Source organism: Carya illinoinensis, chromosome 6, assembly GCF_018687715.1.
Source record: "Carya illinoinensis cultivar Pawnee chromosome 6, C.illinoinensisPawnee_v1, whole genome shotgun sequence".
Lineage (NCBI taxonomy): Eukaryota > Viridiplantae > Streptophyta > Magnoliopsida > Fagales > Juglandaceae > Carya > Carya illinoinensis.
The window spans coordinates 28,393,480-28,465,568 of NC_056757.1; the positions used below are offsets into that span (position 1 = coordinate 28,393,480).

Consider the following 72,089-nt stretch of genomic DNA (forward strand, 5'->3'; position numbering starts at 1 on the left):
ATGTATGTAAACACGAGAGCTTATAATAATTATTTCTAAATTATGCGAAAAAACCATGCAAGCTATATATATAGGTTTATCGATCAGGGCGTGGTCAATGAATGCAAGATTGTCACTTTTTTTTTTAGGGCATAGCTTTCCGACCCAGTTGACGCCGGCCAGTTATCTGTTTCAGCGGCGCCTCTACCACGGTCTACCCCTATAATGAGAAGTTTATATATTATGTATATATAATGAACAGTGATACGGTCACAAAAAAAATTATACAAAAGTAATTCTATAAATAGGTATAGTTTCATGTGATCCATATATATGTTTTACAATAAAAGTAATTTTATAATCTGACAAACCATATCAAGTCACATCAGTTTGTAAAATTATTTTTGTAAAATTTGTATAGTTTCATATGATCCGTCAGATATATTTTACAATAAAAGTAACTTTATAATCTGACAAACCACATCAAGCCACATCAGTTTATGGAATTACTTTTGTACAACCACTTTATATATATATATATATATATATATATATATATGTTTATCTATATGCATGATCCATCATTCCTCTTGACTCATCAAATAAAATCATGTTGAGATTCTCATGTGCGTGCTGTTTGATTTGGAGATTTGGAAAGCAACCCAACAATTCATACTAGTTGCATTCTAACATGGGTTTTGCTATATACAATCATTTTTACATATTTTTTACACATTTTACTAATGTGATTGATCGAAACAGTTATTTTATATTAAAAAAGTAGCGCAGTTAATCACATTAGTGTAGTACACAAAATGTACGTCAAAGTGACTGTACATAAAATTTTTATTCTAACATTGACCAGTTCAATAAGGTATAATTATATATATTAGGTAGTCCTAAAAAAGAAATATTATATCCTAGCTAGCGACGTACTCATGACATTAATCTATTAATGCACTACCAAGTTTGATGGTTACAAGTATCATCATCTCTTTGAAACTATAAATCCCATAAAAGATAATTTAAACAAATGAGAAAGATAAAATGGTAAAGCAATCATTATCTATGGTTTTCATATCATTTTTATATGCTCGATCTCGCATATCATGTATATAATATACGAGATCTGGCCGAGATCATCTAAAATTTAATGGAAGAAAGGTAGATACATGAAATGAATCATGTAATCACGCCTAGATTATATAAGAGTACTAGTTAGCCAGCTAGTTAGGAGCTGTTTCTAGTACTGTTCGATCTACACTCACAGCACTAGTACTTATTCATTAATTTGATCATATATATTCTCTCAATCATATAATATATATTAATATTGGAGTAAGTGAGTCAAGCCACATCTAAAGAAACTGCTTGCCGGCTGTGATCAAAGCCCGAATGATATTCCACGTTTTGGAATATTGAACGTTCGTAGCAATGGAGAAATTAGTATAGGAAAAATTTAGTTACAAGTACAACTGCGTACTAATGTGTACATCAATCTAATGTGATTAATCAAAAAGTAGATTTTATTGAAAATAATACTAATTTAAATTTTAAATATAAAAGAATCAATATTGATATGCAGATTAATACGCGATATTGCTTGTACATAGTAAAACTCATTAATATATATATATATATAACATATTCTTTCTGGACATGACCACCCCCGACGTGCGTCGACCCTCATCCAAGATAGAATTGATCAATAAACTCCAATAATTTTGTGCATGCATGCAGCCTGCTGTCTTGATGATCTGCCATGTGTATATATATATATATATATATATATGCATCATGCATGTATGGTGGCTGATGAGTGATGTAGCCCCATTCCGTGGCGCTCACACATATAATATAATGTGAAAATATCATTTATCATACGAGTACTGCCAGTATGAGGCCGATATTTTTTCATTAATTTAGAAACAAAATGATCTTACCTACTCATTTATTTGGATTCAGATTAATTTCCTAGCGTTTGAATAAAAATATTTTATATAGTAAAATGAAAATGAGATAATATTAATGTAGTGTATAAAATTTTCTTTCAAAATTACTAAAACGGCTTTCTTTTTATTGCCAAGTGATTGGCACTTAAAAAGGTTCTCATGAGCGGCGATTTCCAAGTGTTGGGTATTAACACTGCCGCTATAAGTTTAGTGGTTGTTCTATTTTTTATTTTTTTTTTTCCCCTTTTTCTTGTAGGGATCATCTGTTTTCCAGATATATTAATTTGGTGAAAACAAGTTAAATGGAACATGTATTTGTTTTGAACAAGCTGTAAAGTATAGAACATGGATACGTACCCGGCCGCCCACCTACTTATAAGGCTGAAAATAAAATTAAAAAAAAGAAAGGCTAATTCTATTCTCTCTCTCTCTCTCTCTCTCTCTCTCTCTCTCTCTCTCTCTCTCTCTCTCTCTCTCTCTCTCTCTCTCTCTCTCACCTACATCTACCTTTCTTCTTGCAGATCCTAGGTTGTGGGTCACTCGATCTAGTTGTAGCGAAGAAACCCACGGCCATGGTTGTTGATTTCTCAACATAGTTGTAGTCGAGAGACCCACAACTATGGCAGTCGGTCTGTTGAGCTGGTTGCAATTCATAAAAAAGATGTGGCCGACAGCCATTGGTAAGTTTCTTTTATTATTTTTTTTAATGTCTAGTTGGAACCAAAGTTTTGAAAATTGTTTCAGTGGCTGTACGTTTCGGTTAAGGCACCGAAATATTTTATATATAATTATATAAAAAAATTAAAATATAAAAAATTATATATATATATAAACATTTCCGATCTGGTGTTAAAAAATGAAAACCAAAACCCAACTAATTTTGACCCTTTTTGAGAAAAATGAAACCGGTACCGGACCAAACCCACCAATTTGGTCTAATCTGGTTTACTGATTCAATTATTTTTTTTCCACCCCTACATATTAGTGAAGATGAAGTTCGATTTGCTGCTTCAAGACCGCCTCTAGGCTATGCATGCGCCACTAGCTAAACTAGAAGTTGCAGAACTTCAAGCCAAAACAAGTGGTGTCATAAACAGATGGGCATGTGAGCTCACACTCTATTAAGGTTGTCCATGGATCTCTTGCATTGCCACATAAAGGGGACGAGGCCTAGGCTAGGCCCTGGCTTGCCTAACCCAGCATATATATACACACCTATATACATATATATTTTAAAAAATAATTATATTTTTAAAAGAAAACGATGTGGTTTTGGGTGCATGAATCTTACCTTGCATCAATCATCATGCACAGTTTGAGTTCCTAGGCCATGCTACGATATGTTACTACGAGTTTCATACAAAAAGTAAGGGTCCTCATGATGATTAGGTAGAATCCTTTCGTATTGACCTCACTTGATAGACTGATTGAGAGATTTCCCTGGCATATCATGTGTGGTGTCTTTGAGTCAGTTGACAAGGTAGAAGGGGCTCCAAGGTAATCTTGTATATTTTAGTATGTGTTGGATGATTTGAAACAAGCGAATAAGCTTGTGCGTTGGCTAGGTGGGAGTGATTCCCGATTGAACGATGAAGTGATTTCCCTGCCTGGTGTTTTTATGTGATGAGATTTTACGTAATGAGATTCAATGTGATGAGATATGATGAGTTTTATGTGCTTGAGAAAAGGGTGATTCCTCGCCTCGACGATAAGTACATGTAATTGAGATTTGCATAGGGGTTAACTCCTTAGAGGGTGATTCTATATCATGCTTATATACTTGTTTTTTTCTCATATATTAGTTCCTCACCATGACTGGAATGCATGTGTTTCACTTAGAGGGTGATTCCTCGCCATGCACAAATATATGAATTCATAAATATTTTACACGAAATTGTGCATTAAATCTTTACACACATTGTTTCTCATCAGCAATCTTGACATAGCTATTTAACTTACCTATGGTTTCGTTTATCGGAATTGTAGACTTTGATATCGATGTAGTGCTAGAAAAGGTTCCTGAGGAAGAAGGACTAACCCCACTTAAGCAATAGTAATAGAGTTATGTCGCTATTAATAGTTGTTTGTATTATTTGGGAGAGGTACTATTTGGTCGGATGACAAATCATGCTTGGTCTGTTATACTCGGATGTAGGAAATGAACAAACGGTAATGTGTAATATTATTTGGAAAGTGATAGTGACATATACATATTTGTCTTGATGAATGAACCTATTTCCAATTTAGACCTCTAGTATAAATAGTATTTAGTTTTTGACTAAACCTTTTCTTATTCCGCAGCAATATAGATGTTTATCTACTTACACGTGCACTTCCTTGTGAAAATTGCACGCCTATCCCGATCAAATTCTGAGGTGTTGTCGACCGGCTAGCATCCTTAACACTACGGACCGCGCTAGGTCCTTTATCGAGGAACAGAGCACCACACCAAGTCTCTCTCTCTCTCTCTCTCTCTCTCTCTCTCTCTCTCTCTCTCTCTCTCTCTCTCTCTCTCTCTCTCTCTCTCTCTCTCTCTCCTTGATTTCCTCTAAGACCAAAGTCACCATACAACTTTCTCTCCAAACTTTCATCCATTACCAAAGTCATCGTACTCCTATATTCGAGAGAGTTGAAAACCATAACATTCGGTTCCATAATAACGATCACTAATCTATGCCAACAGTAGCAGCACAACTCTACAATGGACATTGCTACCCCATAACTTAGGAAAGCAACCCCATCATGAGATTGTACAAAAAACCACCAATCAAGGTGGCTCTTCTCTTAGGCCTCGTTTGGCAACCCATCTCAACCCATATGATCTTATCTTCTTTTCAAACATAAACATTTTTCAATTTTAAAAATTTTTAACTTTTTCGTCTAATTATTACCTAATTATTATAACTTTTTTAAATTATAAAACAAAAATAATAGTAATAAATTATATTCTAACAATATTTTAACTTTGTAATATTTTTATTCAACTTTTTTTCTCTTATTTCTCAAAATCCAATAAACATCTTAACTCCAACTATTTCACTATTATTTACATATTTATCATGAGAAAACCTGAAAACCAATCTAGTTGGTTTTCCTCAATAACCAGCCCTCCAATAGCAGTCCGGCACGTAAGCCTTTTATTTTAATTTCCCTGCATTTGCCTACACCAGAACAGAACATAACATAGCTATTTCTTACATGTTCCAACCCAAACCCATCCCCAGCCCACTCCATCCCATCCCAAGTCGCCTTCCCAACCCAAACTCATATCCACCCCCACTCATCCCCGACGACAAAGAACACGACGAGCCAGTGGATAGCAACTTGATGGATAGCAGTCGACCCTCAAAGCCCTCCCGGAAAAAATTTCGACCCCCAAAAACGTTGTTGTGTCCTTCACAAAGACAAGAAATCTCATTTTCAAAATGTCATGTCCTTGTGTATACTTATTTTTCTATTTTCATGCTTAGTATTGTATTGGAATTAGATCCCATTTTGAAGTGATTGTAATTTGGTCTACGGGAATTATCTCGGCATATAGATTGATAACTCATCCGAGAAATGAAGTGTAACTGTTTGTAAAAAAACTCAAAGGCGGGGCCACTGCTCATTTGCAACCTCACCCATTTTATTACGTACTATCACTAGTACACTAACTAAAAAATTACTAGTGGCAAACAAATTAAATGAAAAATTACCATAGCCGTGTGAATCTCCCAATTCATCTTTGTGAAACTGGGTTTGCAAAGTTCAAGGCAATGAACTATCAGTGGTCAAGTATGTTTGAGCACACTGTTTTTGTATCCTTTCAATGAGGAAGCTTTTCAAATGAGTTTATTACTAGACTATTCAAATAGAGTTGGTGTTTTAATCAACAATGACCATGTAAAGTATTGGCAAACTTTTGCATGTTTATGAAATCATATTTTCATGTTTTCATCAGGGGCTAATTATCTTGTGGACTCAATTGTATTAGTGATAACTTGCATATCAAAAAAGGAGAAAGAGATGTATTAGTGATAGCCTTCTGAAGGAATAAGAGTTTATGTTCAAATTAGACCCTTGTAATAGCATTTGCATGTTGGATTTGAAAATCTCATTTTTTGCACTCGACTCTAAATGCTAATGACAATCGTGTACTTCCCTTTTCTTTGACATATGGTTCTCTAACATATGGTTCTATGACATAGATTCATATTTGAGTTTTTTTTCCCATATGTGCATACTTTCTTCCATATTTTCCAACAAATGACAAGTTCGGGCTCTCATTCCGATTCAAGTTCATGGACTTCAAGAGGAAAAGACAAATCAAGTTTGGATAGGCCACTTTACTATTGTGGCATTCCATCGAAACTCCAAATCTCTGCAAATGTAATAGTTTTGGCAGAAGATTTTACAACTGCCCAAACTATAAGATTAATAAATATTGTGAGTTTTTTTAATAGATTGATCTTGAAAGTGAATAAAACTCATGCTGCAAGATGATGTTGAGTTATTTCAACGAATGAATGAGAGGTTATTTCGTGAACATCACTTGCTCGAACAAGCAAAATATAAAGCTATGGAGATGAAGTATAAAGGAACCTTGAAGGCTTTGTTGATATCATGGTTGTTTTTTATCGAGATTTTTGTTGTAATTTTTATGTATTCCAAAAATATTAGTGTATGTTGAGCAGTGCTTTGACTCATGTAAGTTGTTTTAGCTCTAGCTTTGGACAACTCGTTTATAATGAACATGTAAACTGTAATTTTATTGCATCACTTGCCCTTCCCTTATTTTGAAAAAGTACTTGCATGACATGCATGCCTAATCAAATTCATCATTCCCAACTATGAAAACACATGAAGTTATCATATCAAATATTTTGAAGTACATAAGCTTGGGACTGTTTTGCCTACTCAAATTCATCATTCTGAACTGTGGAAACACATTAAATTATCAAATCAAATATTTCCAAGTACATAAGTTTGGGACTATTTTGCTTACTCAAATATTTCCAACTGTGGAATCCAAGTTAGTGCGCTCGACCTTAGCTGTATGTCCAATATCCCTATATAAACAACAAATACAATAAAAAAAAAAATTAAACTTTGAGTAAAAATCAATAAATAAAAAATATTCAAAATCTATAATACCTGACTGAATGACAGTTGTTCCTAGTATGTCCCTTATTTTTTCAAATGTTACAATGCATTTTCTTGGTTGGTTGACTCTCTTTTGGGTTCTTTGCTCTCAAAAACTTTGGACACTCTTTTGTGGGCACCCATGAAGGATCCTGCACCGTCTGTGAAAAATTCGAGACAACCTGACTTTTTCTGCTAAACCCATCATTGATTGACTCCCCTCCACCTAGGCAATTTTTTTTTTATAGGTAATAAGAAATTTTATTTGAAGTAAATAGGCATAGCCAAGTTCACAAAAAGTACACAAGTATACCTAGGCAATTGACGATGATCTTCCATCAAAAATAGCTCTTTATGGGCCTTGTTTAAGGTAAAGGAGAGGTGGTCCAGTTCTTTTTTAGTCATCTCAAGTTCCGTAATGACGTAAAATTGTATCATGACCTTGCTTTTTCTTATTGCTAAATCATCTTGTAGCGTTACATTCCCAAAGAGTTATTTTTGATAGTCCATCTTTCTAGAATATAGTGCCGTGACTAATTATCTAATTTTGATTTCTTGCAGAGTATACACAGGATATGCCTACAGAGAATTCTCATAAACTCAAACATATGGCATGTATAAGTCACCTTGTCTCCTCCCGGTCCAAGGTCACAATATAGAGAGGGGTGTCTTTGCCATGAGATACCACTATATAAGTCTTACTTATGCCCCATTGCACAATTTGGTTGATTTGTAGCGTTGGTTACTAAAAAGTTCATTTTGAAAAATCATGAAATACTTTCTTGTGTACACTATGCTAGCCTCTTCTTCAATTTTGTAACATGTTTTCAATATGGCCTAGGTAATTTTTGTTCTCACATCCGTTTCTTTCTCTTTAAAATAATGTACATCTAATGCTTTCTCATATTGATGCACAAAATCACTAACCATAGTGCTGGAACGAACATAATCTTTGAATAACTTATTCATGCTTTCATTTCTTTGAGTTGTTGACATACCGGCATAAAATGTTGAACATAAGTAAGCTGAAACCCACTTCTCCCGTCGATTACAAAGATTTTGCAGTCATGTATTATTTCCTAACTCATACTTTACTAATATAACACTTCATTCATGCTCCAACTCAGCAATTGTAATTGTCTTATGAATAAAATGATGAAAATATTTTTGAAAGTCCAGAAATTTGTTATATACATGACCCAAATGTTTAGAAATTTTTTGAAGAATATGCCACAAGCACAACCTATGAGTTGTATTTGAGAATACCTCTATAATGGCTTTCGCTATAGCCTTGTCATCATCGGCAATTATGGTTGCAAGGGCACGTCCAAGCATTGCCTCTTACCATGTTCTCAATAACCATGTATATGACTTGGCTGTTTTGTTAACTAACAAGGTACAACCAAACATTATGGTTTGATGATGATGGTTAACTCCAGAAAATGGAACAAATGACATCTTATTAATATTTGTCAAATATGTATCATTGAATGTTACAACATCTCCAAAATATTTTGTATGCAACTCTTAATCAAGCATCAACTCAAAAACAACTTCTCATAAACCCATTCTCATTAACTCGCATGGAGTACACAAATTCAGAATCTTTGCATTGTCGACCAACAAAATACTCATATAACCTTTGTGCATCTCCCTCTCCAAATAATTTTCTCCTTTTGTTCCCCAAGTAATTTTTCACATCCTTGACAATATACCCAATGTTAAAGTCACCCCTTACTTCTTTACTCAACATCAACATTATTTTCTTTGTCAATATACCAGACTCATTTAAAGTCATAATAAGGTTTTTTTTTTTAACACGAAACATACCAGTACTTCTTGGTGTTAGTAGCACGTGATTATGTTGAGCACAAACTTACATACTATCAACTTTTCACTCTCTTGTTTTTTTTATCCCTATCAATGCTTTACAACTCATATTTGTCTCAATGGGTTCTAGATTTTTTTTTTTTTTTTTTTTTGCTCATTTCCCATCGAAATCCTTCCCTTGAGCAAACATAGTCTGCAACAATTAATTTTTTCTCCTCTTTTGATAATCAAGTATGCTAGGTCCAAATGGAAAAACCTTTACTTCTTCAATACGCCTTGTAAAAGGTTTAGGTGTCTTCTTCATCATCAAATACTATACCGATGAATGACTCATTTAAACCACTACTCGAATAAGGAATCAAATTCACTCTATCATCCACACTAACTCATCTTCCATATTCACTATATTTTTCTACATTCACATCATTTTCTACATCATCTTTCAAATTTACAACATCTTCTACATTCACATCTTCTATATCTTCACCTTCTACACATGTGTAACTCGTCATTATCTCAACTTCATCGCTATCAGAACTCCAAATTTGATCATTTGTTATAAAATTAGAAACAAAAAATCGACGCACACACATCAAATAACAATCAAAAATGTAAAAGACTTCAAAAATGGGGCCCTGGGTCAAATTATTATGCAGCTAAAAAGTGAGGTGATGAGTGTTTGGGTCCTTTTCGTGATGTAATTTTTATTCCATTTTCATTTCCCTAACAACACAAACTCACACCAAATCTATGTAATTTTTTTACTCCCAATCCAAACATCTTTGTATTAGAATGGTCTTTGAAATCCTTTGTTACCAAAAAAATTAACTTTTCTTTACCAAATAAATTCTTAAGAGCCACACAATTTGTTCAAACTCCAATCACAAATAAACAAAACTCTAACTATTCGAAAGATATTCAAATACAAAGTGCAAAAATCAAACCATTGAGTGGGCAGCTACTATGGTGGGTGACGGCGAGTGTAGTGGGCAATGGCAATCGTGGTGGGTGACTGGAAGCGTGGTCAGCAACTATGGGGTCTCCATTCGGTGGCGGTGATGGCAAGTTGCTATGGTCAATAGTGGCAGCGACGGGTTACTGTGCAATGTGGAAGGGTTTCGGTGGAGGAAGGATAAAACCTAGAGGGACTTTTTCAAAGTAATTCAGTTTTGATCACCTGTATTGTTGTTTATTGTCCTAATTCACCACTTTCGTACGTGTCTTATACTTAATGGAGTGTTGTTTTTCTCCTATAAACAGTAGGGATGTCTAGAAGCTAGCATTTTTTATTTATCATCTCATCTCATATTCCAAATAAAGCATTAAGACTTTAGGCCTAGAGGGCAATAGAACAGTCCCTATAGGTCTATTTCCAATATTCTCTTTTGTAACTTGGTGGAATTTAATTTGGAGTCGTTGGGAATCGCCACCCTCTCAAATGTTTAATAATTTTCTGTCTTTATTTCAATCTTTTGTTTGTAATCTTCTAACGCAAAAAAAAGGGCATTCCAAATAGCTAAAGCTTGTTTTTTTGGGGGGGGGGGGGGGGGGGGGGGGGAGGCGATGAGTGGCAAAGAAAAAGAAAATGAGTGTAATTCCAATGGCTCTCCCACCGCAGACAATAAAGTATAACCCCACGTACATGTCGAAGTAACATGTCGGTTTACTTCAAGCAAAGCCGTATTATGCCTTGGAGTTGATTGGATATAAAGTTAAAAAGTCTTTAAAAAAACTGTTTAGTCCTAGCAGCAGCAGCAGCAGCACTTTCGTCGAAATGGCAATGGACTTGGACATTGCTGCATAATGGCAGACCCATTACAAGTCCCTTTATTAAATTGCTTGTCTTCTTTTCCCACATAGTTTCTGAATTTTTGAGAGGAGCAACGAGGACAACCCATATTCAAAACCCACTTTAATCAGCACCTCGCTTGCGTGAGAGTTTCTACTTCCCAGCTGTTCCTGATTCAAATAATTATGCAAGCAAGCAAGCTGACTCCAATCCATTTCACAGATTATGAGAGCTGATTCTCTTGCAGTGCTTCTTGATTCTGCCCGATGCAAGCTGACCTGAGCCCCATGAGATAATAAACTAGAAAAAGTTGTCCCTTTCCAGACCCAGAAAAAAAGAATAATTAGAATCGGAAAGATGCAGAAGATAAATGGGATGATATTGCAGATCGATCAGTACAACAGCCACCTCCTCCTCCTTCCACTCACTCTTTCACCCTGGAATAATGACAAGTGCTTCGACTTTAATTCCTTTCATAGATATTATCCCAATCAAGCCTTTGAGCTCGAGAAATTTACTCAACCACTCAAAAATATTCCCCTTTTTTTGCCGACCCATTTAAGTATGTGAAATGCAGAATCTTCGACAGACGTCCTGTTTCACAAAGTTAACTGAATTGTAGCCCTTGTCTGCACTAAATACAAGGAATTTGGTTGAATAAAGGAACAAGAAGAAGTAGGGCCATTACCATTAGAGACATCACTAATCCAGCCAAATTTCTGTGGGAAATTCTGCCCGTCAGAGTGGGATAATATCAGATGCGCACGTTGCAGGCAGCAATTGCAGGGAAAAATGAGTTGGGACTTCACCAATATTGACAGTGTATTATGAACGTGAAAACACAGTACTGGTAGACATCGAACTTCAAGAGGAACCTTCCCTTACAACCTTAAGAACGAAACTTTATAACCCCCCATCAAAAGCAGGTGGTCCTCGACTCTCTATTACACTTGACAAAAGTATTTCAGCAGTGAAATTTGTTCAAGTGATCGTGTGTGTGTGTGTGTGTATTATATAGGGGATTGACGTCAGATCCTTTTCATGGGAAGCTTTTGAAACCAGGGCCTAGCTCAACCCCATCCCCATCCAATATCACGTACGCTATCCAAGATTCAAAGCTGAGAAATGTTCAGAGATTTTTGCAGCGTATGGAAGTATATTTCATTAGACGAGGCTAATTACAGCGAAAGAACTTCAAGAAATGAAGAATTTAATTCAGTACACGTATGTTGGGTTTGCGCTGCTGTAGACGAATGAACTCAACATTCTGGAGTTAATAACATCAACCATAATGCCACTCTTACTCCTAAATCTTGTCATCTTCGATCATACTTATGTAGCACAACTTAAATGATTTCAATTTACCCACCAAGCACTTAAAATGTGCCATGTTACGTACGTGTGTGATTGAGATGGCATAATTTAGGACGAATCGCATTGCTCTAATAACATTAAACAACTAAAGAAATGATATTCAAGTGCAGGAAAGAGTGCTGCTTACAGTGAAGAAGCAGTAATGGAACATTTAGCTCTACCTAACACCCTTGAATCTGAAGCAAAAATTCAAAATGAAAAACCAAAAAATCTGGCCAACTTGTCTGTACACCCTCACATCATCATGGAAGTATGACCGAGAATTTAAAAGCTAACCACCAGCAAAGTCATGCTTGTGGCTGTTTGCAACCTACCATGGCATGAACTCAGCCTGTCCATCTGCCTCTTCCTCAGTGGGTGCAGGAAGATTAAGATCAATTAGGCCAGGAAACTCAGGGAGTTCTTGCTCGATGATAATAGTTTTTTCTTCAGAACCTCCGAAAAAATGAGACCTCTTGTGACCACCTAAAGCTTGTCCCGACCTGAAAACTCTGAAGCAGATTGGGCACTCATGCCCCTTGCTTTTCTTTGGCTTGTCAGAATGGCCAGAGATGCTTTGATTTTTTGAGATTTTGACACCGCAAGACTCGAGGGTTTTACTGCAATGCTTTGGGAGAGGAAGAGAATGATCAGTGTCTGTGTTGTTTTCGCCACTATCATATATAGACTCCCAGCACCCATTTATCTGTGTATGGGTGGTTCTGTGCGTTCCCAGAGCCCGACGAGAATGGAAGAACATGTTACAATTCTCGCACTCATATTTCTTTCGCTTCTGAGCATGAGAACCCTTTTTGGTTCTCATTCTCGAATTACCCACCACGAAAGCTCTCCCCACTTGATCATATCCTTCATTTCTAATCAATCCCCCGAATTCAGACGTCACACAATTGAATCTGTTCGAAATTTTAGCCAATTCAGCATTAAAGCCTCCAGCTCCAGATCTATATTCCTCTCTGGGCTTCTTCAATTCACCACTCGTAGGAGATCCATCCACAGAAACATCTGATTCAGCCTTTTTGGGTCCATTATTAAAATACCCAGAATCAGAATTATCGGAAAAACTAATCTCATAAGTTCTCAAATCATCACTTTGCTTCTTCGGCTTAACAGATTGATTCATGTCAGATGCATAATTCCCACCATTCTTCATTGTAATTTTCACCTCGATAGTCGATGATTTGGCCTCTAAAACCACTGAATTGTTATTGGAATATTCCACCACCGAACTCAAACCAGCTCTACAACCAGAGTCCCTTGAAAACATCATCAAACTCAAAGCCGCCTCTTCTTGTTCTTGTTCAATCTCCGAGACAGATGAAGAACCGTTTGCCAAAGGGTAATCCTCAAGAGTCTTGTACCTCGTTCTTTTCGATCTCCTAAGCTTCCCCGAAGCCGATGTCCTGGTAACTGATTGACTATCAATTTCTAGTTTCTGGTTCTCATTCATCTTCTCTTTCTCGGAGTGACAAGCCATGTGACCACAGAGAGCTTTCAACGACTGAAAGCCTTTGCCACATTCTTTACAAATCCTTTCATGCAATGAACTAGAACTCGAATCCACAAACCTCCATGTTCTCTTGGGCTTCTCTCTAAGACCGTAACTGGAATTCCAACCGCCAGTTTCGGACCCTGAATCTCTCTTGTTCTTGCTTCCGCCATCCATAGATGGAAATTTCATTCCCTTTCCATTAACTTCTGCTTCTTCTTTCTCAGCTGAATTCCCATTCATGTGGGTTCTGATGTGCCCACCCAAGGCCTTCCCGGATGGGTACCTTTTGTTGCAAAACTTGCAAACAAACTTCTTCCTTTGCTTTTCTTCCATTGATTAATCAGACCAGTTTAACCAGAGATACCCAGCAAGCAAAACAAAATGAGAAAACAAAGTCTTACCTCAAATCTGCAAGAACGGTACATTCCATAATCTCCTTCCACCGAGAGCAGAAGAAGTGAGAAAGCAGGCCCAGATCGAGGAGTTCAGCGACAGATCACGAAGTTTCTTGCTTTATACCAGTGGCGATAAAGAAGAATCACAAAGGACTATGATGTGACAGTTTGGTGAAGTACGACACCCGACCCACAAAAAGGGTCCCTTTAAATTCCATCTCCGTCTACTCTATCCCCTCTAGAACGTTCAAAATGTAATGGATTTTGAAATGAAAATTCGGAATTGTGAAGAAATGGGTCGCCAATGATGGGGACGAGCAGGCCTAGGAAGAACAATCAAAGCAAAGGCTAGACTCTGTCTTTCTCTCCCCCTCTCTCTCTCTCTCTTGTGTTGTAGTTGGAGGAGAATTCCATGCATGGAAGCAAAAGACTAAAAAAGGGAATAAAAGATAGGCAGCACGTGTACTCCGTTGAGAACCTTTCGCTGATAGATCGAACGGTCTGGATTCGTGGGTGTTCAGAAGATCTGACGGGGTAAGGAGTACCAGATATGGCAAACTGAAACTGAAACATCCAAACTATTCCTTAGTTTTGTCTTTGCTTGGGAGAGCTCCAACAAGTGAAAAGTCATATGTATCTCCAACCGTTGTTGTTTTGAGCTCCCACATTTGGTCCCATTGAAAGGGATATTTATTTATTTATTTAGGATAATATTTTCGTCACCTTCTCTTTGTTATGCATCAGCTAGATGCCCATCTCCATCTTTCTTTTGACCTTTGGAAATAATAAAAATTATAAAATAAAAAAATAACACAAAAAGTTTCATCAACAACATCCTGTTAAAAAATTAGCATTTTCCCATTTTTCCTGCTTGAATGTTATTAACTTGTAGTTGTCTATGAGTGATAGACAAGTACTCTTGTACAAGTCTTTTATAAAAAAAAATGAATCACATTAATAAATAATAATTTCTTTTATACTTTTTTTTAAATAAGATTTACTTTTTTATAAAAACTTATATGAGACTTGTCTATTTAGAACTCCTACAAACCATTTCTTTACTGTGGATTGATCATTGATGCTTCAGATGCGCTGTAAACTCATTGAATTCTGTTTGCATTGTCAAAGCTTGATTAAAGTATATTTAGCCACAAAGAAAATGAATAAAGTGAAAAGGAAATGGAGGGCTATGCCTATGTAAAGAGACTTGTCCACATAAAGCCTATGAGCTATAGATTCATCTAAATTCCCACTGGTTCTGGTTAGAATGCTCGAGAGTAGAAAGAACAAAAGAGAATTGGATTGTTGAATAGCTTGAGTTGTTTGCAGTACTGGCAATTAAAGCCCACCACTGCAATGATTAGGCCAAACTTTTAATTGCACCGTTTTAGTTTGCATATGAATTCAATAGTAGCAGCACATGCCATCTAAATTAAAGAAAGCAAATAAGTATTAAAGATAAGAAATGTCTTCATAAAGTGAAACCCTTTTAAAAAATTCTTTAAAGTTAAAACACTCAAGGGAGACATACCAAGAAGAAAATAAAATTTAGACTTTGCAACCATTCCCTTCTACAAAACTTTTGCAAAGCAAAAATCCCTACTTGGCACGACCAAACAACTCGGTATAGGCATTTACTTTTGAGTGCTATTGTCAAGAAGCTCTAATCAGTTCATGGCTCATTATTTTTTAGAACATATCATCTTTATTCAACTCAAATGATCCGAAGGATGAATACAAGAGGGAATGTCCCTCAAAACAATGCTCTCCTAAGAGAGTTTAATTGCATCCTTGGCTAAAACATGAGCCAAACTATTACAATCTCATGACACATGAACTACTGACCACTTATCGAAGTGAAGCAATAAGGCTTTGACATATAAAATTATCCCTGCTGAAGTCCCTTTCTAGTTTGGGTTGTTAAGATCCATTACAACCTGTATTGCATCACCCTCAAGAATAACATATTTAATACCCAAATGTTTGCACAGAATGACTGCTTTCAAGACTCCATAAGATTCTGCTAAATGAGCATCAAGAAAAAAATATTTACGTGAACTCAATGAAGCCACCACTCTTCCCTCCCAGTCTCTAATCACTACACCAGCACCAATCTTACTCCTTCCTCTATCGACAGCCGCATCCCAATTAGCTTTGAAGACATTCAAAGGTGGAGGGTTCCAACTAAGAACACTGTGACTAGTTCCTACCTAAACAGCATTAGGAATTTCATTAGCTACCCCGTACTCTGATACAACAATTTTGGCTGCTTCTACTATCTTCCCTAGGTCCCAAAACTTATTTTCAAAGACTAAATTGTTTCTTCTCTTCCAAATCTAGTAAACTGTTGCTACAAACTCATCAAGTTCTTTATTTTCCAGTACAAAACTTAAATGAATCCACAACTCCTTAAATGCACTTTCCATAACTACTCCTTTCTACAGCTTCCTTAGACTCATACCCCACACATCTTGTACTAAGCTGCACAACCACAAAGCATGCATGATAGATTTTGGCTCCTGCTGGCAAACTGGACATAGTGGAGAACCCACTATCCTTTTCTTAAACAAATTAAGCTTTGTAACCATAGACTCGTGACAAGCCCTCCATAGTAGCATTATTTTGACATTAGTGACCCCCAGTTTCCAAATATGAGACCAGACTTTATTCTTTTGGACAGCATAGGAGGATTGACCCTAATCCTTTGCCTCCATCGTACCTAATAAATGATAGACACTCTTTACAAAAAACTTTCCAGCACCAGTGCATCGCCAAGTCATTAAGTCACTAGCATTAGTTATACTCAAAGGGATTCAACTTATAACTTCAGCCTCATCTGGATCAAATACTTCCTACAATAAATGTATCTTCCATTCACCTTCTTGCTGGTCAATTAAACAACAAACCTTCGAATTCTCATCCAATACCTTCCTTGATGATTGAACTTTATAAGAAGTTGGTCTAGGAACCCATTTATCGTGCCATACTCTGACTGAGTCACCATTACCAATGTACCAGAACATTCCTTCACTTAAAACCTCCCTACCTGCAGCAAAACTCCTCCATAAGTAAAAAGGGTTGCTTCCCACCTTTGCCTTCATAAAGTCAGTTTTGTGGAAGTATTTTGCCTTCAACACTCTAGCAGCTAGTGAGTCTAAATGTTTTATGAGTCTCCACCCTTGCTTAGCTAGGAGAGCAATATTGAACTTCTCAGAATTTCTGTAGCCAAGTCCTTCCTCTTCTTTAGATATGCCCAGAGTTTTCCAAGGAATCCATTTAACTTTAGATTTGTCCCCTTTCATCCCCCACCAAAACTCTTGCATTAATGAGTTAATAGTAGTCAAAATTGCTTTGGGAGTTTGAAGATGCTCATACAGTAGGTGGGAATAGCTTGCATAACAGATTTCAGCAATACCTCCTTTCCTGCTTGAGATAAGAACCTCACAGTCCAGTTTTGCATTCTTGCTCTTATACTATTCAAAACAGGTTTAAAAGCATTCAATTTATGTTTTCCCACATAGCCTGGAAGATTTAAGTATTTTTCATAAGACTTGGCTTCCACCAGACCTGCAGCTGCCAAAATAGCATCCTTTGCTTCAATCCTCATGTTACAACTAAAATAAATAGTTGTTTTGTCCATATTTAGCCTCTGTCCAAAAGCATTTTCATATGCTTTGAGAATACCACATAGTCTGCTCCACTCTAAAGCATTGGCTTTACAAAACAGCAAGCTGTCATTTGCAAAAAAGAGATGATTAACCAGTAAACTTCCTCTAGCAAAAGGAAAACCTGTAATGAACCCCTTTTGCTCAGCTTGATTTAGCATCTTTCCAAGAACCTCAGAGCAAATGATGAAAAGGTAGGGGATAAGGGATCCCCTTGTCTCAAACCCCTCATAGGATAAAAATTTTGCTGAGGTCTTCCATTAAGCAATATGGAGTAATTAACAGTGCTCACACACTGTAAAACCAAGGCAGTGCACTCCTCGTTAAAACCCATTTTAAGTAAAACAGCTTCCAAAAATGCCCACTCAATCCTATCGTAGGCCTTACTCATATCTAGCTTAAGTGCCATATATCCTTCCTTCTTATCTCTCATCCTATTTTTCATAAAATGCATCGCTTCATAAGCCACAATGATGTTGTCAGAGATTAATCTCCTAGAGACAAGCACTCTGAGGAGGGGAAATAATAAAATGGAGAAACTGTTTCAGTCTATTTTCAAGAATGTTAGAAACCACCTTGTAGATCACATTGTATAAACTTATGTACCTGTACTCAGTGACTAAAGTAGGATTTTTCTTCTTAGGAATCAAAACAATATAAGTATAATTAATCTCAACCAAACCACTCCTAGTGTCTAGTATTTCCTACACTACAGCTGCCACCTCCACACCAACTTCTTGCCAGTTATCTTGATAGAAACCTGCAGAGAATCCATCGGGCCTAGGAGAGCCATAAGGATTCATGTCAAAGACTGTTAATCTCACTTCCTCCAAAGAGCATCTCCTCATCAACTACTTGTTCATCTCTATAGTAATTACTCTATCCACGACTTGTACTACTTCCTCGTAGACAAAATGAGAAGACGAAGTAAACAAATTCTGGTAATAGGATTGAAAGGCCTTGCTTACTGCCACAAAATTAGTTGCCCAACTCCCCCTCTCATCTATGATTCTTCTAATCATATTGACCTTCCTTATGTGAGAAGCACACTTATGAAAAAACTTAAAATTCATATCTCCACCTAATAGCCATTGTTGCTTAGCCCTTTGTCGCCATTTCAGCTCCTCATCTTCTAAAAGGACATCCACTTCCTCTTGAAGATCTTTGATTGGCCCATTAAGATCACCAACATTTAACTCTTGCAAATGCTAAAGCATATCTCTCTTTTGATTGACCAGTTGTTGATGGTTACCTCTTGAGCTTTTGGCCCATGATTGTAGCTTGTACATACAATTTTTTAGTGCCTGCTGAACATTCTGCAATCTATTATATGTCCACCCTTTATAGCTGCTCAAGCCCTGTGAACAATATCTTTGCTCCCTTGTTTTTTAGACCAGAAAGCCTCATATCTAAAAAGTTTTTTATGAACAAAATGTTCCTCCTGATTATTAAAGCAATTTACCAGCAATGGGGTATGATATGAATTTTCCACTGGCAACACATTAATAAGAGTTGTTTCAGACAAGCTAGGCCAAACAATGTTCCCCAAGATCATATCTAGTCTTTCCTTAATGAAACCCCTCCCCTCTCTTTTATTGCACCACTGAAATGTGATCCAATGTAACCCAAATCTCCAAGTTCACACTTATCCAAAACCTCTCTAAACCTTTCCATTTGGAAAAAAGGTCTATCTGTCGCTCCCATCTTCTCCTCATTAGACACCAGCTCATTAAAGTTGCCCATGCACAACCATGGACAACTTCTGTCAGACCTTAGGAGACACAACAAATCCCAACTATCCTTTCTTTTCTCCATAACAAGATCCCCATAGAAACCTGTTAGATGCCACTCTCTACCTTCCTCCTCACTTTTGATCATTAAGGAAATATGATGCCTCGAGTAAGAATACAAAGAAGCATTTGTTTTCTCATCCCATATCATAGCAAGACCCCCACTCCTCCCCAAATTGTTCACCACAAAACTGTTAACAAAACCCAATCTATTTCTTACCATCTCAACTCTTTCTCGATTGCACTTAGTCAAAGAAATAAATACAATCTGTGGGCCTTTTCCTTCACCAAAAGATGAAGTTTTCTAACTGTTTGACGGTTTCCAAGCCCTCGGCAGTTCTAACGTAGGAGTTTCATGGTGAATGGCAGGGTTGCAAAGTAGCCTCTGCCAAAACATTGTCTTCCTCTATTAGGTTCTCACATGTCTACTTACTTCTCTTTAAACCCACATCATCCTGATCATAAAGTGACTTTCTTTTCTGTGCCTTACTTGAACTCCTACAAACACCTTCCACTAGAGGGTGGAGCCCTAAACTTGATGGGCCTGCACGAGCCATTTTTTTCTACATTTTATGCTGGGTCACCCCTTTACTACCTGATCTTACTGACCTCTTATTCCTGACTGGGCCACTCTAATGCTGCATTTTATTGGGAAAGATGTCAACTGACGAGATTCCATCAAAAGCAAAAATCTCGGGAGATATTCCCTACATAGGAATTTCAGTTGCCCCATCAAATTCTTCAATATTTATGACCTTATCCCATCAAATTCTTCAATATTTATGACCCCTTTAGCCGTAGTCATCTGGGAGTCAACCTTCCTTTTCAAGTCACCCACATCTTTCGTTCCTAAACTGTTGTCCAAAAATGTCTTCCCATCCCCCTTGGTTATCTTCCAATTACAACCTTTCGTAATTCAAGCCTCTTGAAAAGCCAGTTCATGGCTCATTATTGAAGTGTGACCAACCAAGAGTTTGTGTATATAGCACTTCTTAGAGAATTAACCTCCTTAAAATATAATGCAGTGTAGTAATGAAGTGTAAAAGTGACTTTTATACTATTTAATAAAGAAATGAAATATCAGGGTTAAATTATGGTTAAAATATATGCACACACTATTAGAATACAAGTTTTAAAAAAATATTAAAAATAAAAAATTTAAGAACACATTTAATTAGGAAAATACTTTAGCCAGAAAAGAATTACACAAAAATAAACTTACAAATTGATGTGACTTGATGTAGTACGTCAAATTATAAAGTTACTTTATTATAAAGTAGATCTAATAAATCCCATAAAGCCACATTAATTTATAAGTTTATTTTATATAATCTCTTTATATAGATAATAGTTCTCTATTAAACAAAAAATTTACCCAGCCGTCAGCCAGAATCTAGCATTATAATGGTAAGGGATTTTAGGGTTTATACTTTACATTTTATGGCAAGCACATAAAAGATGCCTTAAAAAAGTATGCATCCATTATATGGCATATCGCCATTGAGATTGTAAAAGCCAATTCCATACCACATTTTGTCCAAAATGCACTCAACATGATATTCCCTCCCTCCATTTTGTTTGTTGCATCAGTACATGGAACAATACGTCCTTCGCAAAGCTCTGTCCATTGATCCTAAAGTACAAAGTTCTATGCTCAACTTTTGTGTATTTAACCAACGAGTAATGTGGTTCCCGTTACAATATGTATTTACATGTGAAGATAGAAATAAAACAAAACCTGGATTCTGGCCTCAATAAAGAAGCAGGAACTTAATGAATGTTACAAGAAAATAGCAGTTCACCAAAAAGAGGTATTTTTGTCGAGAGCATAAAACATGCTATCAAATAGTAGATTCAAAGACGGATGTATACACAGTATTTCAAAACCCCCGCCCCCCCCCCCCCCCCCCCCCCCCCCCCCCTCACTTGTGACTCTTATTTACTCTTAGGGGGAAAAAGGATTTACAAAAAGGAAAATGGGAAGATCAGATCACCAATGCTTTAGAAGAATTGTGTTCTTGCAAGACGATTACACCTGCAGAGTCTCAAAATCTTGGCGGTCGCAAAAGGCCACACCAGATATGATATGTACTAAGAAACTGACACAACCATCTCAAAGGGTTGCTACTCGATGCCTTTTAGTCACCCATCATCTTTTTATCCGAACTGTCTTGTCCAAAAATCTCTTCCATCATGTTCCATGTGGATAGAAGATCAAAACCTTTTAATGATGCTGATGGGCAATTGGCATCCCAAACTTCAGCATCATAGGCCTCCAGTAAATTAAACTGACCCTCTGCGTCAGTACACCAATCAGCTTTGCCCTGCAAGCATTTGCCATTCTCACTTTTAACTCCACACACTTGAGAAACAGTTTCGCTGTTAACAGGACCACAAGAGCTAGCCATATTGGCTTGACAATCGAATGACAAGCATGAGTCGTCCTGTGCATTGAGATCCTCCTGATCACTCCCTGGAGTCTTATCCACATGCTGACCTAAGGAGTCAAACTTCCTCTCGTCAAGAGACTTGGAAACATCTGCATTTGACATAAGATCCATCCCACCATCTTCTTCGGAAAAATCTCTACCGGGTCCATCACCACCATCAACATGGCAGTCATCATAATCACTACCATCATCTTCTTCAGAGGAATCCACCTGATTATCCCGGTCAACAAGAGACTCAATAGCAGAGTCTTCATCTTCTTCTGAATCTCCGACCACATACGAATCTCTATTGCTTCCATGCCATTCGTCATCATCACTGTCTATGTCCAGCGAATTAGATCTGTTCTGGGCAGCACGCCTCCGCAGCATGAATACATTGAAATAATAGCTTACCAGTTCTGTTCTACTTCGAGAAGGAAATGCAAATGACAGGTGTTTCCAAAAGTTCCTACCCTGGGATGCAGGATTAGAGTAAACAACCTCATGAAAGATCTGCTCTTCTTCTTCAGTCCACCTGTCTGCCACCTCTTCACCCATGTCAGACAACCCTAAATCCAAGAATTTTTCATTCCCAATGGTTTTTTTAATTTTTTCCCGGGCTTCCATGACATGCTGGTGTATGCATCTAACAGAACCAGAATCCAAACAGTGACAGTCTGTCCTACCATTTCCAGCATAGTCACCCATGCCTGTAAAGAAACCTGAATCAGGCATTTGAATAACACAGTCCCCCATCATCTTCTCCTCACTGCCGGCATCATCTATGTTTTGGTTATATTTCTCTGTCAGATCTAACTTGTTCTCATTTATATGTTTGCCCCACAATGGAACGCTGGCTTGATAATGTGTGCCAATTGGAACCTGTTTTCTAGGAGAATGATCCCAGAAAGAAGAATAGGCATCCTCATATGCAACAAATCTTCTGGATGGGAAATCTAGTTCAAAATATTCTGTCGAGAGGGATGAGTATGCTGATGTCCCCGACCCAGTATCTTCTTCACTTGAACTGCTGGAAAACCATGACAGGGGATCATTGGTCTCAAGACCCTTGTTAACTAAATTTGAAACATCTATAGCAATGTGTTTTTCAAGTGCCTCGTGCCTCTGAAACTTATGGAAGCCATCATTGTCCTCCCCTAATTCATAAAAAAATTCAAACCTCAAGATACATTTCACAGAATGGATAGTTCAGTCACGTTAACGGCACTAGATACCAAACACACTACACAACATATAATAAAATATTGAATCCACCTATTTCTACCTGAAAAAATAAGTTCCTGTGGGGCATTCTCACAGGGAACAAGTTCAACAAATGGATTCAGTGTATTGCTATGCTCAAGTTTCCTTAGGTGCTTACAGGGAAGCACTGGGAACTCTTCATCAAAACACCTTTTAGATCCCATCCTAATCTGCAAGAAGCACAATTAAGGATTAATGACTATTATGAAGATCATTCACATAAATTAGAAACAAAAACCGTAACATAAAGAAAAATATAGGAATAACAACTAGAAATGTCAATTTATCTGAATTAGGTGTGTATTTGTACGTGCACTCAAAGATACAAAATCTGAATGTACGAGGCATGCAGCCATGCATTACATGCTTTCCAGTTTCTATACATATGGAGCAACCACAGATAATCAACAAACTAATCTACCTATTTTAGTTTTTTTTCTTTTCACTTTTCAAAGAGTATTCTACTAATTAATTAAGACATTGTATGGTAAATGAACCAACTGAAACTTACGATTGAGAAACATTTAAAACCCAAAAATAGATTTTTATTTTTATTTTTAATAGGTAAAACCCAAAAATAATTATACTAATGACGAAAGAAATTGATAACTAAATCTAATCATATGAATATAACAACAGCAATAATAATAATACAATCATGGTAATAGAAATAACAAATATTTTACCTCCAAATTCTTCGAATTCAAACTTCGTAGCACCACGAAAGGAAAATTACAGAAAGATGAAGGTAATACCCCAGAAGCCTTAATTCGGATAGAAAATCACTGAACCAAACACAAAAGGTAATTTCCCTATACCTTTGTACGTATCCCCAACTTAATTCCACCAACTAGAGATGTCCCAAGTCTTTCCGAAACCCTAACCCTAGACGAAACAATTAGACACAAGAATTGCTGGTCAAACCCCAAAATAACAGCTAAAGAAGGGTGGAAAACAATCACTAATTGGAAAATGAACGAATACCCTCTAGTAATTTAAGGAACGAAGAAACCCTAGCGAATCGAACGCTTCGAAACCCTAAAAGTTCGAAAGGGTCAAAGACAATCGACAAAATCAGGGCCAGATTAGACAACGGGAATTGATGAAAACACGAAATAGAAGATAATAGGGATAAAGGATTAGAGGATTATAATTGATCTAAAGGTCCGATTCGGAACCCTAACCCTAGAATCGGGTACGATCAACGGCTGGAGTTAAATTTGGGATCAATTAGCAGAGAATACAAAAAATTAAAAATACTCGTTGCGATTTGAAGATTATAAAATTTATCAGAGGAAAATCTGAGGTTCTGAGATAGATCAAAGGAAAATCGAAGGGGCAGAGGATGAAGGTCGAAGGGTACGGCCCGTGGTTTTTGTAGACACGACGGCCTGAAATTATTAGAAAAAAAGAAAAAAGAAAAACCGGGTTAATCAGATACACGACATCGTTGTCTGGTCTAGGCCCTAAATAGCCAAAACCGGCCCGCCTTTGGAATTACGATAAAGTCCTCATAGGGAGTGGTACTAGCCTCCTTGGAAAGTGAACAAACAACTTTATTTTTCAGAAAAAAATATATATATATATATTATGGTTTATTTTATAATCAATTGATATTTAATTTCATTCCATAAAAAAGTATTTAAATAAATTTTAAAATGTTAAATCACCTTCCATCTAAAATAATTTAATTAATATGATAGTACTATTTCATAAAACAATATTTAAATTTTGAGCTTTTCATTTTTCAAATTTTGAATTTTATAATTGGCACTACGTTTTATACGAAAATATCAAAAAAGTGTATATTTTCAACCCGCCCGCCCGAGGCAATATATTTTTAAAATGAAAGTTCAAGGTTAAATTATACTTGCAAGTGACTACGTAATCTTGACACCCAATTTCCAGATACTTACTTCTTGGTTTAACCAAATGATGTGTTTGAGAATTGTCAAGTTGATATGGAAATCCAAATTGCATGATCATTTTAACCTTCTCATGCAGTGGAGTCCCTTTGCAATGTGAAACTCTAAACCAAGGCACTCCTATGAGTCCTATCTCATAAAAGGAAAAAAAAAAATAATAATAAGAGAATTGATATTTGCATTTACGAAATATTTAAGCGTTGTGTAATCTTTTTTAAAAAAATGAGTAAATAATAAATCCATATGAAAAAAGAAACTAATTTTTAAATAATAAAACTTATTTTTTTTCAAAACAATTATACTGCATTTATACACTCTACGATTGTATGTAACGTTACTCAAAAAATAATGTATATATTACACTATTATCTTAATTTATAAACTTGATATCTTTCATTATTGTTTGATCATTTCGTAGTTTAAAAAAAAAATAAATGTAAAAATTGATGGAGGCTTTGGAATTTGTCCTGCAAACATGATAACGAGGGAAGATAATTAGAATCGCACTAATGTTTCGATTTATTACGTTTTGATAGCATATAAGAAGTACATATCCGATTTCCTTCTCACTAAAGACAGATTCAGAGTTCCGAAAGTAGTGTCTTAAAACCATCTAATTGGAGAAAATAAATAAGACAAAAACCCGAAACAAGAAAGAACATTTTAAAAATATTATAGGATCTTCTCTCAAACATTCCACCTCTTTAAGCCCACAAGACAATATGGATTATGCTTCTCCATTATTATACTTATGCCACAGCGGGCATGTCCTTGAGCCATGAATCTAGCGGCTTTCCAATGGAGTAAACAATAAACCCAATTTCTCTCAACTTCTCAACATCCACAACATTGCGTCCATCAAACACAAATGCAGGCTTCTGCATGTTATCATAAATCCTCTGGTAATCAAGTTTCCTGAACTCATCCCACTCAGTCAGAATGCAGATTCCATGAGAACCCTTCGTTGCCTCATAAGCATCCCCAACCACACTAACTTGTGTGATGGACGTAGGATCTGCTGATTGAAGATGAACTGGATGATCCCAATCAAACTTCTTCATCGACAGATCCCTCTTGATCTGATCCTCAGACACCTGTGGATCGTAAATGCTCAACTGGGCTTTGTCCCCCAACAGTCCTTTACACACATCAATGGCTGGGGTCTCCCTAGTATCACCTGTGTCCTTCTTGAAGGCAAACCCAAGAATTGCAATCTTCTTCCCTGATACTGTGTTGAACATTGACGCGACTACCCGATTCACGAACCGTGTCTTCTGGTAGTCGTTCACCTTAATAACCTGCTTCCAGTAGTTTGCAACCTCGGGAAGACCATTGCACTCACAGATGTAGACCAAGTTCAATATGTCCTTCTGGAAGCAGGACCCTCCAAAACCAACACTGGCATTCAAGAACTTGGGCCCAATTCTTGAGTCCTTGCCTACAGCATGTGAAACTTGGGTGACATCTGCACCGGTGGCTTCACAGAGTGCTGACATGGCGTTCACAGAAGAGATTCTCTGTGCCAAGAAGGCATTGGCAGCAAGCTTAGAAAGCTCAGCAGACCAAAGGTTAGTACAAATTATACGTTCCACAGGGACCCAATGTGCATAAACATCTTTCAATGCCTGTATTGCCTTTGCACCTTCTGGGGTCTCCCTACCTCCGATGAGAACCCTATCTGGATTGAAAAGGTCTTGAATTGCAGTTCCCTCAGCAAGAAACTCTGGGTTGGAGAGAATTTGGAAGTTGATCTTCTTGCTATTGTGGGTCAGAATCTTTTCTATTGCCTCAGCTGTTTTCACTGGCACTGTTGATTTCTCAACCACAATTTTGTCAGATTTTGATACATCAGCAATCATTCGAGCAGCACTCTCCCAATATGTCAGATCAGCTGCTTTGCCAGCTCCAAGGCCCTGAGTTTTGGTAGGGGTGTTAACCGAAACAAAGACTATATCAGCCTCAGAAACATGTTTCTCCACATCGGTAGAGAAGAAGAGGTTCTTTCCTCTGCACTGCTTTACTACATCTTCAAGGCCAGGCTCGTAAATGGGAAGTTGCTCACTGTTCCAGGCATTTATTCGCGATACAGATATATCGACCACAGCTACTTCAATTGCAGGGCACTTCAGCGCAATCACAGCCATGGTAGGTCCACCGACATAGCCGGCTCCAATGCAACAGATCTTGACCATTTTTATTTGTTCTCAGCTGCCTACAAAAACAACAGATCAAAATAAAACAACTGAATGGAATTTTACTTCGAACTGCTTCAAAAAGGGAACCTTTTCTTAAGCTCTTGATGTTCAAAGGGACCATCACTTGTCTGCTTGATCCAACAATCAGGGTCCAAATAGAAATCAACTAATCAGGTAACTATTAGATATTAACGAATATAAATCAGATATTTAATCATCTAAACAACAGTAATCGTTACATATATGTAGTCTTATCAGTAATTTGCCGCAATAACCATGTGCTCTAGAAGTAATACAGAGGAAGATCGTTTCTATGGATCCCAATGTAGAAGACAGTATAAAAGTTGCAGATCCAGGAGATCTAGTGTAGAAGCAAATGTAATTGAGTTGCAAACGCTTATCTCAGCCGACAACTAAAAAATGTGAGATAAAACAAATTCAAAAATCATATTTGCACAGAGAGCATGACAAAGAGCAACAGATCTGTCCATAAACAAACAGATACACCCACAACAACAAAAACCCAACATATCACCAAAAATCAACACGCGAAAAGACAATAATACAAACATCTCTCAAAGAAGAAACCCAAGTCAAGCACAACCCACGATCGAAAAACAGAGAACCAAACCGCCAACAATCCAATTGACTATAAAACAAATAAATTACCTCTTCAGAGAGAGAGATAAAGAGAGAGGGAGAGACTTGACGCAGAAGAATAAGGGAAGGAATGAAAGAGCTTCTGCCGAAGAATGAGGGGGCACTAAAGACCCTCCCTTGCATATATATTTATGCACGCCCACTACTAAAGGCACTACGGAGGCTTTCTATATCTCAGATTTCCGTGACCATTGAGCCATTCCATTCAACAATTCCTCCTACCACCAATCAATCGTGATCCTACATCTGACTACCAACCATTTTAATTTCGTTTAGATTCTCAAAACTTGTATTAAAAGTTTGGTCAAAAAATTCAGGAATAATCCAAGCTATAAAGAAGCAACATTTATATAGATTTAGAGAATATTTTCTCATATCATCTTATCATTATAAATTTTTTAAATTTTAATTTAATTTTTTAAATTTTAAAATAATAATAATATAAAAAAATTATTTTATTCAACTTATAATTTTTATCTAAAATTATCTTATTTTATATCTGAATTCAAACAAGTCATGAAAATGCCAAAAATATTTTTTACTAAATTGTTTTATATTGTATTTTGCTACTTTAAACATATCATTTATTATAAAAATTATAATAAATATAAAATATTTTTTTTTTATATGTCACATACTTCAACATCAATATTTTTAATTTTTCAATAAATAAATTTATAAATAGAACTTTTCTTCTATAATAGCATCTATTTCTATTCTATCCCGATTCCCATCTTTCATCAATCTGAATTAAATTTTAAAATTAAAAAATTAAAAAAAAATAATGAAGAATTTCATATCAATATAATAAAATAAAAATAAATGAAGTAATTTGTATAATATATTTTATATAAATATATGTATTTTTTTTTAAGTCATAAACACTACCGACAAAATGCATGGACCGACTCCCATAAATATTGAAATTGATATTTGTACGGAGAAAGCTTTAAATCCAAGAAAGAAAAAGCTGGTGGGTCCAAATGGACAGAGGATTGAGTCAGATAAAAGCAAATTAAAAAACGTAAATTGTGTAAGCCACGTGTTGTAATTTTAAGATAGAGTAGAATTTATTATTTAAAAAATAATATTTTATATAAATTTTAGATTTAATTTTTTTTAAATAATTATACGATATTTATATACCGTAACTATTATTTTTTATTTAAAAATAAGAGAAACTTAAATAGAATAAAGAACTTGACTGAATAATTTTAGAATGGTTTGGTGGACCAACATTAATAAAAATTATTTTATTATTAATTTTTTTCATATTCAGAAGATTATTGCTTTAATTATTTGGCAGACGTGTGGCAGTAACACCACATGAAGTCCATCGATTTGAAGGTTGCTTGTAATTATTAATTTTATTTATTTATTTATATATAGAGTATAATGAATAACTTCAATTTTCAATCCAAAAAAAATCTTTTTAATATATTAGATCCAATAATATATTACAACCATGGCCGCCCCCTGATCTAACGGATGAAATTTAACCCTCCATACATTGATCGAAAAGTCTCTCTCCATATGCAGAAAACTGCTGCGCTATCTGCGGCGTTACTTGGGATGATTAAAGATACAGAAATCTTTAGGTCACGAGTCGCACTACTTTCCTCTAAAGCCAATGATATATTGCTTGGATTCAAGATCCCTTCAACGATTAGATGTTTACCCACTTGGCTAATTGCAAGTTTCTATCCAGTGTGAGGTCTCTCTCTCACTGAACCAAAACTCTCTATCCTCTACAATTTCAATCTGCAGTCAACCAACCCATTGTATAGTTTTCTTCCCTCCTTGCCGGATGCATCAATTTGCCTCGAAGAGATCTTAGCCTCCTTATAGCCCCACAACTGTTGATGCACAGCAGCACTGCCCCTTTGCAACCCTCCAATCGTTCCGATGAATCCAGCTCCATCCCATCTGGTGGCCACGGGAGCCACAACCGCCACACATGGGTCTTACACAACCCACTTACCTCCCAAAAAGAAAAAACTCCAAAGCTCACCATTTCACTCTGTTATCATAGCAATTTTTCTATAATCATTTGATATACGAGTTATAGCTGCTGCCAAAACTCACCATCTGGGAGTTGTAATCAGATGACTGATGTTGGGATACAAATTACAATCCCAGGTATCATATTTGACCAACGTCAGAAAATTTGAAGGCAAACACTCCGGCCAAGAAGAAAAATTACCGCACGAAATCTCAAAAGAAGATAAAAACTGAATTCAAACACATTGGTGACAATTTTTCTGGATATAAGCAAGTATCTTTCTGCTCGATGAAAGGGTACCAAAAATCAAGTTGAAAACATAAAGAAAGTAGGAGTCTGGGTACAGAAACAACTATGAACCGCCTTTATTCAGGGAAAAAAAAAAAAAAATTGGCCGCCTTCCTTCCACGAAGCATTAGGCAAAATCTCAAACTTTGATCTCCACCTAAGTATGAAGCTGCTATTGCTTCTTAAGTGCGTTCATTTTGTCTCTGAGATAGTAAAGCTTGGCCCTTTTCACCTTCTTCTTGTCCAGCACTTTTATCTCCTTTATGTTAGGTGAATACCTGTCATGAACCCAAACCTTTGGCCGTTACGTAGATGTAGACATTATCAACATAAGAATAAATAAAAAAAATTAAAATTTATAAAAAAAAATAAAAAACAATAAAACTATGACGTAGTAACCAGAAAATGTGAACTTCACTGAAAAGGGAATCATTGATATAGCCCCCATACAACCATATGTTCAGCAAGTACAGTATTAATATCCCAGCATCCAACAAAGCCAAGCAATAATTATAATTTAGAAACTTATAGATTTGTATTTTACCGCAAAAGAACTGCATATACTAATACCCACATAAGAATTGTTCTGAGCACCACCGATCCTTCCCCACATGATCCTTTGCTTTGGTAGTTACAGTGACTTGCTTTGCTTTGGGGAGGCATGTTTTGTCCCAATAGGGCTTGGTGTATATTGGATAGGTTTCTAATTTCTTCCTCTTGGGCGATGTTCATTAGGGGCTCTCTATTATGGGCTAGGTGTTTTCTCTGGGTGTGTACTGTTTACACCTATTGATATTAATACATTTTTACTTGTAAAAAAAAAGAAGATTAAATATAATTTTTTATAGTTAAAATAAAAATTAGAAGATTCAATACAAATCACCATGTTTATCATTGCACACAGATCTCCTTTTTTTCCTGCTCATAGATCAGTGCATGACTTCTTTTTTCTTGAAAGGTAAAGGTGAACATAACATAAAACAGAATAAATGCTTGAATGTACCCAGATGCACAAGTTCAATTGGAAACAACTGTGTACAGGATTTCAAGATTTAGTCAACAACATATTATGAATCTAGAAATAACTGTTTGCACTATCTAAAGTTGACTAAATGAACAAGATGCCGCAGTGGAATGCTATGTAACCATAAATCTAATCTTATATGACGAGATATTAGTGTCCTATTTTAGCTGCTGGGCCATCCAACAGAAAAACAGGAAGTTTCATTTCCAGTTCAAAGCATAGTGAAGCCCTTTTTTGATAAGTAAAGCACAGTGAAGCCCTTTAGTTAGAGAGGGAATGAAATTTAACTACTCACAGAGGGAAGAGAGATTCAACGCCAACTCCAGCTACTAGCCTCCTTATTCTAAATGTAGTATTTAAACCAGCATTACGTCTTGCTATAACAATGCCTTTCAGAATTGAAACACGTCGCTTGTTCTCAGGCACTTCCTGTTAATACAAGGGATCATATCAAACAAATTTAGAATATCGTTCACAAGCCTCTCATCTGTAACCAATATAACTACATAAATGCATCCCCTTCCAAAAAACTTGTCATACCACTTTGAGCTGGACGATGTAGCCAGGTTTTATATCAGGCATTTCTTTCTTTGACCTCAATTCTTCTACAGCTTCCTTATCTAGAATCTGTGAAGTAAAATAATGACCATATTCAAAATGACAAAAGTAGCTATTACTGGAACATATAATACCAATGCGAAGATGCATGCCTGCATTATGTGCTTGGCAGTCTTGTCGAGCCTTTTAAATTTGATGCGGGGAGCTACGTCGGAGACAGACGCAGAATCTTGTGAAGCCGATTCCACATTATTTTCAACTGTTGAAATGCACCGGCTACCGAAAGAAGGTATCCAACCTCCTGATTGATACAAATCCAGCTGAGAACTTATGCATGATGTTGATACCAACGGCATACCATTACTAGATGGTGTTGATGTCTCAGCTTGGGAGCCAATTCTTGTCTGCTAGAATAATTTTGTCAACATATTATAAATATAGTCATTTGAGTGAAAATAATACCTAATAATTAAACTAGGGGAAAAAATTTCCCTTTAAATGAATATAAGAAAAACATAAACATCAAATGTTTTATGGCCCTGAACCTTCATAACTCAGAATATGAAACACATAAGGCTCACTGGCTCGAAGTTAATACTCTCTCATTTTAGTAATCATATGCAAGACTAACATGTACGAAGCTATGCTGACATCATTTCTCTAGATGTTAAAGTGGGAGAGGTGGAGTAGAAGGTAGATAACCAGTAAATACAACTCTGCAAATCTACAGAAATGACAACAACAAAACCATCCTTTATCATAGTCACTTTTGTGGGCAACTGTCAATGGTAAATATCTCTATTGTGTCAAAGAGCCAAAATATTTGGCTCTTCAACACAAGATAGAGATGCTAAATATCTTAAAATAACCAATCATTTTATCCCGGCTATGGTACATCTACATATTGGATAGACTTCAGAGGATTGGTGACATCTACCTTTATGATTCCACCCATCAAGCTCTATTCATTAAATTAGCCAATAAAATGTCATTTGAGATGTCCAGCACAAGCCTTTATAATAAACCATTATCTGGAGGGCACGAATGGCTCACACCATAAGGAACAAAGAAACATTTTCCGTGCATATCTCAAATATTAAGAAAATTCAAGAACTAACGGAGAAGCACAGCATAATGCTGTTTCAAAACTCTATGTGCCAGCCTATATTATACAACATTTACCCATAATCAACCTTGATTTAAGATTATAAGGTCCAGTCAATCACAATAGTCAAACGAAATTGGCTAATTCATACATAAAAAAAACACAAGAGGGTTATTAGCTACTCAACAGCGTGTGGCATTCAAATGAGCTGTTGGGATAAATTCACAAATATTTACACCTCGGCAATTAAAACTGCATCAAAGACGTAATCAGTCTGCACAAAATGCCCAAAGCAGATAAGGAATTATAATAAATGACACAGACTTAAACATCCAACAAATTGAAATTTGCTACGAAGACAACCTATTAAACATTTTCTCAATTAATCAAGCATAAAACTTTGATTCTTGTCAATTAGAGCATAAGGAATCGGAAACAAACATATGCGAGAGCTGGCCGACAAGCGAACTTGAAGGAAGACCCGACTAAGCTCCCATGAAATTTGGCAGCAGCAAAGCGAGAACCATTTGATTTGAAATCAACGTCGTTTAAGCTGCCAAGTCCTTGCCTCCGGACCAATCGGATACACCCACGTAAAGATTGCATTTTTCAGCAAAATAAAGGAGAAAATCTGCATATTGAATTCGAAGGAACGATTAAAAATTCAATAAAATCCCATTTCAGATATGCCGAGAAAAAGATGATTTCATTTCTTGAAGTTCCATAGGAAACCAAAACGATGTTGAATTAGAGAAATTTTTGCATCGTATTACGGGCGGGAGTTGAGCGATTACTGGCAGCAACTCTCGCTCTGGTATTCGTGGATCGGTATTGAAAGCTAAAACCCTTCTAGCCCTACCTGCTTCTCCCAGCTACGCGTACCAGTACCTGGAGAGGGTTTATGGATTGGATTATGGATCCGGGAAAGCCCGAATTGACGAGAAAGCCCATTATATATGAGAGGAAGTCATTAATGCCCAGGCCATTAAAATCAAAAGCTATAACCCATAAAAAAAAAAGTTCTAACAAAAAGAGATGTAAGTTCATTTGAAAAGCTTTCTTTATCTTTAAAATTTACGGTCATTACGCTCCTTTCATAGATACCACAAGATGTAAATAGGCACCATTTTCTACACAGCTATGATTTGGGAGGCTTCTCTTAGATTTGTCCAGCTGGACAAGAACTCAACCACTATAGCAGGCATGACCCAGGCTAACTCTAACCTATAAGAACACATCATCCATAGCTTTCTAGCGACCTCACAATGAAGTAGAAGATGATCTACGGTCTCACCACTTTTTTTATATATACAGCACCAATCTACTATGATCACCACACTCTCCCCCGGCCGGTTTTCTTAAGTTATCCATCATCACAATCTTATCCAAGAAAGCTGACCAAGCAAAAGATGCTGCTTTAGGACATACTCACTAGCGACCTCACAATATCCTGCGATTGCGTGAGAGACTAATAAAAAGAACGAACTGAGAAATTGCCTTTAGCTATTAGTTTCCACCACAACCTATCAACTACCGATGTCGATCTCATGAAGTAGAGAATATGAGAAAAAATCCTCAAAACTACCAATTTCTCAATCTTGGGCAACCCTATTAAAGTTAACGTTCCATTGGACATGATCCCCAAATAGTACCAAAACATCCGCCATTGAAGCTTTTTTTTCACAAACAATTCTGAAAACTGATGGGAATGAATCTTTAAGAATATTATCCCCACACCATAGGTCACTTCAGAATTTAATTCTAGAGCATCTCCCAACATACGTCTAGTGTGATTAGTAAAAATCTCCCACCCTCACTAATATGCTTCTGAACTCCCACTCCATAAGCCTCACTCACCTCTCTAGTGCTCCAACACCCTCGCCCCCCAAGCCATATTTAAGGTCTATCACCAACTTTCAAAGAGTTTCCAATTCCATAGTGTATCTCCACAACTATTTCCCAAGTAAAGCCCTATAAGAGATTCTCAAGTTTCTAATGCCCAACCCACCAGAAGAAATTGAAGAGCATACCTTATCCCACTTAATCAAGTGGAATTTGAATTCATCCATCATACCACTCCAAAGGAAATCACAATGCAATTTTTCGATCTGAGTCACCACACTTACTGGAATGGGGAATAAAGATAGAAAATATGTTGGTAATTTGGACAAAGTGCTTTTGATTAAGGTGATACGACCACCTTTCGATAAGTACAATCTCTTCCAATCTGCTATTCTACATTCAATCTTCTCAATCATTGTATCCTAGATTGATTTAGCCTGTGATGCTGCCCGCAAGTAATTCATGGGAAGAGAGGAAACCTTACAATTCAGAGTGTTGGCCAACTATCAAATATTGCTAACATTGCCAACTGGCGCCAACTCTGACTTGTCGAAGTTCACTTTCAAACTAGATAACGCTTCAAAACAAAGCAAGAGAGCCCTCAATGCCCATATCTAGTTCTGTTCTGCCTTACAAAAAATCAATGTATCATCTACAAACAAAAGATGAGAAATATTGAGAATACCCCTAATGGGGTCCCCAACCAAGAAACCAGTCACAAAACCGTTGTTAACCAAGGCCAACGTCATTCTGCTAAGCGCCTCCATAATTATGACAAATAGAAGTGGAGAAAAATGATCACTTTGTCTTAGGCCTCTAGAGCTGTTGAAGAAGCCAACTGGGTTGCCATTTACTAACACTAAAAATTTCACCATTGAGATACACTATCTGATTTATTAACATTATCTCTCTCCAAAACCACATCTCCCAAACAAGTAATTAAGAAGTCCTAATTCGCATGATCATAAGCTTTTTCCATATCCAATTTACATAGGATTCTCGTATTGCCAGATTTTATACGACTATCAAGGCATTTATCAGCAATAAGACTGAATCCAAGATTTGCCTACCCCTTACAAAAGCGTTTTTGGGTTTCGAAATAATCTTTACACCTTCCCTAGACGATTTGCAAGCACCTTGGATATGATTTTATAGACCCCATTTACAAGACTAATGGATCGATAATCTTTCACTTTCGTTGCCCCAAACTTCTTAGGAATAGGTGCAATAAAAGTGGCATTTAGGCTTTTTTCAAATTTCCCAACTAAAAAAAAAAAAAATCTTGAAACACCTTCATTAAATCTTTATTCACCACATCCTAACATATTTGGAAGAATCCCATAGAGAACCCATTTGGACTAGGTGCTTTATCTTTAACCATCCCGTGAACCTCCACCTCCTCAAAGGGTCTCTCCAACCACAGAATGCTCTATGTCTCAGTGGACTCAAAGGTTAGTCCATCAAGCTTTGGTCACCATCCCACCTGTTCAGTAAGCAAATGTTCAAAAAAATCAGCAACATGTTCTCAGATCACAGGAATCTTTATACAAGCCACACCATCTTATATTCAGCATTTCAATGTTATTGTTTATTCTATGAGAGTTGGCTACTCTATGGAAGAACTTTATCATTCGATCACCTTCTTTCAACCACAATGCTCTGGATTCTTGGTGCCAAGAGATCTCCTCCAATAATATAATCCTCTCTAATTATGACACCAAATCTGCCTTCTGGGCTAACTCTTCCAAAGAAAGGACTCGGCCCTTATGTTTCCTTTCTAATTCTTGTATCTCTCTCAACATCGACTTGTTCCAGTCACATATATCACCAAAGGACTGAAAATGCCAAAGCTTTAAGTCTTGTTTCAACGCTTTCAGTTTACTTGCCAAAATAAAGCTAGGAGTGCCATGTATCTAATATGAGGACCATCATTGCCTAACCCTATCCACAAAGCATTCAGTTTTTAGCCACATGTTTTTTAATTTAAAATACCGATACCCTCCCTTTTGATGCTAATTATTAACTAAAGTGATTCAAAGAATATTCAAAGAATACTCTTATTCCTTTGATTCTGGTGTAGATGGCTCAAATCGTTAGCATCAACTGGCCATTGGTTTATAATTAATGAGCCATTCCCAACACAAAAACAACAGAAAAAAAAAAGGGAAAAAGGATTGGTATATGTTCCGCAACAATTAAATAGCTATCAACTGACTATTATGGCTCATTAAAATGAAAAATATGTGAAAAAAACAAAGTCACAAACCCAATATGACCCATAAATGTTTGACGACCAGTGATTCGAAGTCTTAGGTAGGTGCACTGCCAGTTAGGGTTCTAGGCATTGTGAGTCTGTGATTTTGTCTGAACAGATCCACCTTAACTTCATCAAACTCTCTTCAGAACCACTTTAACTTGTGTATATCCACCACCAAAAACTTTTCAAGGAATAAAACCAGAAAATCTAGTTTGATTCTTATACGGGCATACACAATGTCCATTTGGCTTGGTAATTCCATCAAACAGCTGATGGGCACAAGAAAATTTCAAAAATTCATGCAAGAATCTATAGAAAACAACCTCAATAGAAAAAATTACACACAATCACAAACTCCAATCACGCCTCACCAACAGAAAATTAGTGTATACCATAGAAACTAGTTTATCCTATCACTATATTGGGGAACCAAAAACCAAGTTTCGATCAAAAACTTACAATGCTGTGGCCAAAGATCTAGATGCAAGGACGGTCTTCTCTTTGACGTCGATTGGATTTTGCAAGAGACGACTTTGCCCTAAAATTACATAAAGGAGAACGAAAGAGAGGAGTACAGATGGAGAAAGAGGAACACGAGAGAAAGGAACACAAGACTCCAAGAGAGAGTGAGAGAGAGAAGCACGAGAGAAAGGGGCATGAGGAAAGGAAGGTTTTTAGTGGATGAAATTGGGCATGAGGAGAGGAAGGTTGTTTCAATAAAGGAAATCAAATTACAGATTGAGGGTTTCATCCAGAGTTGAGAACTGTGATGTGACGGCAAACCGGGTTCGCCACATCACGTGTGCGGTGTAGTAAACTTAAACCAGCTACATAATAGAGAGCTTTTGTTATATTTCCTTTTTTCATTCATTAATAATAATTTGATCATCAGGTAACAAGTATTTCTTTTAGACAAATGCTTGGGTCCCAATTTTGGTCCCGAACATTTGTACTGGTTTCTTTTTCTTTTTTTTTTAAGTGATTAAAGAATTATTTTTTAGTAATATTGTGAATTTCTTTAAAAATATTTAAAGAATATAAAGAAATGTATGGAAAAATATAAAAATAAAAGGCATTTAGCCTTATTAGGATATTTTGATCAGGATATTTTGTCGAGCTACACCATCGATGGGTGTAGCACCATTCCTTTCTTTTAATACAAAACATCAACTAAAGATAAATTTTTGATCAACTTAGAAAAACAAACTTATAAATTGACATGATTTGATGTTGTGTATCAAATTATAAAATATTTTGTTATTATAAAGTAAATCTAATGTATCACATTAAACTAAATATTGTGTAAATTTATTTTTGTAAATTTATTTTTGTAAAATTTTTATATAAATCTCCGCACTTTCCATTATTAAAACCGAAGTCCAATCCTCTTTCTCTTCCTCCTCAGCCCTAATAGGAATAGTGATGACACAGACGATCTTTTTTTATGATTTTTTATACAACTATATTTTAAAATGAACATATAAAAAACCTTTTTTTTTTAATAAGAGTCTGGGTCACATGTACAATAGTGGCCTCTACCCCAAATTTATTAATAAACTCTCACTTGTGGCGGAGGAATATCGCGGACAATAATACACTTGAATGGAAAGAAATAATGAAATAAAGCAACTCACTCCAAGTGTTACTAAATACATTATTCTTATATGCTTAGCACAAACCTTATTCTAAAACAAGCCAAAAGAACAAACATAGCTACAGCCAACAAACATCCTTCCAAATTAAGACCTCAAAGAAGGGAGGTCTAATTTATCCACCTTTAAAATACCTTTGAGCTTCCATGGAATATCATTAAAATTAAACCACGTACCAGATTGATGATTTAAGCCCAGACGAGCAAGAAAATCAGCTACTGAATTTCCTTCTCTATAAACATGACTTATCTTGACTTGCAATCTGGTCAAGAGTTCTTGGATTTCATCCCAATAGTCTTCAAGATACCAAATGCCACATCTACATTTTTTCAACCAAGTTACTAAAAGTAAAGAATCAAGCTCAATCTCAATTCTATGCAAATCTAACTCCTTACAATGCTTCAGCCCATAATAAAGAACTGACAATTTCGCTTCATTATTAGAGCCATGAACCAACTCTTTAGCAAAAGCCAACCCCAAACAACCCTAATCATCCCGAATGAGGCCATCCGCCCCCATGCAACCCAGATTTCCCAGCGAGTTTCATCAACATTCAACTTAAACCATCCCCTATTCGGTCTATTCCACTTTACCAAATAAACATAAGGTAGCCAATATTTGATCATCACCATCTTTTAGTTTTTTACTCGCCCTAAAGCATAAGCCCACATTGCAATTGCTGCCTTAATTGCACCCCACAACGACTGCACAGAAGCTTTTTTCCTTCCATACGAGCCTTGCACCGCCACAATCAAATGGACCAAGTTAAAATTATAGGAACCAAGCCAAGCAATGTACCTTTTTTAGAAGAATGTGAGGTCCATCTAAACCAAAGCTCCATAGTAGCCTTCCAAGGCCCGAATGGGTCATAAGGCATCCCTAAACTCAAAGACGCCCTATGGCCAAGACATGATCTTGATCTTCCATACAACCCCGTGCACAGCATTCACATTTAGAAACCACGGGAATGCCCAAATCTTTAATCCATGCATCCACACTTAGGCAAAAATTCATAGCCTTCCACAATGTAACCAAATGTTTCTTTGAAAGCGTTGAGTGCCAAGTCCAAAGAGCCCATTCAGATTTAGGGGCCCTAACACGAATACAATCCCAAGCCGATTTCGAAGAAAAATTACCATTCAAATTTGGTTTCCAGATCAGGACATCTGCCCCGTCCTTATGCTCCCTTTAACATGCCAAAATTTCCTCAAGTTTAGAATCCCCCACCCATTTTGAATTTGACACTCCCTTATTGTGAGATTAGGAAGCTTTGAGATCTCATAGGAGTCAATAATAGCACCAGATTTCAACCAGTTATCCCTCTAGAAGGAAACCCGACCATTCCTTAATTTCCACATGGAATTGCACAACACCTTAGGTAACACTACTACTATCTGCTTCCAAAATAAAGAGCCCTTACTAACATAAATCAAAGAGACATGTCTATCCTTGATATATTTTGCCTTAAAAAAATTGACCCAAACTAAATTCTGAGTTAATAAATTCTATGCAAACTTCATAAAGAGCGATATCTGCACATCTTCAAATTTCCTTTGTCCCATGCCCCCTTCAAGAATCGGGACATTACACACTTTATATCCCAAGAAACCCACTTCCTTTTTGGTTAACCATTAAAGGAGCCCCAGAAAAAATTACTCATGAGTCGATTAAAGCTAGCCACCACAGCCTTAGGAGTATACAAGACAGAAAATAAATGAATCAGGATATTGCCACAATATGCCTCAACAACAACAGGCGAGTTGGCCATGGATCCGGTGCATTAACTCATCAAAATGAGTCACTTTCAGCCTTTCTGAAACCAAAGGCGTGCATAAGTACTTCACCAGAAAGGAACCCTCTAAGAAAGAAGTAATTCTCAAAGCACTCCTTTTTTAGCACCCTTAAAATATTTAGGGAAAAAAATAGAAGACTTTTCTTTACTCACAACCTAACCAGACCAATCTTCATACTGAGCAAAAACGTCTCTGATAACAAGAAGCGAGGACTTCCCACCGTTAGCAAACACAACAATGTCTTCAACATACAATAAATGAGATATAAAAGGGGCACCCCGAGGATGAGAAAATGGAACAATCATCCCATTTCCAAACTTATGCTTTAACAACCTGGATAACATTTCCTCCACAAGGATGAACAAATAAGGAGATAAAGGATCCTCCTACCTCAAACCAAGCCCACTAGGGAAGAAGCCTTTCATTGTGCCATTCATAACCACAAAGAACCATAGAGTCGAGATACATTGTCTGATCAACTCACAAAGCTGAGGGCCAAAACCAAACGAAGCCATAACCTATAATAAGAAATCCTAGTCAACACTGTCATACGCCTTAGCCATATCCACTTTAACTAGGACATTGCCACCCCGAACACGCTTATTCAACAATTGAATCATCTCTTGAACCAGAGTAATATTCTCAAATATACTTCTTCTAGGCAAAAAAGCTCCCTACTCTGGAGAAATAATCTTATTTAAAATAGGCGACAATCTACGAACCAAAATTTTAGAAAAAAAAAAAAACCTTATAGATCACGAAACACAAACTGATGAGTCCAGATTTTTCAAACCCAGTTGGATTTTGCACTTTCGGAAGTAACACAATATATGAAGTCGAATAAAATCTGGGTAGAGGAGAGCTACTAAAAAACTCCCTAACTACTGCCACCACATCAGCCTCCATAATATCCTAACAAGAATAGTAGAACTCAGAACCAAAGCCATCTGGACCTAGACTACTATCAATCAAAATAGAGAACATAGATCTTTCACCTCTTGGATTGAAGGGAGCTGAAGAAGAATATTGTTCTCCTTTTCCAAAACAACATTCTGCTCAAACAATGATAAATCCAGGGGTTCCCTTCATGGTCTTACCTTAAGGAAGTCACTCAAAAAATCCACAACCCCAGCATGGATAGCCTCTGGGGAATTTAAACAAGAACCGTCTCAAAGTCGTATTTCCTTCACAAACTGCTTATTAACAGAAAAAAAAAATACGTTTTAAAAAACTAAACAGAGGCCTCGCCTTTCTCCATCCACCCAATTTTAGCCTGTTGTGATAGCCGTGTCTCCTCTCTAAGAAGTTGAACAACAAGCTTTGCAATTAATAATTCTGTCTCGACCTCTTCAGAAAAGCTAACTTGCAACTGACCTTCAAGTCTTTCTATTTTCTTCTCCAAATCACTAATATTAGTCTCAGTGTGCCCAAAAACTCTACGATTCCAATCCTTTAATGCCACTTTCAACATTTTTAATTTAGTAGCTAGCCGAAAAAGCCCCACATTAGCAACTAGAACCTGCCAAGAGTTTTGCACAACCTCTCTAAAATTTTCAAGAGACACCCACATTTGTTGGAACTTAAATGGTGAAGGTCCATATCTACATGCCCGAGTCTTTAAAACAAAGGACATCGGAGAATGATCCAAAGTTGAGCAAGGCAAATAGTTACACAAAGCATCAGGTAGCAAGTCCACAGCCAAAGGATTTAGCAAACATCTGTCTAGTTTCGATCAGCTTCCAGCTGAGCCTCTCTGCCCATTACACCAAGAAAACGTGGTCCCCATAAATTTCGTTTCAGTTAACCCACAATCCTCAATAAAATCATTGAACTCATCCATTGCAATTCTCGACCGAGGTCTACCACAACTACGTTCATCATCCCCACGAATAATATTGAAATCACCAAGACATAGCAAGGGAGTGTCTTACACTATATCCAACTTTAACAGCCTCCAAAGATCTCGCCTCTCCATATGATTACATTTTGCATAAACCACAGAAACCACAACAAAGAGTGAGTCAACCTTAAGCAAGACAGACACAAGCTAAGCATTGAACTGACTAACCGAAACCTCCAAACTGTCCTTCCATAACAGCCATAATTTCCCACCAACACTTTGATTAGAAAAACCATAATCAAACTTCAAACAATTTTTCAAAACTTCCAAATTACTTTCATCAAAAAAAGGCTCAGCCAACATAAGAAAATTTACTTGGAACTTCCTCACCAATTTACAAAGTCTTCTTTGTGACAATCGGATCCCATGGATATTCCAAAAAAGAGGTTGACAAATCATAAATTCAGCCTAGCGGGCTTGCTAGGAACCTGAGATGAGCTTCTAAGAACTCTCCCACCCTTAATTACATTCTTAGCTATTATAGCATCCCCATCAAATGGAAAATCTTTATTTTTACATAAATGCTCTACCCTTTCTTTATCGGGCTTAGAAACATGATCTTCAACCACTCAATCAGGTTGTAACTCCACTCTATCAATTGGAATCATAACATCCAATTGTAACAACAAGTAACGCCCCATCCTCTGCCACCTTCTCAACTAACTCCTCAGTCACCATCATACCACATGGCTCCACCACCATCATAGAACACATTGGATCCACATTATGATTTTCGGCCACATCACCAGACGCTACCAGCACTACACCCATATCATCACCAACTCCACCAGATATCTGCACTTTCGAAGAACTAGGAACATCTACACTTTCGAAGAACTAGGAACATCTACACTTGTATCCACATTTTCAGCCACCAAACCATCAACAACAGAGATATTAACAGGCCATTCATGAGCCTGCATATCCATCATGTTAGAAAATTCATGACCCTCTTCCGTCAGGTTCTGACTACCAATCACTGTTGTACCAGCACAATCTGTGATGACCCGTTTTTTAGTGTATTTTCGTTGAAATGGTTGTTTTTATTTTAATTAATATATTAGTTATTTATTTTAATTTATTTGCGTTTTAAAATTATTTTTTTAATTTAATTGATGTTGTGTTTTATTTCTTTTAGTTATTTACAGTTTTTAATCTCTTTTCGACGGTTTAGTTTTGTTTCCCGGAATGAGGATTAGACCTCATCTCTTTTTCCCTACATCTCTTTTTCCTTTTTCCTTTTCTTTTTCCTTTTTCTCTTTTTTTTCCTTCTTTCTTTTTCCTCTCTTTTCTTTTTTTCTTTCTTTTCTTTTTCCCTCTCTCTCTCCCCGTGTCGACCCCCCCGGTCTCTCTCTCTCTTCTCTCTCTCTCAGGCCGAAACCTTCAGCCGTTCGAACCGCCGCCGTCCGGCCACTGTGTGGCTCACCGCCGGCACCGTTCCGTTCCCCTCCCTCCGGCGCACCTTCCCACCAATTTCCACCCCCAACCGGCCGGTCGTTTGGCCGGAAAAGCCCTTTGAAGCCCGCACGGGTTTGGCTCCGATCCGCTGCCGTCGCTCCGCCTTCGGCCACCATTTCTTCACCACTTCATCACCGGTCCCTTTCCGTCCTAACCCACCTATTTCCGGCCTCCAACGACCACCGGAACAGCTCCTACGAGCTAGCTTTCCTTTTTGGAAAATCCGGCCTCTTTCCGGCGATTTCGCCGCCACCCACGGCCAACCACCACTTCCAATAGCTTCACAACCATCCCTAGACCATTCCCTATCAATTCCAAGCTCTAGTTTGTCCCCGTTCAAAAGTGAGTTTTTCACAACCCACGGCCACAGTGAATTTTCATTGTAACGTTGCTTTTTCGCCGCCGTTTGCAACGCCGCATGTTTTCTAAAATTGCCATATAGCGCTGTAAGTATTTTCCAAACCCTATTTTCAGATTTAAATGTATATTGCTCTTTCAATTAATTAATCTGCTGGTTGGTTGATTCCAGACTGAGTCCGAGGAGTTCGGGGGTCGGATGGATGGAGGACGGAGTTGCCTGTTTAATTGTTTTATGTTGTTGGATTATTTTATTATGCATTGTTATGGCATTGCATGGTGATGCATGTGTGTTCGTGAAATAGTGTGAAAAGCCTGTGTTTGGCGTAAGTGGTCTTACGGGTGCGTGTATATCACGACCCCAAGCCGGGATGGGGTATTATCCCGGTGGAGCTCCTCTGGTCACTCGGGAGCGGAATAAACTGAGTAATGTCCCCTGGGTCGTCGCTAGACAACGGGAGCGGGGGCTAGGGGTTGCTTGGCTACGAACGCGCCGGGCGCGGAACCGGGCATCGCTCTACGCACCGACTCCGTGGCCCTTCGCTGGTGAGGGCTAGAGGATGCTTGGCTACGAACGCGCGGGGTGCGGAACTGGGCATCGCTCGTTAGGTGTCACATGCGTGGTGGTACTCTACGGTGTGGCACTGGAGCCAGGGTGTGCGGATGACCCCTAGGGGAGGTCATGGTGCATACGGATAATATGGATTCTGAATTGAGTCGGATAAAGGCCAAATGTGACTTTTGGCGTGTTTTTCGAAAAGGATGTGTTTTTGGGCCAAATGGGTTTTTTGGCGTGTGTGGAAAAATCGTGTTTTGTGGGCTTTGTGCATTGGGCATGTTTCATGCATATTGTTTGAGTTTTATGTGTTTTTATCTGGTAGTGTTTGGGTTTTACTTACCTGCGGTACCATTTTTGGTTCCGTAGCTTTTGGTGCAGAGTTTGAGGACGAAGAGGAGGAGGCTGAGCCCGAGGATGCGGCTCCGCCGGGTTGCTGATGATATGTTTTATATTTGTTTAAAAACTGTACTTGTGTTTTTGTAATATTTTATTTATGTATATTTTAAACAGCTTGTATTACGTTAAGAAAAATTCTGGTACTTAGTTATGACTTTTGTTATCCGCTGCGTGTTCTTTCGTGTACATTTGTTGCTTTTGCACACACTTGGCACCCGTCGATGGGATGGTGACCCGGGTTGTCACCATCCGGACGTCTCGATTTCCCCGTATTCGGGCGTGGGGATTTGGAGGCGTCACAGGTGGTATCAGAGAGGTTTGGCTCTGGGTAAAACCACATGTCCCGTAGACAGTACCAGAATGCTTTTTAAAGTTGTGTTTTGAAAATTATGTTAAGTACAGTTGTTTTATTTGTTTTATTTGTTTGAGCTTGTTTGTTTGTTTGTATTTATTTGGTTATGTTTTTGCAAGCTGGTTTCTTTTGTTTCTTGTTGTGTGGTGTTGGTTTTGTTTTTGTTGGTTTTATGATGGTTTTATTTGTTTTCTTAAAGGAGGGTCAAGAGTGGTGTTGTGGCAGGAAAATGGGGAGACCAAGGAAATCTACACAGGAACCACGGGACAATACCTCCAGGGATGACTCCATAGCCGAGGCAATACGGCAGATGACGGAATTTATGCAGCAGAGTACAAGGTCTCAATAGACAGGGCCTTGGCCACAACAAGGGGGTCCCTGGCCACCATCAGGAGGGCCTTGTCCACCATCAGGAGGGCCTTGTCCACAACAAGGAGGGTTTTGGCCACAACCGGGAGGTCCTTGGCCATATCAGGGAGGGCCTTGGATGTATCGAGGAGGGTCCAGCAGCATGGTGCAAGCTGGATGCACCTATGAGCGCTTCCTGGCGCATAGGACTCCACACTTCACTGGAAATGAGGATCCACTTTAGGCTGAAAAATGGATCAAAGATCTGGAGAAAACCTTTGAGGTGTGTGGATGCACTGAGGCACAGCAAGTACTCTAAGCCAGCTATCTCTTGCAAGGTACCGCTTCTGATTGGTGGGATACCAAGAGGGTGATGCTGGAATCTGAACTGGGATCTTTCGCTGCGGTGACCTGGCAGCGTTTCAAGAAGGAGTTCAATGACCGCTTCTTTCCCGCATCGGTAAGAAAGCAAAAGGCAAGAGAGTTCTCCAATCTGGTCCAAGGGGGCGCGACAGTGGAACAATACGCCCGGAGGTTCATAGAACTTGAGCGATTTGCTCCTCACTTTGTCGCCACTTAGGAGATGCGAGCATATCGTTTTCAGGAGGGGCTACGCCATGACATACGCCGTATGGTGGTCAGCCATCGGATATCCACTTTTCAGGAATTAGTGGATGTGGCCACCCTTGTGGAGCGGGAAAATAATCTGAGTGTGGGCTCCCCTCCAGGGCATAAGAGGCGGAGTTTTTCTGGTGAAGGAAGCAGCTCGGGTTCGCCCCAGAAGTTTGTTCAGCGGACCGGAACTAGACCTCAAACGTCCTCAGGTGTTCGTATGGGAGGACGGGTGCCTATTTGTGGAGCTTGTAATAGAGCTCATGAGGGCGAGTGCCGGATGAGTAGCGGATCCCAGTGTTATCGGTGCGGCCAAGTGGGACATATCGCTCGGGATTGCCCCGTCAGAGTTCAAGGAAGCCGTGGAGGTAGACACGGTGAAAGAACCAACCCGAGACAAGCAGTGCAAGCCCGGGTTTATGCTGTCACACCCGGAGAGGTGGATGATGAGGCACCAGCGACCCATGATGCTGGAGTAATTACAGGTATGGTTTAATTTAATTTTAAGTTGGATTTAATTTTTGGTGTATGTGGTTTATTCTTTGCTTTTTGGATTTCATGGGTTGATGTGTTTGGTTCAGGAAGAGTCCGTTTGTATGAGTTTTATGCTTGTACTTTGTTTGATTCCGGTGCTTCACAGTCGTTTGTATCTTCCACGTTTGCTCGGGTGTGTAATTTGGTCACGGAACCGTTGCCGAAGTCTATGGTAGTGGCTCTACCCGATGGTGAGACGGTGTGGTGTTCCAAGGTTGCTTTGGAATGCCCGTTAAATTTTGAGGGAAGGTTCTTGGATGCTGATTTGATGGTGTTCAAGCTGTTGGGCTTTGATATCATCCTCGGGATGGATTGGCTATACCGATATTCTGCGAGTATTAATTGCAGAAGTCGGATAATTAGCTTTCAGCTTCCAGATGGTGATTGTCTGGAATTTGCGGGGAGTAAATTAAAAGAAAAGCCGATGATTATATCGGCGATTCAGGCAAGAAGAGAGATTGCATGGGGAGCGGATGCATTCTTGGTGCAGATGGTGTTCACGCTGTCTGAGAAGAAGTCTTTGGCAGACATTCCAGTTGTGGAAGAATTCCCCGATGTGTTTGTGGATGACTTGCCCGGACTACCCCCTGTTCGGGAGATGGAGTTCGTTATAGACTTGGAACCTGGAGCGGCTCCTGTGCATAAAGCTCCTTATCGCATGGCACCGGCTGATTGAAAGAGTTGAAGACTCAGTTGCAAGAACTCGTAGAGAAGGGATTTATTCAGCCTAGTACGTCGCCATGGGGTGCACCAGTTTTATTTGTTAGAAAGAAAGATGGAACCCTCCGTATGTGCATTGATTATCGGGAATTGAACAAGGTGACCATAAAAAATAAATACCCTCTTCCGCGGATTGATGATTTGTTTGATCAGCTTCAAGGAGCAACCGTGTTCTCTAAAATTGATCTGAGGTTGGGATACTACCAGCTGAGAATCAGAGACCAGGATGTGCCTAAAACTGCCTTCAGGTCGAGGTATGGACACTATGAATTTAAGGTGATGCCGTTTGGGTTAGCTAATGCCCCTGCTGCTTTCATGGATTTAATGAATCAAGTGTTTCAACCTTATCTGGATTCCTTTGTGGTGGTATTTATTGATGATATACTGATCTATTCCCGAGATGTTGAAGAGCATGTGTATCATCTTAGTCTAGTACTTGAGAGATTGAGAGAACACCAGTTGTACGCCAAGCTCAGCAAGTGTGAATTCTGGTTGGAAGAAGTTAAATTTCTTGGGCATGTAATTTCCCGGGACGGAGTGGCTGTTGATCCTAGTAAGGTAGAAGCCATTTTGTCATGGCAGCGCCCGACTACAGTGCGCGAAATCAGGAGTTTCTTGGGACTCGCCGGATACTACCGAAGATTTGTAGAGGGTTTTGCTCGCCTATCCGGACCTCTCACAGCTTTGACTCGGAAGAATACAGAATTTGTTTGGTCAGATAAATGTGAGAGAAGCTTCCAAGAATTAAAGAATCGGTTGACGACGGCACCAGTGTTAGCACTCCCAGAACCGCATAAGCCATTCGTAGTCTTCAGTGATGCGTCTAAGTTTGGTTTGGGTTGTGTCCTTATGCAGGAAGGACGGGTTGTTGCCTATGCATCTCGTCAGCTAAAGGACCATGAAAAGAATTATCCGACGCACGATCTAGAATTGGCTGCGATTGTTTTTGCTCTCAAGATCTGGCGGCACTTCTTATATGGGGAAGCTTGCGAGGTATTTACCGATCACAAGAGCTTGAAGCATTTGTTTTCCCAGAAAAATCTGAATATGAGGCAGAGACGATGGCTGGAGCTAATCAGTGACTATCAGTGTGAGATCAAGTACCACCCGGGGAAGGCTAATATAGTTGCTGATGCTTTGAGCCGGAAGTCACATTTGGAAGATGAAGCTGAGCCGTCAGAATTGGATTCGTTGCTTTGTGGGATGAGAAGGCTCCTTACAGAGAGTTCGCAGCAAGTAGAGATCTTATCTTCAATTCTTGATATTTGGGTAACTGATTTTGAAGAATTGAAGACTCTCCAAAGAAAGGATCCGAAGCTGCTGAACATCAGGAAAAGAGTCAGAAAATCGCGAGGGCCGTTGCATTATAGCATGGATAACGATGGGATACTTCAGTTCCGAGATCGCAGAGTGGTCCCCAAGGACTCTGAATTCAAAGAGCGGATCATGGCGGAAGCTCATGCGGCCCCTTATTCAGTTCATCCCGGCAGTACAAAGATGTATCGGGACTTGAAGAAAAATTACTGGTGGGATGGAATGAAGAAGGACATTGCCTTATATGTTGAGAAATGCCACACATGCCGTCAGGTAAAGGCCGAGCATCAGAGACCTGCAGGTATGCTCCAACCCCTCCCTATTCCTGAGTGGAAATGGGATGACATCACGATGGACTTTGTTGTGGGTTTGCCAAGAACGCCTAGTGGGAAGAATTCTGTTTGGGTGATTGTGGACCGGTTAACGAAGAGTGCTCATTTTCTGCCTGTTAATAACACCGACTCTTTGGGTAAGTTGATCTGTTTGTATGTCAAAGAGGTAGTGCGGCTACACGGCATACCAAAGAGTATAGTGTCGGATCGAGACCCGAGGTTCACGTCGCAGTTTTGGAAGAGTTTGCAGGCAGCTTTGGGTACTAAGTTGAAGTTCAGTACTGCTTATCACCCGCAGACAGACAGCCAGTCAGAGCGCACCATTCAGACCCTGGAAGACATGTTGCGAGCATGTGTCATGGAATTCCAAGGGAGTTGGGAAAACCATTTGCCGCTCATCGAGTTTGCCTACAATAACAGCTTCCATGCGACCATTCAGATGGCTCCCTATGAAGCTCTTTATGGGAGAAAGTGCAGGTCGCCCTTGTGTTGGGATGAAGTTGGGGAGAGTAGGATAATCGGACCCGAAATAATTCAAGAGATGCAAAGCCAAGTCTGAATCATCAGAGATAAAATGGCGGCAGCTTAGAGTCGCCAGAAAAGCTACGCGGATACCAGGAGGAGAGAATTGTCTTTTGAAGTTGGTGATTGGGTTTACCTTAAAGTCTCTCCCATGAGAGGTGTTAAGCGTTTTGGTAAGAAGAGGAAACTAGATCTGAGGTACGTCGGCCCTTTTCAGATTCTGGAGAAGGTAGGGTCCGTCGCCTACAGAGTTGCTTTGCCAGATTATTTTGGGGATGTTCATGATGTCTTCCACGTATCATCCCTGAAGAAGAGCTTTGGACATCAAGAGCCACGCTTTGTCGACCCAGCGGGTATTCAGTTGCAACCGGATCTCACTTATGAAGTTGTTCCGTCGTAGATCTTGGATTGGAAGGAGCAACAGTTGAGGTCCAAGATGATACCTTTGGTTAAAGTGGCTTGGGGAGACCCGTTAGCTCAAGACTTCTCTTGGGAGCGAGCAGCGGACATGAGGGAGCAGTACCCGTACTTGTTCGAATAGAGAATGTATGTATCTTAATCTTGATCACAGTTGGTTTATGGGCTTTCTTGTGGCTTGCTTTAAGTTGGTGGTTGATCTGCAAATTTCGAGGACGAAATTTGTTTTTAAGGAGGGGAGGATGTGATGACCCGTTTTTGAGTATATTTTCGCTGAAATGGTTGTTTTTATTTTAATTAATATATTAGTTATTTATTTTAATTTAATTGGTTTTTAAAATTATTTTTTTTAATTTAATTGATGTTGTGTTTTATTTCTTTTAGTTGTTTACAGTTTTTAATCTCTTTTCGGCGGTTTAGTTTTGTTTCCCGGAATGAGGATTAGATCTCATCTCTTTTTCCTTACATCTCTTTTTCCTTTTTCCTTTTCTTTTTCCTTTTTCTCTTTTTTTTTCCTTCTTTCTTTTTCCTTTCTTTTTCTTTTTTTCTTTCTTTTCTTTTTCCCTCTCTCTCTCCCCGCGTCGACCCCCCGGTCTCTCTCTCTTCTCTCTCTCTCACGCCGGAACCTTCAGCCGTTCGAACCGCCGCCGTCCGGCCACCGTGTGGCTCACCGCCGGCACCGTTCCGTTCCCCTCCCTCTGGCGCACCTTCCCACCAATTTCCACCCCCAACCGGCCGGCCGTTTGGCCGGAAAAGCCCTTTGAAGCCCGCACGGGTTTGGCTCCAATCCGCCGCCGTCGCTCCACCTCCGGCCACCATTTCTTCACCACTTCATCACCGGTCCCTTGCCGTCCTAACCCACCTATTTCTGGCCTCCAACGACCACCGGAACAGCTCCTACGAGCTAGCTTTCCTTTTTGGGAAATCCGGCCTCTTTCCGACGATTTCGCCGCCACCCACGGCCAACCACCACTTCCAATAGCTTCACAACCATCCCTAGACCATTCCCTATCAATTCCAAGCTCTAGTTTGTCTCCGTTCAAAAGTGGGTTTTTCACAACCCACGGCCACAGTGAATTTTCACTGTGACGTTGCTTTTTCGCCGCCGTTTGCAACGCCGCGTGTTTTTTAAAATTGCCATATAGCGCTGTAAGTATTTTTCAAACCCTATTTTCAGATTTAAATGTATATTGCTCTTTCAATTAATTAATCTGCTGGTTGGTTGATTCCGGACTGAGTCCGAGGAGTTCGGGGGTCGGATGGATGGAGGACGGAGTTGCCTGTTTAATTGTTTTATGTTGTTGGATTATTTTATTATGCATTGCTATGGCATTGCATGGTGCATGCACGTGTGTTCGTGAAATAGTGTGAAAAGTCTGTGTTTGGCGTAAGTGGTCTTACGGGTGCGTGTGTATCACGACCCCAAGCCGGGATGGGGTATTATCCCGGTGGAGCTCCTCTGGTCACTCGGGAGCGGAATAAACTGAGTAATGTCCCCTGGGTCGTCGCTAGACGACGGGAGCGGGGGCTAGGGGTTGCTTGGCTACGAACGCGCCGGGCGCGGAACCGGACATCGCTCTACGCACCGACTCCGTGGCCCTTCGCTGGTGAGGGCTAGAGGATGCTTGGCTATGAATGCACGGGGCGCGGAACTGGGCATCGCTCGTTAGGTGTCACATGCGTGGTGGTACTCTGCGGTGTGGCACTGGAGCCAGGGTGTGCGGATGACCCCTAGGGGAGGTCATGGTGCATACAGATAATATGGATTCTGGATTGAGTCGGATAAAGGCCAAATGTGACTTTTGGCGTGTTTTTCGAAAAGGATGTGTTTTTGGGCCAAATGGGTTTTTTGGCGTGTGTGGAAAAATCGTGTTTTGTGGGCTTTGTGCATTGGGCATGTTTCATGCATATTGTTTGAGTTTTATGTGTTTTTATCTGATAGTGTTTGGGTTTTACTTACCTGCGGTACCATTTTTTGTTCCGTAGCTTTTGGTGCAGAGTTTGAGGACGAAGAGGAGGAGGCTGAGCCCGAGAATGCGGCTCCGCCGGGTTGCTGATGATATGTTTTATATTTGTTTAAAAACTGTACTTGTGTTTTTATAATATTTTATTTATGTATGTTTTAAACAGTTTGTATTACGTTAAGAAAAATTCTGGTACTTAGTTATGACTTTCGTTATCCGCTGCATGTTCTTTCGTGCACATTTGTTACTTTTGCATACACTTGGCACCCGTCGATGGGATGGTGACCCGGGTTGTCACCATCTGGACGTCTCGATTTCCCCGTGTTCGGGCGTGGGGATTTGGCGTCACACAATTTACATATTCACCTTGCATTTTTGTAGAACTTGGACCAGGAAAATCCCTATCCACATTTGCAGCCATTGATTATGCCAAGGAATAACGCGGTAGTTGTAGCACAACTTTGGAGTGTCGATTCTATAGAGAGACAAAATAAAAGAATAGCAGAAGGAATAAAAAAAACTAAATAAAAATATTAAATGATTAATGGGGAACAAAAATTAATTTAAAATGTAAATTAGAGTGAAACAAAGTAACTAACGAAAAAAATACTCAAATTTGACGAACAGTAGAGCGTTAGGAATCCCTTGCACAAATTCAGTATTTTAATTATTCTTAATTAATTAAATAACTCAATTGGGAACTCAATTCTTTAAATTTCCAATCGGAAGGTATAGATTTATAAAGTAAAATTAAACCAAATGTAACCTTTTGAAAAATCATTCACCACTTTTAAAATACATAAATTATTATCTCTATTGAGAAAATCCAACGACAACAATATACTCAAATAGCAATATTGCAGCAAAAAACTAAATCAATATAGATAAATAATTGATCCAAATATAATCAAAGAACTAATCCATTCAATAGAAAAAGTATGACTGAATCCATAAACAGAATAAATTCTATTATTATTCAGAGAAGAAAACATCAACAATCAATTGAGAATAATAAAACAAAAGAGTTTTAATAATTGAAAATTAAATACATAAATTAAAAATAAATTATGAATACCATCTAATGTGCAAGTTCATCCCTAACCTTACTTGAGAATTTAGTTACCCATAAATATAATGGACAATAAAAATCTTCAGAAAAAAATAAAACAAACGGCAGCCATGGAAATGATTTTCTCCTCTCTTCAAATCTGTCTCTTGTGCCTCTCTTCTCCCCTATTTCGTGTTAATGATATGCTTATATAGGGTAGGAAAGAAACTCTAATGTCTTCATAATTTCTACATAAAAAATTGCCCAAATTTTAGGACTAATCTTGGCAGCCACATACGTGCTTTGGGAGTTCGAATTTAGAAATCCTTATTAGAGAGAAATTTATATCCATTTAAGAAATCTTTCTAATGCATAAAGAATCGAATTAATCTAATATGTGGGCAAAAATTTACAGTCAAAAAATAAAGTATGTCCAGTCTGCCTCCTAGCGAATTTCGGATTTATTCACAGGCATTTCATGAGATCGAGAAGCCTCTATTTGTCTATAAAGACACCGACTTATCATTTGGCACAACAGCAATAGGCAGTACCTCATTCGACATGTCTTCCGCTGCTAGCTTAGGCTTCCAAATATTCACCATCTTCTCTATTTCCTTTTCAATCCCCTTGTTTTTGCGATCAACAGCCTTAGTGCGACCTCCCATCCATTTGCATGTCTTTAAGTTATCCCCCTGAATACAACATTTAGAACAAAAAGCAGGGAGCATCTCATATACAACCTCAATATAGAAGCTTGAAGCGTGGTGAAGATTTCCAATCCAAATGCTCTTAACTGGTTCCTTTGCCGCATCCAATTCCAAACAAATTCGTGCCCCATTAGTTCTCATCGCACATTTGGTGGCATTGTCATAATGCAAAAACCGACCCAAAGGGGTGGTAATATTCATCAAGAAAGATTCATAGTAATAGTTTGGTGGTAATCCAGGGAGGAAAACCCACACCGGCAGCAATGAAGGCTTTGTATCCTCATCAAAATCTGTATGCCAATGGAACCCTCGGTAAGGAACCCCATCTACATTAGTAGCCTCCCTCGACAAAGCCTTCACAAAATCAGCCTCATTAGTAAGGCGCATGAACACATTCTGAGGCTTTCTCATTGTTCAAACCATCGGCTACAAACTCAGACCCCAAGGATTTCAAATAAACACTCTGATTGCATCAAGGGACGGACGCTACCTAAGACATTTCAGGACCATCAAAAACTGAAAGGGAGCATTAGATTTTTCGACTTCTTCCTTAGAGAGCAGAACGCATATTTCACCGTTAATGATTTTGGTAGGACGAAACAGAACTTCAATCTCAGGTAACGGCTACAGCGAATGGGTCACCAAATTAGCAAACGAACGCTGCTGACCAACAGTCGCCGATGGCCCAAAGGGAGCCCCAGCGACCGCCATACGACACTCAAGACAAACGAACCCTAGTAGAGCATGATTAAGGAGAACGTATAAAGAACTTATATTTTAAAATGAACATATAAAGAATTATAAAATTGGTTATACGTGTGGCAATTAAGCAAAGGAAAGTATGCAGTCCAATGCATCACCACCATTGTGACTTTTGTCACGTAATGAGATGGTACCAAAAATCATCTTTTATGTAATTTTATTAAGTGATGAATATAGGCCTAAAATTGGCATGGTAACCCTCTTTTTTCCTTTTTTCTTTTTATAAGGAGATGGGGGTTCAATTCAAGGTTTTTCATTTAGAGAACTAGACTATATTCTATCAAGCCATCAGATTCTTATAAAATAATATATATAAATAACAATAACAACAACAACAACAATAATAAATAATATTTAGGGGACTGCAGCATGTACATTCCACATGCCTCTGTTTGGAAATGTAAAGTTGCTGCACCTTCATTTTTCTCCATCTTCTTTCCAGTTTTCCCTCCATCTTTTAAGTAGAAATCAAGTTGTCAAGAAGTTCTTAAACCAATGAACAGAGTCCTTGGGATATCTCTTGAGATTGTCCTTATAATCAACAAAATAGAGACCAAATCTTGAACTATATCCAGCTGCCCACTCCCAGTTGTCTAATAAAGACCATACAAAATACCCTTTCACATTGCATCCGTCTTCCCTGCATCATCATCAAAAGCAAACCATATTGAATCCTATCAATATACAAGATAGTTGAATGAATTTTGTCATACTTAAGTCGATGTGTAAATATACCGCTTGTAGATGGACCAGAAAGTTAAAAAAAATGGAAGATTTTCACATCATCAATGTTTTAGGTATAAACAAGCATTACAACATACTTGATTGAAGCAAGCAAGCTCATTAGATGGTCGTTGTGATATTTGATCCTTTTCTCATCCTTCAATGCATCTTTGATTGGGGTAAATGGGCTATTTCCATCATCCATCCCTGTTCAACCATTACAATTAAAGAAGATCAGCTTTGAGTTTTTTTTTGTTTTGGGGGAAGGGGTTAAAGGATTACCATTTTCGGTGATAATAACCAGAGGGTTCCTATACTTTTGCTTGATGTAATTCATTAAGCTTCTAATCCCATGAGGTACTATGTACAACCATACAGAATATGCCTGCAATTTATCATGGAAAGTATATGATCAGGTAGCTAGACAAATTGAACTGTAACAAACAGATTAAATTTTATACTCTCACCAAATTCAAGCAAGTCATATAAAGGGGATGGAAAAATTGAAATTCAACTAGGGAAATCAATCCTTTATGCCCCTCGTCTCTACTAAAAACTATGCATTCATCTGTCATTTTAGATGGGTCTAAATTTAATATATTTAATAATAATAACAATACCTTGCCTCCAATGGCTTTCCCATCTTTGAATGCTGAAAGCAAGAACACAAACCAACGTGACAAAAGTTGAATACATTAAACTATATGATGTAATAAGAGAAATACTAGGTCTACAAAGAGATTTTACAAAGAAAACTTATAAACTAATGTGGTTTGATATGATATCACAGAATGTAAAGCACTTTTTGTTGTAAAATAGATATGACCTATCACATTAAGCCACATCAATTTATAAACTTGTTTTCATAAGATCCTGTTGTAAAGGGGTCATTGTATACTTACGAAGGGTAATGGCACCAGAGTCTGCAATGGAGTCGTTAAGTAGTACGCCAACAAGATTAGTTGAATTATTTTTTGCATAGAATGTAGTATAGTAATTAATGCCAACAAAGTCCAAGGAGCCCTTGATAAGAGCCGCCTCAGATTTAGAAAATGCTGGCAGCCGACTTCCTACTCTACTTCTCATCGAGCTTGGATAATCCCCAAAGATTAAAGGCTCAAGAAACCTGCAATTAAAACATTACAATTTCAGTAAGTAACTGCATTACTGTTCTCTATTTTTCATCTCAAAACACAATTCTCTAATGACTGCAATGGTTATTTACACAATTCCTTGAATTCCCAGACTTAAAATGTATGTAGATGATTAAACATTACCATCCAAGCTGAAAATCTTGGGCTCTTTGAGCTGCTGCAATGTCTTCTGTAGAGTTTGTAACTGGTTCAAACCAAATTACATCCAAAGATATCCCGATAGATCCATGCTGTTTTGACTGCACAATGACTTGGAATATTAGGAATTAGCTGGTGTTGTTTTAAATGTGGATAGCCTTGAATTCTACCAAGAAATGCTTATGTGCATGCACAGGCTATATGTACCCAAAATACCAACTACTGGTTTCACCTAAGGTCTCAAGTTCAATTTTCATCAGATCTAGTTCCTACTTCTAATTTAGTCAAAGAGGATCTCGTTTTTTATTTGTTTCTTTTTTCACTGTACCTAAACATATATTCCTTATCACCCAAAATTGAAGTCATTTGGTGATTTGATATAGTAGCTGTCATCTTACCTTGTACTTTTCTCTATATATTTGTGCCACCTTCGCATGAGAAAGGAGAACATTGTGAGCAACAATGTAAGGCTCTATTGCAGAGTTTCCTGCCCTACAGAAAAGGTGAAGTAGAATGGTGCATCGTCCCGGTGCCTGAAGACCCACATCATACCCTTGGGTGGCAAATGTATGGGGCTCATTGAATGTGATCCAGTGTTTCACCCTGTCACCAAATTTCTGAAAGCATGTCTCGGCATATTTTGCAAAGTCCTCTCTGTAGCGAATATGATACAAGTTATTTTGACTGCAAAAGTATTTTCTAATGGAGAGAGAAGTACAAAATAATGGTCATTTACATGATTTGAGGGTTCAACCATCCATTGTATTTGTCTTCCAGGGCTTGAGGAAGGTCCCAATGGTAGAGGGTCACATATGGTTCAATGCCTGCACAGGTTGTCTTCATATCAGCATAGCTCCTTAGTTATATATTAAGGATATGTGTGAGATAATGATATATTGGTTTAAAATCCCTTTGAGAGATGCATCAAAGTACTCATCACCAATCTGACGGTTACCAACATCCATCATAATGGTCTTGACACGGATCATGACCCTTAGAAATGGGGATTTTAGTTTGAGTTAATGGTATAGATTGATGCTATCATGATTTGCATATAAGTAAACGTACCTTTGGCTAGTAAAGCATTGATGAGGTTATTATAATGATCAACTCCTGCCTGATTGATTTCACCACTTCCATCTAATAGAAAGGAACCCACAATGAGAACTTTATCTTTGATTCTACCCTAATAAGTAGCATTGGAATACACAAGATGTTGAATAACTATCACACAACAAATACATAGTGCATTGAAACAGACACAACAAATTTGATATACGTGGCCTGCATTTCCAGAAAGCAAATCTATCCTGAACTATCCATATTCCAAAGAAGGATTTCCTTGCTTACAACAATTGTACTAGATGAGCTTAGATATTGACTCTACTAAAGAAAACTTACTAGGAAAAATCCGAGACCAAGCAATTGAAAACCTATAGGCATCCATTCCCATGTCCTTCATTAGTTGTACATCTTCCTGTTTACACAAAAAGAAAAAAAAATACAAAAATAAAAACAAAATGGAAGACTTTTACTAAAAAGAATCATGGAAACAACAATTTAGTATTTTTACATTGTAGCGGTGGTACTGATCCACAGCAACATCTGCATTACTGAAATCAAATACTTTGCCTGTTACAAAATGTATGGTAAAACAATAATCAGAGCCTTAGGAAACTAGATTCTTTCACATAATTGACTGGCACATAGGTCAGTCTTTTATATACATGAGGGACTTAGATGTTAGAGTACCTCAAAATATATGAGAATATTTGTGAATAGTCGTGAGTTAAAATAGTTAAGTGAGTTTTGCGTAAGAGTGTAGGTCCCATTGAAAAAGTGAATAGTGGTGTGTATGGATGTATGAAGTCAGTTGAGATATGTTTAACTTTTACGGGAAGTTGAAAAAGTGATAGGTCTAATTTTGGATGTCAAAACATTAAATTAAAGCAAAATGATCCTACAACATTGGCATCATTCTCATTTGGCATACATTATGCACAGGTGATGTTTGCATGATCATATAACTTAATGGTGGAGCCATTAGTAAAAAAAACAAGACTCAAAGAGTGATGCAAATTAGGCCAAAGATGCTCCAAGCGTCCTTTATAGGAAATCAAGAAAAATAATTTGAACTAGTCATGCCATACAGGGGATGGCCAAAGGCCCCAAAACTACAGCCAACAAGCCTGAACTAAACTCCGAGGCACATAGCTAGAGGCGTGCACATGATGTATGTCAGTATGTGGTAGTTGATTGTAAGTTGATAGTTCAGGGGAAAACTTCATTATAATTGATAGTATAATTACCAAAAGTATGTGAAAAAGTGTCCCAAACAGTAGGGCCCCTCCCATCTTCTTTCACTGCTCCTTCATACTGTAAAAATGGGAACTCAGAGACAGAATAAATTGTAAGTTCAATGATCAATAGAAAACACTGGAACGATTGAATGAAGTACTTCCAAATCACCAAATGCATTTGCTGTCTTATTGGCTTTGCAAACACTCCTTTGTATTATAAGGACCCATCAAGCAACGTTATTAATGCTAGGTACGTAACATAAAAATAACCACACAATTAAACCCTAAAGAGACATTGAATCCATAATACTCGCGATCGATGACATACCATAAGAGAAAAAGTGTCTTGAATTTGGTAGAGAGTTGGCTTGAATTTTCTTTTTTATAGCAAATATAACTGCTCCTAAAACTTTACCTAAAAATATTCTTGAAAAGTTTATCAAAGATAATATAAAAATATACCTAATTTGATTAGAGAACTCCAAAAAATGAAGTGAACCCTAATAAAAAAAACCTCTAAACTCACACAGTTTGATATTAAAAATAGAACACGTGATGCAATCTTAGCTGGTTTGGTTAAAATAGAAGGCGTGACGCAATGTTAGCTTGTTCGATTACATAAAATTAAACCATCTCATCTCATCTCATATAATCATTACAATTTTTTTAAATTTCTACACAAAATATAATAAACAAATCAATTTTTTGAAGCTCCAAAACAAAAATGATATTATAACAATATTTTATTCAACTTTTAACAAAATATATAATTTAATCTCATCTTAATTGCTTAACCAAACAAGGCCTAATCGTCAAATGATGATAAAAAAATATATAAAAACTTTAAAGTTAAAACAATATATATGTATGTGTGTGTGTGTGAATATATATATATATATTGTAAAATTGAAAAGCCTCTAAATTTTCTTAAAGCTAAAAGGTATCTTATATTAAACCCTTAACATTTGCTATGTTTATATATTTTCTTAAGTCCATTTCAATCCTGTTATTTTCTATATAAAAAACGTCATGATAGAGAAATATCATGAACGCTTCCAATATGAATCCACAATTTACAAATTTTAGGAAAACATCTATCAAATATGGATTGACTGCAAAGCGAAATGATCTCTAAAACAATTTTTTCATGCATATAGATTTGAATTAAAATCCCCGTTTAATGTTACTCTTAGAATTAACCAACAAATTATGGAATCCAACTCTCCTGATACTGATCATTCATTGTTCACGGGATAATCACGGTCAGCCACCCCATGCATGACTGTCCTGATCAACAGTATGGCTGCCTTTGTCGTTTGGCTACCAGACCAAGGTAGACTGCTGCTCCACCGAACCTTGAAATGTAAACTTTACTGAATTAAGTTCACGAGCTGGTTCGCCAGTCTGACAAATTTTCGTTTTAAATTTTATGGGCCAATATATAAAAAAGTGTGAAGAAAGAGTTAACGCGGGTATCCCTACACCTCAGGTTGTAGCCTATACAGCACTTTAATCATTCATCTCACTGCTTAGTATTGGTTTGTGAAGAGAAAAATCTCATATCTTAAAGATTTATTTGCAGATTGCATCTGAGCATGCAAGAATCATTTATCTTTCTGTTCACTATCTTGTCACGATGAGTGTGACTGCAGTGCACTTGCCCTGAAATATGGATGAATAAAAGGCAGAGCATGCATCATGTGTAAACCAGTCATTAACAAAGCATTGGATTCGGCCAATAGAAATAAAGGTGAATTGATGAATAATCTCTTTTTACTTTCTCATGAACACAAGCTGGTTACATGTAATTATGATGTTGGCGAAAAAGAAAAAAAAAAGATTAATATATCTGATATCTTTTTTTTTGGTTTGAATTAATGGGAACGATACCAACCTGGAAAGCAGAAGAGGCAGTCCCAAAAACAAAACCCTTTGGAAAGCTTCCTCTGGTAATCTGCGACAGACATGTCTGGATATTGATCATCCCACAAACCAGCAAGAATATCACCAAAGCAATATTGCTGCCTCTTATCATCATCAGCATCGTAGCAACCCAATGGAATATCGAGTTGAGAGAGAAGGGAAGTGATTAATGTTCTGTAGTACCGATGACCTGAGACTAAGATTGGTTTGGATTTAAAGGAAGAAAAAGATGGAACATTTAAACTCGATCTTAATATTCATGAAGAATAATACTAGTCTGCTGGTTAAGTTGGATGTATTTATAGGAACAAGAATTAAAGGAAGAGATGGAAGAGACAACGAGAAAATGGGTTGTTGAGTGAAAGCTAAAAAAAATGGTGGCGCTGGCACGGCTGAGTGGTGGTGCATATATAATGTATGGGCGTGGGCGTGGCTACAAAAGATGGTGGGGTTTTTGGGGCCGGGGCGGGGAGCTGAGGTCTGTCGGTCGTGCGCTCAAAGTCCTCAGTTCACACGCTTCCGTTTTGCACCAACCATATCCATGGGATTGCTTTTTCTTGCTCTTTTGCTTTGCTTAATTCCATTCACGAGTATATGTTCTTTTCTTTTTTTATTTTTTCAGTCTGTTGTGAGATTGAGAAGTGATTGGCCGGGGGGTTGCATATAATGATATATATATTCCTGTCATGCCTTTTATGTTTCACATTTTCAACGCCACTTATGTGAGTGGGAAACGTATAGGGTTCTGGAACAGTGTTCATGCTCTGCGCATCGAAAGTGGATCTAGAAATGAGCTGTTTTTCGCGTGTTGCAGCTGGGTTTTTCTGATAGCCAAGACCATACTTTTCTCACGAATGAATACTGTCATTTTGAGATAAAGGGCTTGATGCTGATGCATATGCCTCGGAATGCTAATAACTATCATCCATATTTGGCTTTCTTGTAGAGAATGAATATATGGTAATGTAGTTCACTTGTCACTGTGTCTTTTTCTTTGGCTAAAAAAAGTTGTTGATTACGGGGATCCCAATGAGATATGCTGAGTTGTAGATTCTAAGTTGATAGTAATGAACTACTTAGGTAGATCACCACAAATATGACAAGAAAATCTAAAGATTCTTTGAATTGGAGCAATATTACGAATGTGTGTGTATTTTAATCGTAACTTTGATTTCATATATCAGAATAGCGCATATGATCTCAATTAAGAAAGTAATTTTTGGCACACACGTCTTGGTCACCAGCTATACCAAGTGGTACCCGTTTCAATCTCAAAATCAGCAATTCTCACATCCAAATCGCCGATTTAAATTATTTTTATCTTTTGATGGTAACGTTTCACTGTCGCTTTTAGAGATAATTCTTATTCTAGTTTAGGCCAGATTTTTGTTAACATACTTGTTTATTACAAATTTTATTTTTATGCAATAATTAAGATTTTTGTCCTTTTATAGACAAAATTCTCATAATCTCATATTTCCTTAATATATGGAAAATGATTGCTGACAACTCTACATAAAATGAAGGATGATTTTGTAATATTGAAATTTATTTTTAATGGAGTGCCATAATTGTATTGATTGATTGAAAATGAGTTGTAAAGAAATTATAAGTGTATCATTACCCTTCCGTATTTAAATATTTAAGCCCTTTTCAAGTTTTATGAATAAATCCAAATCTCAAATTTTCTGTCTGTTATGCATTATTCTCACTCTCAATCCCATAATTTCCACAAAATGGTATTAATATCTCCATACCGATCGAGTGCCGACCTGTGCAATGATCATTACATGAGCGTGACTTAACTAAATTTGATCCACCATCCAAAAGTGAGCCCCATTAATATTATTGGCAAACATCATTATAATCACTGCTCACTTATATATGCATGACAGATTGAATTCATATACAAAATTTCCTTTTGATTGACTTTCATAGAAGTAAAAGAAAAGAAAATATATATACATATATATATATATACACATAAAAATTTTATGTACAATCACTTTTACGTACTCTTTATACACTCTACTAATATGATTGGATGCATCATTTTTTTAATATAAAATAATTATTTTAACTAATCATATCAATAGAGTGTATAAAAAATACACAAATATAATTATATATAACAGAACTCATATCAAACAAATTATCTACCATTATTAGTAAGGATGAATTATACGCAAACCGGCAATGATGAGCCAATATATATATATATATAGAATTAATAATGAGAGTTCTTCACGATAAGAAAAGTACGTGATGATGATGAAGAGAGTTGATAAAATGAAACAAACTCCTTTAAATTTGTTCGTGTATTACTTATTGTTTTCAAGTTTAAACTTGGAAGCAATGCATTAACATACTTTCCCTTTTTGTGGGCACCTTCCTTTATTTGGTTTTGACGTACTGCCACAAGTTAAAACAAACGTGTATATCTTGTCAATCTCTCCTCTTGCCATTGGAATGTTGGAGTACCAATATTGCATGAACATCAAGTCAAAAATCGTGTCAACCATCAACGTCCTTCCAACATTATGTAGATAGTTAATATTAAAATATAAAATAAATAATAAAATTCATCTCTTTTTATCTATTTAAATTTTCGAGACAAGTAATAATTTCACATGGTATTATAGTAGAAGTCTTGAATTCGAATCTTGACTCTACACTCTATTCCATTTAATTAAATATTCTATGTGTTGAACCAGCTATTAAAGATGAGTATGGCTCACACGTGAGAGTGAGTGTTAAAATATAAAATAAATAATAAAAAATCAGTAATCCTATACATCATATTTTCATCTTACTTTTATCCTATTAAGTAAGATATGGTACATTCATTATCATTAAATGACAAAGAAATATATAATAAATGATCATTCAATAGCGGTAAATGAGATACATCTTATTTAATAGGATGAAAGTATGATAATAGTATAAAATTTTTTATAATAAAATTTATCTCTTTATCTCGGCTTAAGTTTTTGAAACAAATTATAATGATTTTACAGTTAAAATATAATTTAAATACTTAAATTTATTTATTTTTATCGGTTTCTACGACTTTTGAGACAAAGTAGTACATAGTTAATCATCATGTTATCATCATAAGTCCGACTTATGCTTCACGTGTAGCAAACCAGAAGAACTTGTGTTTAGACTGATCAAGGAATATTGTGACCATCATGATCACAACTCCTGTATTGATTTTTATCCATTTTTAGCTAGTTGGGTACATGATGGATCGAAAAACGAATTAATTAATGCAGGGCTAACATTGGTAGACTGTTCTTAGATATACATGATCATAGAAGTAATTGCAGAAGTATTAACAGAGATTAAAAGTAAGTTTATAAAATAAAGATAAATCATCATGTACTTGGATATGCTCACATATCTCAAAACAGAAGTGATCTTCTTCGATTTCTTAATTGTGTGTGCCGTTCTTCTCCACGGAGACGAGACCGAAGTGCTAATTTCTATGTATCTTCTCTGAATCTGAATTCGTGGCTTTCTGTGGATGGAATTTCGGCTACCTCTACGGCTCCCACCGGCAATTTAGATCTACTTTTCAGTGACTTCCTCTGCATCGTCACAGGCCCCACTCGTTCATTCCCTCAATGTAAACTCTCTCTCCCTCTCTATCTGACTTTCGTTCCGGGTGTTTGGTTTCCAGTAAATTTATTGCTCATATGCTTTTGTCTATTTTGGGTTTTGTTTTATGTGGGATTCCACTTACGGTGGGTGCGGATTTGGTTGGATTTTTGTCTATTCACTTGTGTTTGTTTTCCAAGAAAAATGAGGAGATTTGGTTTCTGATAAAAGCAATGGATTTATGTGGGTGAGCCTCTGTGTAAATGAAGGCTTTGTTTTAAACGAGGCTAAAATTAAAGGATTTTCAAATAGTAATATATTTTTTTCAACAAAAATTCTATTTACACAGTTATTTTTATATTTTTATTTTTCACATTAATGTGAATCGGGGTGTAAATTAGTCCAGTCTGGGGGTGATTCGGTTTATCATTTTTCTCAGACCGAACCGAATATCCATAAGGGCCGGACCAATTTTTTCTTCTTTTTTTAAAATAAATTAATAAAAAATTATTTAAATTATTAAATTAAAATTAAGTGAATTATTAATATAGATTATGTAACTAATTCATTAAAAAATGATCAATAGGAGTGTACAAGAACTGACCAAACCGGCTGTGAACCGATTAGACCGACAGCTGGAGTACGAAATCGGCAAAGAACCGGTCGGCGGGCGAGAGGAATTGAAGCAAAATCAACATCGGCGGTTCGGTGTCGATTTAGACCCCTGGAAAACCGCTGAACCAATCAATCCAGTTTATTTATATTTTTTTTCAAATATATGTATATAAAACAGTATCGTTTAGGGTATGAATATTTTTTAAAAAATATAATAGAACGGCACCATTTCAAAATGAGTTAATAACCCCTCCACCTCTCTTCTTCTTCTCTGCGCCCGCTCTTCCTCTCTGCAACCTCGTTCTTCATCCTTGGCAGACGACGGCACGAGTCTTCATCTTTCTTCATCAACTCCTCTTCCTTCACAGAAGATGCCGACGGTAGACCGACCACCGTGCCGACACTGATCGAGACCGATATGATCGATTTTCTCTCCCCAAAACCTCGTTTTCGGCCGGTTTAATAGGGACATGGAAGAGGTTGGCGGTGTCTCAGTTTGGCGTCGAAACCGACGCCAAACCCATCGGTGTACAACCCTAATGATCAATGATAATAAATTAAATAGAAATTATATTATTAACTTATATAATTACTATATAAAAATAATATATTAAATTTATAGATCCCGAGACTAGATCGAATGGTCTCAATCCACAATTTATGGGATCAAGAGTCGAGACTGATCGGTCTAAAGTTTGGTTTGATCCGAACCAAATGACTTAGTCCAATCAATTTTTTCAATCCGGAACAAGCAATTTACACCCCTAAATAAGATTGGTTGATTGTATTATTTTTTTAATATAAAATAATTATATTAATTAATCACATAAATCAGATGTAGAAAAATATATAACAGGAATTTTTTTCAAATAGCACTCCTCTTTTTTAAACCGGGCAAGTTGCAACTCAACTAAACAAACCACACCAGCACTTAGCAGTACCCATGTAAACGTGCTCTGTTCTGCACTCGCCGCCTTCCCACTAACCTTTACCCTTGGGTCACCCATCAGTTTCCTCTTCCGGTTGCGCCAACTTTCAATTCGGCGGCCTAAATATCGAATTTCTTATCGGAACCTGGAGCTACAAGGTTAAAAATCGAATTTCTTACCGGAACCTGGAGCTACAAGGTTGATCCTCTGGACTCAACTTTCGGGGAGGAGATAAAACGCTGCCTTCTGAGTGTTTCTCCCATCTCGTTCCTCACTTTTCCCCTCTTTACGCTGAGCTACCTCTCTCACTTTCGTCTCCACTTTAAAGGTATATTTTTCATACTCAGATCGTAGCCTTTGGGTGATTAGGTTTACTTTTTTACTTTAATTAAGTTCTTCTGGAATCATACTTTACCGGTCCGGCTGATTGGAACTTTACACATGTTTTATCCAAACCGTGTTTCACTTTCATTTAGTTCTATTCAATTCATTCTTTTTAATTCTTTTTGTTTTGTTTGGTTTTCTCTCAATAATTTTAGAACTTTCGGTCCTTTGGGTTATTTAGATGCTGTATGAATCGCTATTGTTCTGCTATTTGTTAATATTTTGTTGCTAAGAGGTAGTGGTAGAGCAGAGTTCAAGAACGTGAGCATGTCTTCTGTTTTCCCTTTTAACTTGTATTAATCTTTCTTACTTATGCATAATAGATCATATTTTTTTTTAAGTTTCTTTGTACAATATATAATAACACGAAGGTTTCCTAGATACTGTGTGTTTTATTGCAATTGCGATCGATATGGTGATCTTTGGTGGTTTTAAGAGAGAAATAAGATAGAACCATTGACGACAAAATTTAACAGATTTACTCGGTTGCATATAAAGCCATGACCCATACTCATTCTATAAGGTTTATCGAAGAAGTATATTTATATATCATGCTTGTAATTTCTTTTGCAATTTATTAGTAATAATTGTTAAAGAATCCGGGTCCTTTGGTGCCTAGAGGGTATCTGCTGTGGCTTCACGAATTTAAGTATCTGCTTGTAATGGCTTCATGAATTTAACTACCCGCTAGTTTATTTATTTATTTATTTACTTTTTTTAATCTGTGGTATCAATGTAGTATTTTGAAGCTTAAATTTTGAAGGTTTTTTTTTTTTTTCCTTTTCAAAATTGCTAATTCACGTCTTATAAAAATTGTTTATTTTTTGTGGGAATTACATAACAACCTCTAGAGTTTTACCTTTGGTTCAAAGTAAACCATGAGTTCATATTGAGTTGTTTTTCTATAAAATCTGTGGTTTCAAAATCAGTAGGATTTACCCTTCAGTGGTTCTTTGTGGAATAAAGTGAAGAACAGACGCTTGAACTTGAGTCCTTTATACCTACTGAGAAACCCTTTACAGGAATGCTATGCAGTATTTTAACGAAAGAAAATACACAGGAAAAAAAAATCTTTATTACACTATGCTTGTTTTTAGGATATTTTTATGTACGATTTAGTTATTTTGCAAGGCTTTTAAGTGCATTCAAATGAAGAGTTTTAGGAATGAAGGGCAACTTGCAAGGTTTACTGCCACTCTAATTTAACAAGAGTTATTATGGGTTTATATTATAGCGATTTGAGGCTGTAAGAATGGACAATCAAATCATGCATTTTCTACTGGTTCTATAAACTTGATATTTTGTTGTTTCATCATGTGCTATAGCTGTATTCTACAAATTACTTCGAAGTTTTTTTTTTTTCTTTTAATACCACAACACCACAACAGTTAAATAAAGACTTCCTAATTTCAGAACTTTTTTATCGTATGGCTCCATTCATAGGGCGGAATAATACACCCACCCTCTGTCCCCATATTGGGTGTGTCACATTTTTTTTTTTTACATCCATAAATGAGCATCTGCTTTCAAATAGTCAAAGTATATCTTTCCATATTACCGTCAGTAATCCTGGAACCAATCAAGACACATCTTATTTGATCACAAGGCTCTGTACATAGGGCTGAATTATACGCCCACATTGAGGGTATTGCTTTCTTTTCTTGATGTCCCCAAATGAGTGTCTGATTTTAAGAAGTTGGAAGTATATTGATATTAGTCAGTAATCAAGGAACAAATAAAGCACGCCTTATAGTATACATTGTGTCATTAAATATCACGTTATTCTTGTTGTTTTAAACCAAGACACTTAGATGGGGACAAAGGGGTAGATGAAATACATATTTTAGACAATTAGAGACAAGGATCTTTATTGATGTGTTCATTGATTTTCATGCAGTAAATAGTTCTCTGGTAAGAAGCATAAAAGTTCAAATTTTTGTCAAATGGCGTTAGTTGTAATCTGTGGGCAACCGTGCAGTGGGAAGTCCACAGCTGCCCTATTCCTATCTGAAGCTCTCAAAGATACAGAATCAAAGCTGACTGTTAGGATCATTGATGAAACTTCTCTTCATCTTGATCGCAATCAGAGTTATGCCAATATGACTGCTGAGAAGAACTTAAGAGGAGTGCTTAGGTCTGAAGTTGATAGATCAATCTCAAAAGATAATATTATAATTGTAGATTCTTTGAATAGCATAAAGGGTTACAGGTATGAGTTGTGGTGTTTGGCTCGTGCTTCAGGAATAAGATACTGTGTGCTATATTGTGATGTGGAAGAAACCCATTGTAGAAAATGGAATGAAGAGCGAAGGGAAAAGGGAGAAGCTTCTTACAATGAGGTGATATTTGAAGATTTGGTAAGAAGGTTCGAGAAACCGGATAAAAGAAATCGATGGGATTCCCCTTTGTTTGAGTTAGGGCCATATAAAGATGGAGTAGAGAAATCTTCTGCTGCCATCTTGGATGCAGTTTCATATTTGACAAAGAAGGTGGACTCAAAAACACACGATGTAAAGGTTTTGCAGCCAACAATCGCGACACAAAATGCACGATTTTCAGAGGCAAATTCTCTATACGAGTTGGATAGAGCAACGCAGGAAGTCACTAATGCTATGGTGGAAGCACAATCACAGGCACTTGGAGGGCCTCTAAATGGGGTTTCTCTTGGCCATGGATTACCAACCATCAACATTTCAAGATCAGTTGGGTTGCCAGAACTACGTAGGCTGCGACGAACTTTTATTAAACTGACTGGACAGACAAGTTTAAGCGGGCCGCCGCCACCGTCTGATGCAGATAGTGCCAAGAGGATGTTTGTGGACTACTTGAACAGGGAACTAGGAACTGCTTGAAGGAATATAATTTCGAGTATGTTTATGTATTATGGAGATTGCCATTGACTTTTGACGTGAAAAGTAACAAAAATCAAGAAATTTGTTTTTCTGGGTTATGTCAGACTTTGAGTTCTTCTACTAACGACCATGTATGGATGCGCTGGTTTTTCATAGGATTTGTATTACACCTTGGAAAATGCTATATACTGCATTTTTATTTCTCTCAGTTTACTGTATTGATGTCACATTATCCATCGAGATCTTGGTCTTTTAAAACTTGTGATTCTGAAGGATGGAGATTCTCTGCAACTAAGTGAAAGATGGACATGACACGTAGAATTTACAAGATAAGAATCCATTTAGATATTGAGGTCATCTCAATTTACAATATATAGAATCCATTTAGATATTAAGGTCATCTCAGATGATCTGTAAATAGTTGAGGAGATGTCACTAACCAAACATAGCATAAAATGTTAATTTTATTTTGTACAGTCTTGCAAAATGGGCTGCTTGGAACAACACCACCCAAAGCATTCTCATCTATTCTATCCCGGACGGCTTACTGAATTCAAATTATATCTTTGAACCACTATGAACTCTTTATTCCTTTTCTTTTTCAATTTGTTTTTCTTTTCTTTTCATTGTAATTTTTGTTTGATCTTGTAACAGTTCTCTAAAATAGAGCGATCTTTGTCAACTAGTGTCCTATGGCTAAGGCCTAGTTGAGCACTCCAAACTATTAAGGTGAGATGGACCTTGACACCATAAAAAGCATTACATCTGATGCAGCAAAACTCCTGAATTTTCCAGTTTTGTTAGGCTCATCAACCCAAGTCTACACAACAAGGGAATGACCGAATGGGTTGGGCCTCAGTCGTGACTCGTGATGCGGTTGGACCGATTTACCCAACCACAGTAAACAAACGAAAGATGGGACTGTTTCGAGGAGTGCTTGATCTCTGCATAACTTTTATGTATAAAAAATATATATTTTAAATTAATATAATTTAATATGATATTGTAATTCTAAAAAAATAATAATTATAAAGATAAGAGTTAAAATTATAAAAAAAATTTCATAAAAATAAGCTCACAAATTGATATTATATCTTATGATACGTTAGATATATTTTACAATGAAAATAATTTTACAATTTAACATACCATATTAAATAACGTCAATTTATACGTTTATTTTTGTATAATATTTTTTTCTAAAATGTTTATTAATTAAAAAATAGATTTGACATATCACAATAAAAGTTTAGAAATTTTATTTCATAAGATATATGCAATAACTAAACATTTTTCTTTCCAATTTTAAACAATAAGGTAGCCATATTGATAGGATGGGATCCCATTTCCCTCTTTTAATGTAGTGGACATTTAAATAACTCAATAAATGTTTTGGTACCTTTAGATCTCGTTAGCATTATATGAATTTGGAAAAATTTAGTTGTAAATACAACTGTGCATTAATATATGCATCAATTTAATGTGATTGGTCAAAAAGTATGTTATCCAGATGACTAACACAAGAGGGGGTAAATTGAGTTGTATTAAAAAAATAACAATTATAAATCAAATATATAATATAAAATATAAACAAAATATGAAATAACAATAAATATAAAGAGTAAAGGTAAGAGAAGCAAACTCATTATGTTAACGAGGTTCGGCCCCACTGCCTACGTCCTCGCCTCAAGCTACCCCTTGAGAATTCCCAAATTCACTATTCAACCTCCTTCAGGTGGAGATAGAAACCTATTACACCTTTGAACAACACCGCTACAAAGGATCCGTGTAGAACACCCTCTACACTTGCAATCACCTTACACGTGGTGATTCAACTATTCCCCGTGTAGAATACTTTCTACACGCACAAGGGTTATACACACCCTTTTTCTGATATAAAAGCTGATAGTAGGTAGGTTATCAGAAAACACTCCTCAATGAGTGAAATAAGAACAATACAACGCAAACTATATCTCTCAAAATGAATAAGGATTAAGGCTCAATGCTTAGAGAAGAGAGAATGAAAGCTTTGAATGAATGTTGTATGCTCTTGGTGTTGTGAATGTGAAGCTTTCAAATGATCTATTTATAGGCATATGAGACTTCATATTCAAATTTAAAAATATTCACATGTCAAAGACAATATCATTCACTTTTTCAAAAAATTCAAATAAAAGGTTCTTCTTTTTCAATTGTCAAAGACAACATCATTCATTTTTTTCAAAAACATCAAACCTAATCTTTTACTTTTGGCATATGACAAAATGAGCACAAATTCTTTTTCAAAAAATTCAAACCTAATCTTTTACTTTTTGTATATGACAAAATGAGCACACTTTACTTTTCAAATTTTTCAAACAAAATCATCTACCTTTTGTATAAGTCTAAAAAAGCATCAATTACTTTTGAAAATATTCAAATAAAACATGCACATGCGAAAGATGACAATCAATCATCTTTAATATTTTCAAAGTTCAACCCTTTAATCAAAGCATGCACATATAAAAGATGACAATCAATCATCTTTCAAAATTTTCAAATTTAATTTTCAAAAATATTCATGCACATGTGAAAAATGTATTTTAATGCTTTATGATAAAATATTAATTTTGAGCATTAATCTTAATTTCGAATTTTAAGAGATTTACAACATTACTCTATGATTTTAATGTGAACTTATTTCCTTCTTGCTCATACTTGGTTCTTTGATGTGCTTGATTCCATTGTGTGAACAACTTGATCTTAAAACTCCTTTATTCTTTGAATTTATTTGTTATCATCAAAATCCA

General features: G+C 37.3%; 6 protein-coding genes across 11 annotated transcripts; 1 reads left to right on the forward strand and 5 right to left on the reverse strand.

Moving 5' to 3' along the window:
* Positions 1–10,453: 10,453 nt before the first annotated feature.
* On the reverse strand, positions 10,454–14,338 carry LOC122312854 (zinc finger protein 37-like). The gene has a single exon (XM_043127508.1). It carries the CDS (start codon positions 13,868–13,870, stop codon positions 12,359–12,361), a length of 1,512 nt encoding a protein of 503 aa, XP_042983442.1. The 5' UTR covers positions 13,871–14,338; the 3' UTR covers positions 10,454–12,358.
* Positions 14,339–21,114: 6,776 nt separating this feature from the next.
* Positions 21,115–24,525, reverse strand: LOC122313632. The gene is made up of 3 exons (XM_043128792.1): positions 23,766–24,525; positions 23,102–23,249; positions 21,115–22,973 (listed from the first exon to the last, which is right to left on the reverse strand). The coding sequence occupies exons 2-3, from the start codon at positions 23,241–23,243 to the stop codon at positions 21,526–21,528; spliced, it is 1,590 nt and encodes a 529-aa protein (XP_042984726.1). The 5' UTR covers positions 23,244–23,249; positions 23,766–24,525; the 3' UTR covers positions 21,115–21,525.
* Positions 24,526–25,496: 971 nt separating this feature from the next.
* On the reverse strand, positions 25,497–28,064 carry LOC122313680 (UDP-glucose 6-dehydrogenase 5). Its single transcript, XM_043128854.1, has 2 exons — positions 27,869–28,064; positions 25,497–27,216 (listed from the first exon to the last, which is right to left on the reverse strand). Exon 2 carries the CDS (start codon positions 27,194–27,196, stop codon positions 25,754–25,756), a length of 1,443 nt encoding a protein of 480 aa, XP_042984788.1. The 5' UTR covers positions 27,197–27,216; positions 27,869–28,064; the 3' UTR covers positions 25,497–25,753.
* Positions 28,065–30,073: 2,009 nt separating this feature from the next.
* On the reverse strand, positions 30,074–33,850 carry LOC122314296 (50S ribosomal protein L19-2, chloroplastic-like). Of its 5 annotated transcripts, none has more exons than XM_043129795.1 (6): positions 33,696–33,850; positions 33,278–33,467; positions 31,884–32,138; positions 31,714–31,800; positions 31,469–31,602; positions 30,074–30,427 (listed from the first exon to the last, which is right to left on the reverse strand). In XM_043129795.1, the coding sequence occupies exons 2-6, from the start codon at positions 33,440–33,442 to the stop codon at positions 30,322–30,324; spliced, it is 747 nt and encodes a 248-aa protein (XP_042985729.1). In that variant the 5' UTR covers positions 33,443–33,467; positions 33,696–33,850; the 3' UTR covers positions 30,074–30,321. The 5 variants fall into 5 exon arrangements, with proteins under 5 accessions (XP_042985729.1, XP_042985728.1, XP_042985730.1 ...); XM_043129794.1 differs by having other exon boundaries at positions 33,631–33,788; XM_043129796.1 differs by having other exon boundaries at positions 31,884–32,135; positions 33,610–33,772.
* Positions 33,851–54,919: 21,069 nt separating this feature from the next.
* On the reverse strand, positions 54,920–61,566 carry LOC122314318 (beta-glucosidase 40-like). Its single transcript, XM_043129816.1, has 13 exons — positions 60,892–61,566; positions 59,007–59,073; positions 58,271–58,329; positions 58,099–58,174; positions 57,766–57,837; positions 57,434–57,521; positions 57,096–57,351; positions 56,683–56,798; positions 56,308–56,531; positions 56,026–56,057; positions 55,688–55,790; positions 55,504–55,612; positions 54,920–55,322 (listed from the first exon to the last, which is right to left on the reverse strand). Exons 1-13 carry the CDS (start codon positions 61,039–61,041, stop codon positions 55,151–55,153), a joined length of 1,524 nt encoding a protein of 507 aa, XP_042985750.1. The 5' UTR covers positions 61,042–61,566; the 3' UTR covers positions 54,920–55,150.
* Positions 61,567–66,020: 4,454 nt separating this feature from the next.
* Positions 66,021–69,506, forward strand: LOC122314217 (protein KTI12 homolog). 2 transcript variants are annotated; one of them, XM_043129641.1, is made up of 2 exons: positions 66,021–66,392; positions 68,346–69,506. In XM_043129641.1, exon 2 carries the CDS (start codon positions 68,392–68,394, stop codon positions 69,298–69,300), a length of 909 nt encoding a protein of 302 aa, XP_042985575.1. In that variant the 5' UTR covers positions 66,021–66,392; positions 68,346–68,391; the 3' UTR covers positions 69,301–69,506. The 2 variants fall into 2 exon arrangements, with proteins under 2 accessions (XP_042985575.1, XP_042985576.1); XM_043129642.1 differs by having other exon boundaries at positions 68,427–69,506.
* Positions 69,507–72,089: the final 2,583 nt, after the last annotated feature.

Bases quoted from the DNA above. Each gene is read 5' to 3' on its own strand.
- LOC122314296 (XM_043129795.1), bottom strand. From the start codon at position 33,442: ATGCAATCTTTACGTGGGTGTATCCGATTGGTCCGGAGGCAAGGACTT. The intron at 32,139-33,277 runs GTTTGTTTCCGA...AAATTATTCTAG, and splicing joins GTCGGCCAGCTCTCGCATAT to CAGACAAGAATTGGCTCCCA. The intron at 31,801-31,883 runs GCATGCATCTTC...TTTACTTCACAG, and splicing joins CTGCCAAGCACATAATGCAG to ATTCTAGATAAGGAAGCTGT.
- LOC122313680 (XM_043128854.1), bottom strand. From the start codon at position 27,196: ATGGTCAAGATCTGTTGCATTGGAGCCGGCTATGTCGGTGGACCTACC.
- LOC122314217 (XM_043129641.1), top strand. From the start codon at position 68,392: ATGGCGTTAGTTGTAATCTGTGGGCAACCGTGCAGTGGGAAGTCCACA.
- LOC122314318 (XM_043129816.1), bottom strand. From the start codon at position 61,041: ATGCTGATGATGATAAGAGGCAGCAATATTGCTTTGGTGATATTCTTG. The intron at 57,838-58,098 runs GTAAGTTTTCTT...CCTTTCTATTAG, and splicing joins TTGGTCTCGGATTTTTCCTA to ATGGAAGTGGTGAAATCAAT. The intron at 55,323-55,503 runs GTATGTTGTAAT...ATGATGATGCAG, and splicing joins AGCTTGCTTGCTTCAATCAA to GGAAGACGGATGCAATGTGA.
- LOC122312854 (XM_043127508.1), bottom strand. From the start codon at position 13,870: ATGGAAGAAAAGCAAAGGAAGAAGTTTGTTTGCAAGTTTTGCAACAAA.
- LOC122313632 (XM_043128792.1), bottom strand. From the start codon at position 23,243: ATGGGATCTAAAAGGTGTTTTGATGAAGAGTTCCCAGTGCTTCCCTGT. The intron at 22,974-23,101 runs GTAGAAATAGGT...TTTATGAATTAG, and splicing joins ACAGGAACTTATTTTTTCAG to GGGAGGACAATGATGGCTTC.